Source organism: Ranitomeya variabilis, chromosome 7 (assembly GCF_051348905.1).
Source record: "Ranitomeya variabilis isolate aRanVar5 chromosome 7, aRanVar5.hap1, whole genome shotgun sequence".
Taxonomy (NCBI): Eukaryota; Metazoa; Chordata; class Amphibia; order Anura; family Dendrobatidae; genus Ranitomeya; species Ranitomeya variabilis.
Genome location: NC_135238.1, coordinates 162,289,983 through 162,362,071, shown reverse-complemented (window position 1 = coordinate 162,362,071; position 72,089 = coordinate 162,289,983). Strand labels below are relative to the sequence as shown.

At 43.8% G+C, this 72,089-nt stretch overlaps 2 protein-coding genes across 3 annotated transcripts in view; both read left to right on the top strand.

Moving 5' to 3' along the window:
* The window catches only part of LOC143786258 (uncharacterized), a 16,952-nt gene extending 9,506 nt beyond the window's left edge, over positions 1-7,446 (top strand). Inside the window, exons 6-7 of the mRNA XM_077275535.1 lie at positions 6,407-6,543; positions 7,379-7,446. Of these exons, the coding sequence (XP_077131650.1) occupies positions 6,407-6,543; positions 7,379-7,446 (205 nt within the window). The remainder of the gene's footprint in view (positions 1-6,406; positions 6,544-7,378) is intronic.
* A 12,227-nt stretch (positions 7,447-19,673) lies between these two features.
* Positions 19,674-58,980, top strand: UBE2G2 (ubiquitin conjugating enzyme E2 G2). 2 transcript variants are annotated; one of them, XM_077272151.1, is made up of 7 exons: positions 19,700-19,824; positions 41,062-41,097; positions 42,519-42,564; positions 50,110-50,160; positions 51,610-51,728; positions 55,022-55,162; positions 58,164-58,980. In XM_077272151.1, exons 1-7 carry the CDS (start codon positions 19,782-19,784, stop codon positions 58,274-58,276), a joined length of 549 nt encoding a protein of 182 aa, XP_077128266.1. In that variant the 5' UTR covers positions 19,700-19,781; the 3' UTR covers positions 58,277-58,980. The 2 variants fall into 2 exon arrangements, with proteins under 2 accessions (XP_077128267.1, XP_077128266.1); XM_077272152.1 differs by lacking the exon at positions 50,110-50,160 and having other exon boundaries at positions 19,674-19,824.
* The last annotated feature ends 13,109 nt before the right edge of the window (positions 58,981-72,089 follow it).

Below are 72,089 nucleotides of genomic sequence, written 5' to 3'. Positions count from 1 at the left end.
CTACGCCACCAACGTAATGATGAGCAGGATTCTGGGGGAGAAACAGCGCTGTCACCACGCCCATATGACCAGACCAGCGTGAGTGACAGCAGAAAACGGCGACTTTACAAAGGTATTTCGGCAGCTTAGGTAGGTTATAAAGGCACACAAAGACACTAATGTAACGCCCAGCTCTGCCCCTATTTAACGCTATTTTTAGCTCATCTTAAAAAAAACGGGGTGACAGGTTCCCTTTAACAGAAATAAACAGTTGAAATAGATCACTCTGTAATTACTCTATATAATGAGTTTCAATTTTTGTATTGAAGAACTGAAATAAATTAACTTTTTGACGATTTTCTAATTTTCTGAGAAGCACCTGAATGTTGACAGGAGGGTGGCTGCAATGCGCATGATAAACCATAAGCATTGGAACTAGAGCATGAAGGTTCCAATGGCAACTGGAGGGAAAATAGAGCCTAGAGGGGCAACCTTTTGGAAAAGGGGGTTGGACGATATGTGCAAAATGGGCCAGATTTAAGAATAAGTTATATTGGCACAAATGAATAAATATGTGGACATTATAAAGAACACTTTGAGATTTTGGGAATAAACATTTAAGTATTGCTATATGTAGAATAATTGAAGGGGTTGTCCATTTTTCAAGTCCATTTCATTCGCAGTTTTAATGATTGATCATTCTGCAGCATGAATCAAACACAGCTCAGCTGTACTATCACTATGATTATTTCAAGCTTTCTCTGGGAGGCAGAGAGGAGTGCAGCACTGTTGATCTCTGCTGGAAAGCAGCTAAGGCTACGTTCACATTAGCGTCATGCGACGCTGCGTCGTCGACGCACGACAACGCATGCGTCATGCGCCCCTATCTTTATCATTGGGGACGCATGCGTTGCGTTGGCGTGCGTTTTCGGTAAAACGCACGACGCATGCGTCGTTTCACCGCACCTGGGTGGCGTCGGAGACGCTACATGTTGCATTTTTCTAGCGTCAAAAAAACGCACGCGTCGCACTTGCGTCGTCATTGCGTTACAATTTCCCATTGAAACCTATTGACAACGCACTTGCGTCGCGTGTGTGCGTCGTGCGTGCGTTGTGCGACGCATGCGTTACATGAAATTAAACAAAAAAGTGTCTAGACAGGGTCTAGACAGTGCAAACAGTGATAAAAATATCCCCCATATCTAAAGAAAATGTTGGATTGTTTGTCACTTCTGCTGCAGCATCTAGAGGCAAGACAAACAAAACAAACTATTAACATTAATACCCACCCTCATCTACCCATTGGTGGCATTATCTATTGTCTAGACACTAGACCCACCCTCTTCTATTCATTGGTGGTGTTTGTCTAGACAAATTGTGTGGAAAGATACATCATTGTTTGACAACGCATGCGTCGTAAAACGCTGCGTTTTTTGGAAAAACGCAAAAACGCACAAAAAACGCTGCGTTTTACGACGCATCCGTTCGACGCATGCGTCAAACATGGTGCGTTTTTGCGTGCGTTTCCGATCCGTCGTGCGTTGCGTCGACGACGCAGCGTCGCATGACGCTAATGTGAACATAGCCTAACAGATCCATGATGTAAAAGCACATGCAACTACATTTTTGTGTCTGCCAGAAGAGAGAACTGTTAAGGCAGAACAGTGTAAAGGAGCATACAGTGTAAAGAAGCATACTGTATTCTAAACACAGATTAGCTAGATATCTGTGGGGAAGCTGGGCTGGAAGCCTGTATTGTTTTACACATTTAGCAGTCAGCCTGCTTCCAGTACAACTTTGAGTTATCTAATCAGGGAGGTGAAGCTGGGAAGGAGGGGGCCTGCAGAACTTGGGAAAAGCAGCCTGCTGGTGGAAACAGTTTTAGCAGAATAACAATAGGACTGCCATTCAGCCAACTGAAGCTGGATGGAGAAGAAAAAAAAGACAAAAAGGTGCAAGAAAATCTTGATATTGAGCTTGATATGTATATTAACAAGCAGGGCTACGGAATAGGAGTCGTGGAATCTGATTCGGTGGCCATTTTGGTGGAGTTGGTATAAAATAAACCAACTGATTCCTACAATATATTGGGTTCAGTAGTATTATGCAGTATGTGCTGTACATTTTTTCATAATTTGGGAAAGTTATGAAATGTCCTATTCTTGATCTATGTATCTCAGCTTTTAGTTGAGATAAATCTGTGCTGCACATGCTCAGTAGTGACCAGTGCTGTTGAGTCCGAGTCTTGGAGTCAGGGAAAATAAGGAGTCGGAGGTTTGGTTTAATGACTCCATAGCCCTGTTAACAGTTACTGTAGTATGATAAAAATAATGCAATTGTGGGAACAAACCTTTTAAACTGTGGTCGCCTTTTCTGTGTTCATAATGGCTGCTTATGAGGAGCTCAGTGGAAAGTCTGACCCACGCTTCCCACAAACCTCCACGGAGATGGACCAGCACAGATTATGTCAGTGCTGCATGTATCCCTGCTGTTGATGATATTGGAGGTGCGGCAGTGGACATGAGGGCAAGGCGTGATTCAGACTTTCCACTGCGTTCCTTGTGAGACTCCAGTGACCATTCCGTACAAAGAGAAAGTCACCTCCGTATCGGAGAACGGCAGGACTAGGATCAAAAGCAGGCTACCGAGTATCTCATTATGCATTGGTTATAGTTGGGGAAATTTTGTATCGGGCTGAAGTGTCGCTCTAGCTTTATCCATTTTATGGTATCCAAGAGGAGTCTTTACAAAACTTACACAGAAAAAAAGTGAGACCTTTTGCCCATACTTTAGGCGAGAAGCAAACCTGGCTACCACAATTTACCTTGCTTTACCATACTGAACAGCAACTTTGCTAGGGCATAGTCACCTGGTCATCTTTTACAGAAAAATATTAGAGATGCGTATATCGCACTGAATTTTTCCATTCAGGAGTCTGGAAAAGCAAGTTAAAAGGAGTTAATTCATGGTAAACATTCATCAATGGATATTCTGGATGGATGATGAATGTATGATTGCTACATGCAATAGTAAAAAATGAAGCTTTCAAAATATGGTGATGCAAAAACTAGTTTTTGCAATAAAAAGCATCATTTAGTGAGTGACAGTAGCCAAACATAAAAACTCAATATAAATCTGGTATCGCTGTAATCACACCGACCCGAAGAATAAAGTCGCCTACTCACTTATACTGCACGAAGAACAGGGTAAAAAAAGTATAATAGAAACATATGCACCACTTCTGCATTTATCACCCCTCCTGGTTTTGGCTTACAAATACTGATGTAAAATACTGACCAAATACTGCTAGTGTGATGGCAGCCTAAGGCTCGGCGCACATTTATCCTGTGCTCACACCTCGGTTTCCGTGTAAATCTCTGAAATACGTGATTCAGACGGAAGCCCCGTTGGAAGATTCCCTATGAGGCAGATGGAGGCACTGTGGGCACCATAGGACCTGTGATCCGGCGATGTCTGTCTTTTTTTTTTTTTTATACACTCTTTATTTAGAAAATTTCAATAATATAACAGGAAAGGAAAAAAAGAGGGTAAATATTTTCAGAAATAGTAAAAGTATATAAAAACAAACAAACAAATACAATTGTAATAAACCACAACGATAACGCTACAAGACTGCGGATTTGCAAACCAAAATGGTTGTAAGAAGAATTTATAAAAAAAAAAAAAAAAAGGGCGGCAGTTGTGAGGAGGGACATGGGAAGGAAGGGGAAAGGTAGGGAGTCAGAAAGTCCTGCTTAAAATATAGAGATTAACTAAGCGATTTGGGAGATCAAACTCAAATCGAGGCATCAACATTACAGAACAGACTATATGTGAAGAAAAAAGAGAAAAAGGGAATAAGAAAAGAAATTTGTAGGGAGACAAATCAAGGATTACCGGTTGTGCTTATTTGGTGATCCTCTGAGACGTTCAACCAGGCTATCCATGCTTTTAGAGTCTTTAGGTTTTTAGATCTTGAAAGTCTAATTTTCTCATATATACCAATTTGGTTGGATTCTTTTATCCATTCTTTGCAAGTAGGAGTTTCTACATCTTTCCAATGTCTTGCGATAATTATTTTAGCTGCGTTGAGCAGATGAGGTATCAGTGAGCCTTTATCAACGTCTAAATTTGAAGGATCCAGATTGAATAGAATGAAACTTGACGTTAATGGGATGTCTATGTTTAAGGTTTTCTTTATATGTTCTCTAACTCTCTCCCAGAAACTTTTAATTTTTGTGCATTCCAACTAAATATGAGATGGAGAACCCTTCTCTTTGTTGCATCTCCAACAAAGAGGATGTCTGTCTTTTTTGTAGTGCATAAAAGTGCCGTCGACCACAGTTTTGTGCACCTCTGAAAAGAAGCACAACGCTGAACAGAGGCCAGACGGAGTCCAGAGTAAATCTGCTGCCTCATTATAGTGAATGGATCCCTCGGGGGTTTCATCTGAATCACGTCACTCAGAGATTTAGATGGAAACCCCAAAGTGCTCAGCGTAGAGCGCTGGATATACATGATCCCAAAAGTTATGTAAAATGTTCCCAATAAAAGCTTCAACTCAATCCCGAAAAAAAAGCAAGCCCCCACTCAGGTCTGTCATCTGTTAACGGAAATATAGGGGTCTTCCACAATACTGGTACTGCAAAGGCTCTGAAAAGTGAAATGGCTCCCCACCCTCCAAAAGAAATTCAGCAAATTCTTCCTCTCAAATCCAAATGCCCCCTTCCTTTGAGCCCCCAACATTGTACCTAAACCACATATAGCATTCGCATGATTGGAATTTCTGAAGCGATGAGAGCCCGTCTAATTTACAAGTGCGTGTCTCCAGAAGCACAGGATGGGCATAATGTACTGGTGACTGCAACATACTGATCACTACAGTGTACTGGTCACTACAACGGCAGTTTGCAATTTTCACTCAGCAACATTCATTGCTGCCTGTTTCTGGAAAATACCCCGAAGTCAAAATAGTCACTACATCTGTAGATAAATTCCCCAAGGGGTATAGTTTCCAAAATGGGGTCACTTGAGGGGGGATTCTGCTCTTCTAGCAATTAAGGGCTCTGTATATGGAGTCTGCAGACTATTCTAAGAAAATCTGTGCTCCAGGAGGCAAATAGTGCGCCATCCCTCCCCAGTCTCTCCGTATAGCTAAGTAATACTGTACAGCCACATATGTGTTATTGCTACGTTCAGTAGAAATTGTGGGACAAATTATGATGCCATTTTTACCCACTTCTGGTGCTAAAACAAAATTTTGGTGGGAAAAATATTTTTGTCTCATTGCCTAATGTTATAGAATTCTGTGACACACACGTGGTGTCAATATGATTACTGCACCCTTACATGAATTCGTTGAGAGGTGTAGTTTGTAAAATGGGGTCACTTATGAGGGTATTCTGCTGTTCCTGCAACTCAAGGGCTCTCGCAGTGGGTCATGGTACCTGCAAACCATAACAGTAAAATCTGCACTATAGTATGGCGCTCCTTCCCTTCTGAGCTTTGCACTGTGCCTGAAAAATATTCCCCAATTACATGTAGGGTATTGGCGCACTCAGGAAAAAATGGTCACTTTGTTGTAAAAAAAAAAAAAAAAAAATCCTATTATCCCTTAGAAAAATTAAAAACTTGGGACTAAAACATCATTTTCGTCGTAAAATATGGTAATTAGACCTACTGGTAATTGTATTTCCAGGAATCCATCCTGACAGCGCCATGGAGGACGTCCTTCTTATCCATAATGGGACAGGAAACACGAGAGGTTAAAAGGACCCTCCCCTACCACCCTTCAGTGCTTTTCAAAGTAACACATGTGAATGGATGCAAAAATAGGGTTTATTCCAGCAAAATAATCAGTCATACAAATGTTATATCACATGAGTATACAGAACATTAGGGAGGGAGCTAGTAGTGCTGTCAGGATGGATTCCTGGAAATACAATTACCGGTAGATCCAATTACCGTTTTCCAGGTCACCACCTGACAGCACCATGGAGAAATACCAAAGGAGAATGGTATTTAGGGTGGTACTACTGCCTGAAGCACCTACCAAAAGCTAACTGTGTTGATACTACATCTAGCTTATAATGTTTCGAGAAGGTACTAAGGCTGGACCAAGATGCAGCTTTGCAGATTTGTTCTGCCGAAGCCCCCCCTTTCTCTGCCCATGACGTGGCTATGGCTCTAGATGAATGGGCTCTAAGATCAACCGTGGAACTCTTTCCCTGCGCTTCATAAGCTAAACCAATTGTAGATTTGATCCATCTCGCAATGGTTGCTTTAGACGCTTTTTTCCCCCTTATTTGGGCCCCTAAACTGGACAAACAGATTGTTATCCTGTCTCCAGGGGCTAGTTGAATCAAGATATTTGAGTACCGTTTCCTAACGTCCAAATTATGGTAAAACCTTTCCTTCTGATTTTTAGGGAACTGACAAAAAGAGGGAAGAACAAATTTCCTGATTCATATTTGAATCCGAGACAACTTTCGGGAGAAAAGCTGAGTCTTAAGACTAGTCTATCATCGAATATTTGTAAATACGGATTCTGGATGGATAAAGCCTGTAATTCTCCCAGTCTTTTTGCCGACGTAATCGCCACTAAGAATGCGGTTTTAAGCTATGTGCACACGTAGGAAAAAAGGTGCAGAATTTTCTGCACAAAATCCGCATCTCCTGGCAGAATCCGCAGCCGCGGATTTGCCACGGTTTTTATGCGGATTTTGTGCGGTTTTTATGCGGATTTTCTGTGGTTTTTGCCACTGCGGATTTTTATCATGGAGGGGTGCAGAAACGCTGCAGAACTGCACAAAAGTAGTGACATGCACTTCTTTGAAATCTGCAGCAATTCCGCACAGCTTTTTTTTTTATCCCACTGAATAACATTGTACTGTACATCACAGTGCGGAACTGCAGCGTTTCTGCGCGGAAAAATCCGCTGCGGATCCACAGCAAATCCGCATCGTGTGCACATAGCCTTAAGGTAAAGTTTACTGATCTCTATACTCCCTGCTAAATCCCACGGGTGTTCGCATAGATCATTAAGGACCAGGTTAAGGTCCCAAGGAGGCACCGATCTCCTAATTAAAGGTTTAAGTCTCTGAACTGCCCTAGAAAACCGACTTATCCAAGGGTGAGCTGGCAGAGGGGAGTCAGGAAATACACTCAGGGCTGCTATATGGACCCTCAAAGTACTAGGTCTAAGCCCTTTCCTGAATCCTGACTGCAAAGTATCAAGGATTTTGGGAATATCAGGATGGTCAGTATCAACTGTCATTTCCCCACAGAAACTGCAAAATCGCTTCCATATTTTCGTATACTGTAGATTGCAGACGTCACCGGCTTCCTACTGGCTTGAAGGGTAGAAATAACATAATCTGACAGTCCCTTTGCTTTTAAGACCTGCAGTTCAGGATCCAAGCTGCCAACCGTAGAGCTTCCGGGTTTTGGTGTAGAACCAGGCCTTGAAGAAGATCCCTTTTTTCCGACAACAGGAGGGGTTCCTCTTCTGATTACTTTTTTAGTAAGGGAAACCAACTCCTCTTCGGCCAAAGGGGTGCTATAAGAATGACCTTGGCTCTGTCCTCGCAAATTTTCCTGAGAGTTCTTGGAATCATTGCCAGAGGAGGGAATGCATACAGCAACCCGCTGTTCCAGGGATGTGAGAAGGCATCAATCCCCACTGGGCTTTCCCAAGGACTTAGGGAGTAAAAAGTTCTGACTTTCGCGTTCCGTTTGACAGCGAATAGGTCCACATCGGGTTTTCCCCAACGTTGACAAAGACTGCTGAAGACTTCATCGTTCAGTTCCCACTCTGTTGGGGCCACCTCCATCCTGCTCAGGAAGTCTGCGAGCTGAGTCTTGGTACCTTCCAGATGTACTGCCGAGATCGAAAGTACAGACTTTTCTGCCCATCTGAAAATTCGCTCCGCGAGGCCTTGTAACGCTATATGTTTTGGACCGCCCTGATGGCAAAGGAAGGCTACGGTTGTTGTATTGTCCGAGAAGATTTTCATATGCCTGTTCTTTACCAAAGACTGGGCGGCTGATAAGACCTTCCAGACTGCGTGTAGCTCCCTGTAGTTCGATGATCTTCTGCTGTCCTTCTGACTCCATCGTCCCTGGAAGTATCTTCCTTGGACATGACCTCCCCAGCCTTGTTGACTTGCGTCTGTCGTGACGGAGACTTCCGGGTTCTGAAGCCACGCCACACCAACTCGAAGATTCCTGGGAAGAGTCCACCACTTCAAGGATTTTCTGACCTGAGGAGACAGTCTCAATCCTTGATTTAGCGAGCTTTGCTTTCTGTCTCAGGACGCAAGGACTTCCCGCTGTAATCGGCAAGAATGAAACTGACTCCAGTTCACACAAGGAATGCAGGCCGTCATCATTCCTATGATCTTCATCGCGTCTCTGATAGAAATTCGGCTTTGAGCAAACTGATGGACCTTTTCTATTAGACCCCTTAGTCTCTCTTCTGGTAGGTAAGACATTCTCGCTTCCGAATCTAGTATGACCCCCAAGAATTTTATTTTTGGCTTGGGTACTAGATCTGATTTGGTCTAGTTTATGATCCAACCTAGTTTTTGCAGTGTGGAAATCAGGGATTGACAGTTGATTCTGAGTTGGCCTACAGAGTCTGCTGCTATTAGAAAGTCATCTAGGTATGGTATCACCATAATGTCTTGATTCCTTAGATAAGCAACTACTTCTACCATGAGCTTCGTAAAAACCCTGGAGGCTGAGGCTAGGCCGAAGGGGAGGCAGCGAAACTGGTAATGGTAGATTGTTCCCCCCCTTTTTCACCACAAACCTCAGAAACTTTTGGTGGTCTGGATAAATTGGCACATGGTAGTATGCACTCTTTAGATCTAGAGTACACATTACCACACCCTTTCCTAACAGAGAAATGGTGGACCGAATCGACTCCATTTTGAACCTTTTGTATTTTACCCATTTGTTTAGATGTTTTAGGTTTATTATTGTTTTGGTCTCTCCCGACGGTTTAATTATCGAGAAGAGATTTGAGTAGTGACCTCTGCGCTCTTCTTGAGGGGGTGCCGGATCAATTGCTGCCATGTCTAGGAGGTCCTGGATATTTGACCACATAGGTAACGCTGAATTTAGATGGGAGCTGGAAACAAGGAATCTTTCGGGAGAAGACAAACTCTATTCTGTATTCGGAAACAACCTGTAAGACCCTAGGGCTTGTGGTAACTTCCTGCCATCCCTCTAGGAACTCGGATAAATGGCCCCCTACTCTCATGGTGTCATTTTATTCGGTAGTTAGACCCAGAACCTGAGTAGCTCGAGTCCTTATTCTTGACTCTGCTCTCTCCCCTTTTTTGATAACTCCATCTACCTTTGCTTCCCTTTCCCCCTGTAATGTTTTTTGATTATAACGGGATCTACGAAAGGGCTGAAATCTTTTTGGCTTTTCCTCTGGAAACCCTTTCTTTTCATTTGAGGCCTTCTCCAAAATATCATCGAGGACAGGTCCGAAGACTCTGCCTCTGGAAAAGGGTATAGAACAAAGCTTGTTCTTAGAGTGCATATCTGCCAACCAGCTCTTAAGCCAGATAGCTCTTCTGGCTGCATTAGATAGGGATTGATTCCTAGCTGCAAATCTAACCGATTCTGCAGAGGCATCTGCCAGAAAAGTGGTTGCCAATTTCAAAAGGGGAAGGGATTTAATGTGGTTTCTCTAGGAGGTTTGGCTGATAACTGATCCTGGAGATCGTCTATCCACAGATGCATGGATCGAGCTACCGATGTCGCAGCTATATTCGCTCCTATGATTGCTGCTGAACTCTCCCAGGCCCTTTTTAAAAGGCCATCTGCCTTCCTATCCATGGGCTCTTTTAGGTTAGAGGAGTCCTCAAAAGGAATCGCTGTTCTTTTGGACACCTTAGCCAGCGGGATGTCTATTATTTTGGGCATGTCTACCCATTCCTTGACCTCTTCTGGGTCGAATAGCAAACGGAGTCTAAAGTCTCTGGGAATTGTTAGTCTTTTTTCCGCCTCCTCCCATTCCTCTAAAATCATAGAACGGATGAGAGTTTACCAGAAAGACCTTTGAAGTCTGGGAGGGTAACCCCCCAAACATTTCATCCTGTACAGAACACATTGGTTGAGGCTCTTCAACAATCTGCATAGTCTGTCTTATTGCCTCTAAAAGCTCTTCCGTGTCCCCAGCGGAAAACAAATATCTCCTTCCTTTCTCTGGAGGCTCTCTACTTTTTTCCTACTCCTCCTCCAGCTCTGAATCGGAAGGAGTCGAGTCCACTGAAGAAACCTCTTCCCTTGGCCTCTTCCTGGATCTCTCTGAATGTGAGGGTTGAGGGAGTACCAAGCCTGATACTGAGGCCTGAACTTCCTCTCTTATAATGGCTCTCATATTAGACATAAGAGAAGTCTGCTCTTCTCCCACAATCCTACTGGTGCACGTCTCACATAGGGGTTTCTGCCAGGAATCCTTCAACTTAGTAGCGCAAATAGGACATTTTCTATTTTTGCTTGGCTTTTTTATAGTTTTCTCTGGCAAGGAAGAAACCTACAAAACATACAATCGTAGCTGCTACTGTGGAACTGTCCTCTATGTGAACTTTAGGGGCTCCTACTCTGTCACTTACGTGTCCCAAGCTCTCCTGCCCCACATCAGTCTTAGCCATATCCTCCATGGTGAACTAGCTTGAGGATAGCCTATGTGTCCCACAGTCCCCATCTTTATACATCTTCACCTTGATCTTGTTGCGGTGGTGCAGCGTTCCCACGCCATCCGACCACTCCGGAAGTACTTTTCCATGGAGGAGACGCCTCCCGCCCCCCTCAACCGCGAACCGGAAGTGACGCGCGGCCGGCACTGAGACCAGTGTACCGCCATCTGACTTCCCCCCGGAACGGCCGCGTGGAGATGCCCCCATCAGCAGAGGCGGTCCGGAGCAAAGTACTCCAGGGGGCGCGACGGAAGGGTCGAGAGCCCTCGGCAGGAGGAAGCGACCCTCGGACCAGGAGCAGTGCTGCACTGGGTATTGGCCTGCGGGTGCCTCATAGTAGGGAGAAGCCGGGCCCCCCCGATCCACACCCCCGCACAGAACGGTCGGTCTTACACTCTCGACGCTCCTATCCACAATGGGACAGGAAAAACACTGAAGGGTGGTAGGGGGAGGGTCCTTTTGACCTCTTGTGTTTCCTGTCCCATCATGGATAAGAAGGACGTCCTCCATGGTGCTGTCAGGTGGTGACCTGGAAATGTAATTTATTCTTTGTTCACAGCTCAATGGTATAAAATTCTGTGAGACACATGTGGTGTCAATATGATCACTGCACCCCTAAATTCATTAGGGAGTGTAGTTTGTAAAATCACTTCACATATGAGGAGTTTCTGTTGTTCTGGCACCTTAGGGCCTCTGCTAATGTGACATGGCACCCTCAAACCATTCCAGCATAATCTGAAACCCAATATGGCGCCTCTTCCCTTCTGAGCTTTGCCTCAAAAGTAATAATTCCCTTACAGTTGGGGTATCGGAGTACTCAGGAGAAATGGCATGGTCCAAAATGGGGTCAGTTGTGGGTCGTTTCCACTGTTTAGACACATCAGGGGCTCTCCAAACGGGACATGGCATCCACTAATGATTCCAGCAAATTTTACATTCAGAAAGTCAAATGGCGTACCTTCCCTTCCGAGCGCCCGAACAGTAGTTTTCTCCTTCATATGGGGTATCGGTGTACTCAGGATAAATTGCATTACAAATTGTATGGTGCAATTTCTCCAGGTTACATTTATGAAAATGCAAAATTTGGGGCTAAAAAAACATTTTTGTGGGGAAAATGTTTTTTGTTTTATTTTCAAGGGTCAACGTTATAAACTTCTGTGAAGCACCTGAGGGATCAATGTGCTCAAAACACATCTAGATCACTTCCCTGAGGGGTCTAGTTTCCAAAATGTCACTTGTGGGGATTTTCATTGTTTAGGCACATCAGGGGCTCTCTAAATATGACATAGCGTCCGGTAATTGTTCCAGCAAATTTTGCATTCGAAAAGTCAAATGGTGCACTTTCCCCACATATGGGGTATGGTCAGGAGAAATTGAACAGATTTTGGGGTCCATTTTTCCGTTAGCCTTGTGAAAATTAAAAAAAATTGGGATCTAAAGTATTTTTTGTGAATAAAAGTGAAATGTTCTTTTTTTTCCCACATTCCAAAAATTCCTGTGAAGCATTAAAAGTGTTAATAAACTTCTTGAATGTAGTTTTGAGCACCTTGAGGGGTGCATTTTTTAGAATGGTGTCATCTTTGTGTATTTAAAATGTGAGGTGGTCCCTAAAAAATGGTTTAGTAAATTCTGTTGGAAAAAGGTAAAAAAAAAAAAATTGCTGGTCAACTTTTAACCCCTTTCTGCCATTGGACGTACTATTCCGTCCATGTGGGGTGGGCCCTAATTCCCAAGGACGGAATAGTACGTCCAGCAGGATCGGCCGCGCTCACGGGGGTAGCGCGGCCGATCGCGGCCGGGTGTCAGCTGCCTATTGCAGCTGACATCCGGCGCTATGTGCCAGGAGCGGTCACGGACCGCCCCCGGCACATCGCGATCAAACATGATCGCGGTGTGCCGGCGGTACAGGGAAGCATCGCGCAGGGAGGGGGCTCCCTGCGGGCTTCCCTGAGACCCCCGGAGCAACGCGATGTGATCGCGTTGCTGCGAGGGTCTCCTACCTCCTATCCCTGCAGGCCCCGGATCCAAAATGGCCGCGGGGCTGCATCCGGGTCCTGCAGGGATTACTTCCGGGTGCCGTGCAGGTGCTGGTAAGCCTGCACGGCTGTAAGTGAGATCGGTGATCTGACAGAGTGCTGTGCACACTGTCAGATCACCGATCTATGATGTCCCCCCCTGGGACAAAGTAAAAAAGTAAAAAAAAAAAAATTCCCACATGTGTAAAAAAAAAAAAAAAGAAAAAAAAAAATATTATTCCCATAAATACATTTCTATATCTAAATAAAAAAAAAATCAAACAATAAAAGTACACATATTTAGTATCGCCACGTCCGTAACGACCCCACCTATAAAACTATATCACTAGTTAACCCCTTCAGTGAACATCGTAAAAAAAAAAAAAAAAAAAACGAGGCAAAAAACAACGCTTTATTCTCATACCGCCAAACAAAAAGTAGAATAACACGCGATCAAAAAGACGGATATAAATAACCATGGTACCGCTGAAAACGTCATCTTGTCCCGCAAAAAACAAGCCACCACACAGCATCATCAGCGAAAAAATAAAAAAGTTATAGTCCTCAGAATAAAGCAATGCCAAAATAATTATTTTTTCTATAAAATAGTTTTTATCGTATAAAAGCGCCAAAACATAAAAAAAATGATAGAAATGAGGTATCGCTGTAATCATACTGACCCGAAGAATAAAACTGCTTTATCAATTTTACCAAACGCGGAACGGTATAAACGCCTCCCCCAAAAGAAATTCATGAATAGCTGGTTTTTGGTCATTCTGCCTCACAAAAATCGGAATAAAAAGCGATCAAAAAATCTCCCGTGCCCGAGCATGTTACCAATAAAAACGTCAACTCGTCCCGCAAAAAACAAGACCTCACATGACTCTGTGGACTCAAATATGGAAAAATTATAGCTCTCAAAATGTGGTAACGCAAAAAATATTTTTTGCAATAAAAAGCTTCTTTCAGTGTGTGACGGCTGCCAATCATAAAAATCCGCTAAAAAACCCGCTATAAAAGTAAATCAAACCCCCCTTCATCACCCCCTTAGTTAGGGAAAAATAAAAAAATAAAAAAATTTATTTATTTCCATTTTACCATTAGGGCTAGGGTTAGGGTTGGGGCTAGGGTTAGGGCTAGGGTTGGGGCTAGGGTTAGGGTTGGGGCTAGGGTTAGGGCTAGGGTTAGGGTTAGGGTTGGGGTTGGGGTTGGGGCTAGGGTTAGGGTTGGGGCTAGGGTTGGGGCTAGGGTTGGGGCTAGGGTTGGGGCTAGGGTTGGGGCTAGGGCTGGGGTTAGGGTTGGGGCTAGGATTGGGGCTAGGATTGGGGCTAGGGTTAGGGCTAGGGTTAGGGTTGGGGCTAGGGTTAAGGCTACAGTTAGGGTTGGGGCTAAAGTTAGGGTTGGGGCTAAAGTTAGGGTTTGGATTACATTTACGGTTGGGAATAGGGTTGGGATTAGGGTTGTGTCTGGGTTAGAGGTGTGGTTAGGGTTACAGTTGGGATTAGCGTTAGGGGTGTGTTTGGATTAGGGTTTCAGTTATAATTGGGGGGTTTCCACTGTTTAGGCACATCAGGGGCTCTCCAAACGCGACATGGCGTCCGATCTCAATTTCAGCCAATTCTGCGTTGAAAAAGTAAAACAGTGCTCCTTCCCTTCCGAGCTCTCCTGTGCGCCCAAACAGTGGTTTACCCCCACATATGGGGTATCAGCATACTCGGAACACATTGGAGAACAACTGTTGGGGTCAAATTTCTCCTGTTACCCTTAGGAAAATACAAAACTGGGGGCTAAAAAATAATTTTTGTGGAAAAAAAAATATTTTTTATTTGCACGGCTCTGCGTTATAAACTGTAGTGAAACAATTGGGGGTTCAAAGCTCTCACAACACATCTAGATGAGTTCCTTAGGGGGTCTACTTTCCAAAATGGTGTCACTTGTGGGGGGGTTCTACTGTTTAGGTACATTAGGGCCTCTGCAAACGCAATGTGACACCTGCAGACCATTCCATCTAAGTCTGCATTCCAAATGGCGCTCCTTCCCTTCCGAGCCCACCCATGCGCCCAAACGGTGGTTCCCCACCACATATTGGGTATCAGCGTACTCAAGACAAATTGGACAACAACTTTTGGGGTCCAATTTCTCCTGTTACCCTTGGGAAAATACAAAACTGGGGGCAAAAAAATTATTTTTGGGGGAAATTTTTTATTTTTTTATTTTTACGGCTATGCGTTATAAACTGTAGTGAAACACTTGAGGGTTCAAAACTCTCAAAATACATCTAGATGAGTTGCTTAGGGGGTCTACTTTCCAAAATGGTGTCACTTGTGTTTTTTTTTTTACTGTTTAGGTACATTAGGGGCTCTGCAAATGCAATGTGACGCCTGCAGACCATTCCATCTAAGTCTGTATTCAAAATGGCGCTCCATCCCTTCCGAGCCCTCCCATGCGCCCAAACAGTGGTTCCCCCCCACATATGGGGTATCAGCGTACTCAGGACAAATTGTACAACAACTTTTGGGGTCCAATTTCTTCTCTTACCCTTGGGAAAATAAAAAATTGGGGGTGAAAAGATCATTTTTGTGAAAAAATATGATTTTTTATTTTTACGGTTCTGCAGTATAAACTTCTGTGAAGCACTTGGTGAGTCAAAGTGCTCACCACACCTCTAGATAAGCTCCTTAGGGGGTCTACTTTCCAAAATGGTGTCACTTGTGGGGGGTTTCAATGTTTAGGCATATCAGGGGCTCTCCAAACGCAACATGGCGTCCCATCTCAATTCCAGTCAATTTTGCATTGAAAAGTCAAATGGCGCTCCTTCGCTTCCGAGCTCTGTCATGCGCCCAAACAGTGGTTTACCTCCACATATGGGGTATCGGTGTACTCGGGACAAATTGTACAACATCTTTTGGGGTCCATTTTCTCCTGTTACCCTTGGTAAAATAAAACAAATTGGAGCTGAAGTAAATTTTGTGTGAAAAAAAGTTAAATGTTAATTTTTATTTTAACATTCCAAAAATTCCTGTGAAACACCTGAAGGGTTAATAAACTTCTTGAATGTGGTTTTGAGCATCTTGAGGGGTGCAGTTTTTAGAATGGTGTCACACTTGGGTATTTTCTATCATATAGACCCCTCAAAATGACTTCAAATGAGATGTGGTCCCTAAAAAAAAATGGTGGTGTAAAAATGAGAAATTGCTGGTCAACTTTTAACCCTTATAACTCCCTAACAAAAAAAAAAATTTTGGTTCCAAAATTGTGCTGATGTAAAGTAGACATGTGGGAAATGTTACTTATTAAGTATTTTGTGTGACATATCACTGTGATTTAATTGCATAAAAATTCAAAGTTGGAAAATTGCGAAATTTTCAAAATTTTCGCCAAATTTCAGTTTTTTTCACAAATAAACGCAAGTAATATCAAAGAAATTTTACCACTATCATGAAGTACAATATGTCACGAGAAAACAATGTCAGAATCACCGGGATCTGTTGAAGCGTTCCAGAGTTATAACGTTATAAAGGGACAGTGGTCAGAATTGTAAAAATTGGCCCGGTCCATAACGTGCAAACCACCCTTGGGGGTGAAGGGGTTAATCCTTATAACTTCCTAACAAAAAAAATTGTTTCAAAAATTGTACTGATGTAAAGTAGACATGTGGCAATGTTATTAAGTATTTTGTGTGACATGACTGATTTAAGGGTATAAGAATTCAAAGTTTGAAAATTGCTAAATTTGTCAAATTTCCATTTTTTTTCACAAATAAACGCAAGTCATATCGAAGAAATGTTACCACTATCATGAAGTACAATATGTCACGAAAAAAACAATCCCAGAATCACCGGGATCCAGAGTTATTACCTCATAAAGGGACAGTGGTCAGAATTGTAAAAACTGGACTGGTCATTAACGTGTAAACCACCTTGGGGGGTAAAGGGGTTAACAGAAGGGTACCAACAATTTGGTCCGTGTGTACAAAATGGTCAGGTGGTTCCTAGAAAAGTCAACACATCTCCCATACCTCACCTTAACTACCCCAAAACCAGCAAATCCTGAAATCTCTTGTGCCCTGTTGTCCGATCACACATCTGGGAATGTGGGTACCAAGTAATGAGAGGAATAGCTATGGCTAAAATGGTTTTTGTAGTATTAGACTCACATATTATGACTAATGATGGGCGAATATACTCGTTACTCGAGATTTCTCGAGCACGCTCGGGTGTCCTCCGAGTATTTTTTAGTGCTCGGAGATTTAGTTTTCATCGCCTCAGCTGAATGATTTACAGCTACTAGCCAGCATAAGTACATGTGGGGGTTGCCTGGTTGCTAGGGAATCCCCACATGTACGGTAATCAAGCTGGCTAATAGCTGTAAATCATTCGGCTGCGGCGAAGAAAACAATCTCCGAGCACTAAAAAATACTCAGAGGACACCCGAGCATGCTCGAGAAACGAGTATATTCGCTCATCACTAATTATGACCTAATAAAGTTAGTAAAGTAGATATGTGATGTTGGAAGGATAACCTATTCCCCTCTGATACATGAGGTACTACGCTCCCATCATACAAGACAGCTGGCATCTGCCAGCACCTTGCCCTAACACCAAAGACCAGTGCTAGCGCGGATTGTTACTGTTTAACCACTTCAATGCTTCGCTTAATCTTTGACACTGGCACGTAAGTGGTGGTTGCTGGCAGGGGTTTTGCCGATGGGTTGCAATGGCAGCTAGGGGCCTACTACAGGCCTCAGTCGTCACCATCTTTGCACTCCTAGTTCATAAAAGATAATTAAAGAAGTCGTCCACTACACTGTTTTAGTCACTGGTTTTGAAATTAATGCTTAAGGATAATGCCCCTAATGATCCCCGTATACCTTTTCTGCTAAGTTTCATGTCATTTTGCTTCACTTCCTAGGCCCTGGAATGAGCGCTGCAATCACAGATAGATATGGTGCATATTAGATTGGATGGATAGATGGGGAGAATGGGACTAAATATAACAGATAGATAACTATAAAGATGAGATTACATCAGGGCCGCACAACACATGGGCCGCATGCAGCCAGTTTGCCTTGCAGCCCAGAGACAGGAGACTCCTGTCCTCATCTTCCTACATCTAAATGTATTTGTGTTTTTGATATGCAAAGATATTTGAATACATGAACAGAAGGGAAGCGCTCATCACCCCCACCCCGACACCCAGCAATGTGATGCTCTACACCGCACTGCTGCTGGCAACAACACGGTGGGGAATGGTAAGCGAGTCATGGGAGAGTCAAAGATTACATGTCCTGGCACTTAATGTAGCTTGGAGGGGAGATAAGAGGGTTTGGGGCATTTTGGTACTAAATTGCCATATTAAGGGGCAATTGGGGGAAAATTGTGAAAGGAGGTACAGTATAGCAAGGGGCAGTGTGTAATATAGAGGGGCAGTGTGTGTGTGTGTGTGTTATAGAGGGGCAGTGTGTGTGTGTGTGTGTGTGTGTGTGTAATATAGAGGGGCAGTGTGTGTGTGTGTGTAATATAGAGGGGCAGTGTGTGTGTGTGTGTGTGTGTGTGTGTGTGTGTGTGTGTGTGTAATATAGAGGGGCAGTGTGTGTGTGTGTGTGTGTGTGGGGGGGGTTATAGAGAGAACCAGTATGAGGGGAAATTACAGAGAAGGGCAGAGTGTGGGCCATATTATAGAGAGGTGCAGTGTGGGGAGACATTTTGTGCAGGAAGCACAGTGAGGGGCAACTGTAGCCACACCAACCCCATGGTCAGCTGCCACCCCGAGATACAATCAGCAGTCACACTGGGCTAAAGTCAGCCGCCATGTCGGGCCACAGTCAGCAGCCACACCGGGGTAGTCAGTAGTCACGTCGGGCCACAGTCAGCCGCCACGCCGGGGTACAGTCAGCCACCAGTTATCCGCCATGCCGGGCTACAGTCAGCAGACACACCAGAGTACAGTCAGCCGCCGCACCGGGGTAGTCAGCAGCCACACTGGGCTAGAGTCAGCCGCCACGTCGGGCCACAGTCAGCAGCCACGATGAGGTAGTCAGCAGCCACGTCGGGCCAGTCAGCCACCAAGCCGGAGTACAGTCAGCAGCCATGCCGGGATAGTCAGCAGCCATGTTGAGCCACAGTCAGCCACCAGTTATCCGCCATGCTGGGCTACAGTCAGTAGACACACCGGGGTACAGTCAGCTGCCACACCGGGGGTACAGTCAGCTGCCTGCCACACCGGGGGTACAGTCAGCAACCGCACCGGGGTAGTCAGCCACCAAGTTGGGCCAGTCAGCAGCCACGCCGAGGTAGTCAGCAGCCACGCCGGGCCACAGTTATCCGCCACGCCACAGTCAGCTGCCGCACCAGGGTACAGTCAGCCGCCACGCCGGGCCACAGTCAGCCGCCATGCCGGGCTAGTCAGTAGACACACCGGGGTACAGTCAGCCGCCACACCGGGCCACAGTTATCCGCCACACCGGGGTACAGTCAGCCACCGCACCGGGGTACAGTCAGCAGCCACAGTTATCCGCCACACCGGGGTACAGTCAGTAGACACACCGGGGTACAGTCAGCCGCCACACTGGTCCACAGTTATCCACCACACCGGGGTACAGTCAGCCGCCACACTGGTCCACAGTTATCCACCACACCGGGGTACAGTCAGCCGCCACACCGGGTTAGTCAGCCGCAATGCCCGGGTACAGTCAGTAGCTTTCTCATTAGCTCTCAGATAATAGCGATAGCACTCTGGCAGAGGAGACCTGATGGCTGTGTTGAATACAGGCCTTCTCTGGCTTAGCTGACGTCCTCACTACAGCGCACAGCAGCACAGAGCGGGGCCACTGCTGATCGTTATTACAGGACACATCATTCCCGGTAAGAACGCGCAAACCTGAATCCCGAACTCACATTGCCGCATGCGCAGTTAGAGCTACACCTCTGCCAGCCATTGAGCTATGGCCGCGGCGCCAGCGCGCACTTCAGTTTCTAAAGCGCATGCGCGTAGACAGCCGTTGTTTGACGTGTACCGGAAGTGGTTCTAAGGATTTCCGTAAACAAACAGCGGAGGCGGCCTGGTTCCGGTGATGGCTGGGACGGCTCTGAAACGGCTGATGGCCGAGTATAAACGTGAGTCGTGTAGGAAAATTAGGTGCAGCCAGAGCTCTTAGTTCTGTGTACACACGCGGGAAGCACTGCCATGACACTGGTACATACACTCTGTAGGTACAGCATTGGGCTATACATGTACTGCGCAGTTACTGCAGCCTGTCACCTGCCATCCCATGCGGAGGATAGCCAGACAGCAGTGCCTGCCAGCAGTATGGCGCCCCCTGACTCCCACTCCTCTCTTTGTCTCCTCTCCTGACCCCCACTTCTCCCCTCTCTGCAGGTTCCCTCTGCTCCTCCATGTTCTGCCATCATTAACCCCTTCCTGCATCTTCACATAGCAGCATGTCCCAGCGGTATTGTGTGCACTATAATGTACCTTTTATTACATCCCGGCGATCGCACACACTCATAAGCTTTGCCCATGATGACGACGACGATGACGACTATGCTCCTTCCTGCCGGCATCAAGCATGGTTACTGATAACCACCTAAATGCCACGGTCACACAAACAGCAGAGTGAACTTGGAGTGCCAACGGGTGCCATGGCAACCAGTGGTTTCACAAATGCCCCCAGCATACCACGGCTATATACCTAGTTTATCCCATTATATAGTGCCATTAATTCCACAGCGCTTTACAGACATCATCACTGTCACCATTGGGGCTCACAATCTAGATTCCCTATCAGTATGTCTTTGGAGTGTGGGGGGAATCCGAAGAACCAGGAGGAACCTCCATTCAGTACTACTGTAGGGCTGAGTTGCAATACCAGACACAGTCCTCAGTCAGGGGTGGCTTTGTTGCTGGAAGAGAGTAACCCCTTTAACTAAAAAGTCTTCATTGTACCTTTTCTTTAAAAAGTTTTCAAAAGGCTTTTTTACTACACCTTCCCCCTCAAAAGTAATAGTTAAAGGGGTTGTCCGTTATACAAGTCTGCAGTTACTTCATGCTGTCTGTATTCTCCGGTGCCAGCATCGGGAGCGGACGGTCATGAGACCGCAAGTATGTGATTTGCATACTGCCAGCTACATTCTGACTAGACGTGTCCTGCCTCACTCAATACACTTGCATTGATTGAGGCCGTGCACTTCTAGTCGGCACGTGACCACATGTATGCAGAACACATATAGGTGCTTCTCACAAAATTAGAATATCATCAAAAAGTTAATTTATTTCAGTTTTTCGATACAAAAAGTGAAGCTCATATACTCTATAGAGTCATTACAAACAGAGTGATCTATTTCAAGTGTTTTTTGTTTCTGGTAATGTTGATGATTATGGCTTACAGCCAATGAAAACCCAAAAGTCATTATCTCAGTAAGTTAGAATACTTTATAACACCAGCTTGAAAACTGATTTTAAAATCTGAATTGTTGGCCTACTGAAACGTATGTTCAGCAAATGCACTCAATACTTGGTCGGGGCTCCATGTGCATCAATTACTGCATCAATGCTGTGTGGCATGGAGGCGATCAGCTTGTGGCACTGCTGAGGTGTTATGGAAGCCCAGGTTGCTTTGATAGCAGCCTTCAGTCTGTCTGCATTGTTGGGTCTGGGGTCTATGTCCCGGAACACAGCGAAATACTTCCGGGACATTGCGCGCCCGCGCATGCGCAGTAATGCTTTTTGGCTTTGCCTGCAGTTGGGCAAATCATATTGCATGTGCGCGAGGCAAGATTGCATTGAGCACGCGCGAACTATGGAGGACACCTACTCAATTCACGAAAATATTGTGGACAGCGGGGAAGGATGGGGTGGAGAAAAGACGAAACACCGCCCCATGGGACCGGACACAGGGCATTTACATATTCTGCAAATTTGAGGTGACAGATTCCCTTTAAGGTCAGGCGAGTTTGCTGCCAATCAGGCACAGTGATACTGTTGTTTGTAAACCAGGTATTGGTACTTTTGGCAGTGTGGACAGGTGCCAAGTCCTGGTGATGAATGAAATCGCCATCTCCAAAAAGCTTGTCGGCAGAGGGAAGCATGAAGTGCTCTAACATTTCCTAGTAGACGGTTGTGCTGACTTTGGTCTTGATAAAACACAGTGGACCTACACCAGCAGATGACATCTCTCCCCACCATTACTGATTGTGGAAACTTCACACTAGACCTCCAGCAGCTTGGATTGTGGCCTCTCCACTCTTCCTCCAGACTCTGGGACCTTGATTTCCAAATGAAATGCAAAATTTACTTTCATCTGAAAACAACACCTTGGACCACTGAGCAACAGTCCTGTTCTTTTTCTTCTTGGCCCAGGTAAGACGCTTCTGGCATTGTCTATTGGTCATGAGTGGCTTGACACAAGGAATGCGACACTTGTAGCCCATGTCCTGGATACGTCTGTGTGTGGTGGCTCTTGAAGCAATGACTCCAGCAGCAGTCCACTCCTTGTGAATCTCCCCCAAATTTTTGAATGTTCTTTTTTTAACAGTCCTATCAAGGCTGCGGTTATACCAGTTGCCTGTGCACCTTTTTCTATCACACTTCTTCCTAACACTCAACTTTCCAGTAATATGCTTGGATACAGCACTCTGTGAACAGCCAGTTTGTTTAGCAATGACCTTTTGTGGCTTACCCTCCTTGTGGAGTGTGTCAATGACTGCCTTCTGGACATCTGTCAAGTCAGCAGTCTTCCCCATGATTGTGGAGCCTACTGAAATAGACTAAGGGACCTTTTTAAAAACTTAAGCCTTTGCAGGTGTTTTTTGCTAATTATTCTAATATACTGAGATAATGACTTCTGGGTTTTCATTGGCTGTAAGCCATAATCATCAACATTAACAGAAATAAACACTTGAAATAGATCCCTCTGTGTGTAATGACTCTGTATAATATATGAGTTTCACTTTTTGTATTGAAGAACTGAAATAAATGTAACTTTTTGATGATATTGTAATTTAGTGAGAAGCACCTGTATCTGCTATGAAAAGGTTCTCAACAAAATAAAATAACATCATTCCAAACAAAAACACACTTTTGGCTACATCAACTAGAGGACAAATAAGTTATTGCTCATTGTGTACATAAAAGCTTTTTTTTTCTGTAGAATGTACCATTATTGTGTTAAAATAGTGAAAAACAAAATACTAAAACATAGAAGTTCTTATCTGGGGAATGCAAAGTTTCCCCACTAGATGGCACAGCAAACCTCTAAGTGATGGAGAAGCTGTAGGACGTAAGGCTGCAGGTGAATAACAACCTCTTAGGCTAAGGTCGCACGACTGTAGATTCTCTCCTCCTGGCAAATCTCTTTTCTCTATTCTGTCAGTTTTTAATTTTTTTTTCCATGGACTCATTGACTTGCATGGGGTGAAGTCCAGTAAGAATATTGGATTCAAATCATGCATGCTGCCATTTTTTTTCTTGGTCCAAGGTAAAAATCAGACTTGTTCACTGCCCCATAGAATAACTTTGGTCTGAATACAATCCAATGTTTTATCGGATCACGCAAGCCAGCGCTGTCAGTCACCGGTGAGGCAGGCGGATCTGTGGCCAAAACCCAGGGTGCTCCAAGCACCGCAATTAGCACATTTGATTAAATGTTAGACTCTGCAGAATGGAAACAGTTATTAAAACACTAAGGGCCCCACTCATTAACCCCTTTCTTACGATTAGATTTTTTGTTTTTGCTCTTTTGTTTTTTCCTCTTATTCATCCAAGAGCCATAGCTTTGTTTGTGTGTCATTTTAGCCATGCGAGGGCTTGGTTTTTTTTTTCAGAGCAAGTTGTACTTTACAATTACACTATCCATTTTACCTGGTGATGTACTGGAAAGCGGGAAAAATTTATTAAAGTGTAGAAAAATAGCCAAAGAACCCTGCAATTGTGCAAATATGTTTTTTTTTATGTAATGCATTCATTATACGGTAAATAATGACCTAGAAATATGATTCTCCAAGTCAGTACTATTACTGCAATACCAAACATGCATAGTTTTTTTTTTAAAGGGGATATCCAGGATTTTGTAAAAACAAAAAAAAGCGCCTAAACACTAACAGGCAGGTAAAAACGGACAGCACTAGGATGTGTCACACGGATGTGTGACAATAACCAGAGGGTACGTGCACACATCTGTAAGATGCTGATGGACTCATTGGGGCTTCCAAGGAAGGCCTAGCTTTGCCGGAGATTTTGCCTATGTTTTTGCAGTGGCTCCACCACCTGCTTCTTTTCTCTGTTATGGAAACTATGATTAGCAAGCAGCTTCCTACCACAGTAAGCTCTGGCCGTCTGACGTCCCAGCCAGGCTTGCAGACTGCGCCTGTGCGGGCAGTGCGGGGCTGTGTTATGCATTATGCACAGTGCAGGGCTAGGATTTCAAAGGTGGGTGGCTGCACTGCCCGCACAGGCGCAGTCTGCAAGCCTGGCTGGGACGTCAGATGGCCAGAGCTTACTGCGCCTGTGCAGCACAGTACTACACAGCGCAGGCGCCGGTTTTAAAACGTAAACAGCGCTGAGGGGGCGGCGACGAAAGACCATGAAGATTGGAGTGATGGCAGAGGAGCGTTTCGAGCTGGGGAGTGAGGATCCGCCTCCATGGCTAGAGACAGGAATTGTGGCTAAGTATCAAATCGCTTTATTTTGGGTATACTTGAACCTAAAACTAAAAGAGCCACCTTGTTAGAATGCAGCATTACTGCTGCACAAGGTGGCTCTTTTAGTTTATAACGGCTGGAGGGGGGTGACAGTGGCCCTTTAAAGGGAATTCGCTTATAAGCTAAGGCCTCCGGCATCAGGGGCGCCCCCGATGTATCCTGAAAGATAAGAAAAACAAGTTAGATTATACTCACCCAGGGGCGGTCCCGCTGCGGTCCGGTCCGATGGGCGTCGCGGTCTGGGTCCAGCGCCTCCCATCTTCATAGGATGTCGTCCTCTTTTTTGCTCCTGTCACGGCTCCTGCACAGACCATTTCCGGTGACTACCTCTTGAAGCTCATCAAGAGAATGCCAAGAGTGTGCAAAGCAGTCATCAAAGCAAAAGGTGGCTACTTTGAAGAACCTAGAATATAAGACATATCTTCATTTGTTTCACACTTTTTTGTTAAGTATATAATTCCACATATGTTAATTCATAGTTTTGATGCCTTCAGTGTGAATGTACAATTTTCATAATCATGAAAATACAGAAAAATCTTTAAATGAGGTGTGTCCAAACTTTTGGTCTGTACTATGTATACACAAAATAGTTAATAAATAACATTTCCCACATGTCTACTTTACATCAGCACAATTTTGAAAACATATCTTTTTTTATATTAGGACGTTAAAAGGGTTAAAAGTTGACCAGCGATTTCTCATTTTCCCAATCAAATTTACCAAACAATTTGTTTTAGGCACCACATTATATTTGACGTCACTTTGAGGGGCCCATATGACAGAAAATACCCAAAAGTGACACCATTCTAAAAACTGCACCCCTCAAGCTGAGCAAATCCACATTCAAGAAGTTTATTAACCCTTCAGGTACCTCATAGGAACTGAAGCAATGTGGAAGGAAAAAATAAACCTTTAACTTTTTTTCCACAAAAATTTTACTTTAGACCCAGTTTTTTATTTTCCCAAGGGTATCAGGAGAAAATGGACAACAAAATTTGTCATGTTCCTTTTGGAGAACCCCTAATGTGCCTAAGGGTACTTTCACACTTGCGTCTTATGGCGTACGTCACAATGCGTCGTTTTGGAGAAAAAACGCATTCTGCAAAGTTGCCCGCAGGATGCGTTTTTTCTCCATAGACTTACATTAGCGACAGATTGCCACACGTCGCATCCGTCGTGCGACGGATGCATCTTGTTTTGGCGGACCGTCGGCACAAAAAAAAGTTCCATGTAACTTTTTTTGTGCGTCGCGTCCGCCATTTTCGACCACGCATGCGCGGCCAGAACTCTGCCCCCTCCTCCCCGGAACTCACAATGGGCAGCGGATGCGTTGTAAAACTGCATCCGCTGCCCACGTCTTGCAGTTATTTCACAGCGTCCGTCGGTACGTCGGCCTGACGCATTGCCACAGGCCCGTACCGACGGATCAGTGTGAAAGTAGCCTAAGCAGTGTTTGAATATGTTCCCTCGCTTCATGTTTTGGGGCTGTTCAACAGCCACAACACATGTGGGGTTCCCTAACAAACAGGCCATCCCTGATTGTGTTGTGGCGGTCTAACAGCCCCTAATCATGCAGCCGCGGGGTCTCGAACATATTACGTGAGCATGCTCTGATAACACGTTATCCGAGCACGTCCGCTCATCACTATCCAGTACGTCTAATAGTCCGCAGAATACGATGACTTAATTTAGGCACATCTATGGTTTGTATCAGTGCACAAGCAAAGAGAAAAGCAATCTGTACCGCTGCAGCAACTGTGCCAAAACGCCCGATTCCGGGGTCAAAGTCGCTGTAAGCATCCGTGCACGGGCTCTCGGGAGCCAACCTAGAAAAAACCAATACCAAAGAATAAGGGTGGCACTCACCGTCCCATAAAATCCAGTTTATTGAACCATCTAAAACATCCTCGGTAGGGGAGTCCCTAGGGACTTTAGCTGTTCCGGGTATATGGACCTCGTCACTTCCTCTCTCCAGGACCCGTAGAAGCGCAGTTGCACAAAACAGCCATCGTCCATTTCACTCCACGTGTGACTCCCATGCCGAGGATGTTTTAGACTGTTTCAATAAACTGGATTTTATGGGACGGTGAGTGCCACCCTTATTCTTTTTTTCACACGGACATCTATGGTTTGATTTCTTTGCCTGTGTGGATTGGATGGGTTGTTTCTGATGTGGTAAAAATTTATAGAAATAAATTTATTTAGAAAATTGGTGATGTGTTCGATACATATTTTACCCAGTGTATTTAGTAAGGTTTAGGGTTAAAACATTTTTCCTGGGAGAGCTTCTTTAAGACGGTCATATTAGCTATTTGACTTGCTCAATAATTCACATTTGCTCTCAAGTCAATTGAGTCTGCAACACAGAAACATCAGAAATTGAAATAAAACAGCGTCCTAGAGTCCCAATGTTCTGCCACTAGATGGCGACCTCACCCAACTATGAATGCAATGTCTGCCCTCATATCCTTTCCCATGTGCCAAGAATCATGAGCTGCTTAGAGGGCAATCTTAAAAGGACCATCTTGGGTGAAAGAAGAGACTTCAAAGATAATTCAGTGTAAAAGCAAAATGCAATACAATGGTAGTTTAGTATTTCAGGCACTCATGCTATTCAGAGATATGTAGAATGGAAGGAGCTGGACAAGTTCCTGATAACTACATCTGAGCTTTGGTAACAAGACACAAAGCTGCCACGGTCAGAATATTATGTACTATGATAATGAGACTTTCAGTAAATAGGCAATTTTCATCTTCCCAGGAAAAGGGATCTTCTTTTTGTTCCAGAAGCAGCGCCCCTCTTCTTCTTTGGCTGTGTTTGGTACTGCAGCTCAGTCATATTCAAGTGTAAATGTTCTTTGTGAAACCTCTCTCTAATGATAAAATCATGAACCTCGACATCAAAGGTTGCAATGCCTCAAGATGGGAGAGTTGATATTAAGAGGTAGGGCAGAGTTTACACAGGCCCACGCACAATGTGATCTCGCCATGGTGATGGAACAGGATCCGTCTCATGATGAAGGAGGGCATCCAGAACAGCAGGAGAAGGAGCAAAACTCATATCGTCAGGGGCACAGTGCAATGTGGAGCTTTGGCCTGCATCATACATAAGGAGCATATACAGTACGGAAAGTATTCAGATGCCTTAATTTTTTCACTCTTTGTTTCATTGCAGCCATTTGGTAAATTCAAAAAGTTCATTTTTTCTCATTAATGTACACTCTCCACCCCATCTTGACTGAAAAACACAGAAATGTAGTAATTTTGGCAAATTTATTAAAAAAAGAAAAACTGAAATATGGCTGCAATGAAACAAAGTGAAAAATTTTAAGGGGTCTATATACTTTCTGTACCCACAGTATGTGGTGCAATAGAATGTACCAGTCTCTTGGTAGTCCCAGCAATGGGTCATTGTCACATTGTAAGGCCGGTTTCACACTTGCGTTTGGAGCAGCTGCGGAGGGCTGCGGACTTCCTCCGTGAAGCCCCGCCCTCTGCCGCTAGCTCCGCCTACTTCTGCATGCGGCCTGCGTACCTATCTTTAACATTAGGTACGCAGGTCGTGCGGCTGTATGCGGAGGCTGCCGCATGCGTCGTTTTGACGCTGCAGATAAAAAAAAAAAATGCTACAGGCTACGTCCTACGCTGGTCGCCGCAGCGTCAAAACGACGCATGCGGCAGCCTCCGCATACAGCCGCACGACCTGCGTACCTAATGTTAAAGATGGGTACGCAGGCCGCTTGCGGGCGGCATGCAGAAGTAGGCGGAGCTAGCGGCGGAGGGCGGGGCTTCACGGAGGAAGTCCGCAGCCCTCCGCAGCTGCTCCAAACGCAAGTGTGAAACCAGCCTAAGCTGTTATCTCACTGCCCTGTGTATGACACCCGATCTGTTATTTTCTGATTGATTGTAGAGCAAATATTAAGTTATCTGGCTACATTCATCTAAGAATTGTGGTTGATTGGCTTAGCCAGCTGCTCATAGAGGTTGATACAGGGACACTGTCTCTGTAAACTTTACACTGGTTTATTGAGGTACATAATAAGTAATAAGTCAGGGCAGGGTTAGCAACACAAACACAGCCTTTCTTGCCGAACAGGAAAGCAAAAACAAATGACATAGTCCGTGTTGCTATGGTGATCTGCCTTTTCCAGAAACAAACATAGGAAAAAAGTTTCAACTTTCCTTACCCACAAACATCGCTCTGGAGCTCCCATCTCCAGGCACACCAAACACTAAATGAGCCAGAAGGCTGTGTATTTATCCTCTGGACTCCACCCTGGGGTGGAGATTATGGTGAACAGCATCCTACCCATTCTACAGCTGTTCATCAAACCTAGCCCTAAACATGGCCGATTAACCCCTCTCAGCACTTAGTGTGCTGGAGCATTTTTCTAGGTTCATATCACTGAAGCTAATAGCCTCGGTGATACATATCTCCCCTCCAATTCTTTGCCAGTGACTTAGCCACAAAATGTAGAAAAACTTAGACTTGTATGTAATCGACTTCTCACATCTACAATGTAATGTACAGTTGAATTTGATCAGTCTTTTATTTACAAGCGGCACATCAGCATTTCCGTGCACATGTTCGATCTTGATATGGTCTTCAGAATTCATTAAAATCTGATGGCCAAGCTTTCAGAATACAGGACTAGTCTGAACAGCCCAGTGTATGGCCATATAGTGCTTTAGATTTAGGTTGTGTTACCACTTCCAATTACCGTACATGGCCATACATTAAGCTGTGCCAGACTAGTCCTACATTCTGCAAGCTGGGCCGTCAAAACTGATGAAGGTGACAAGACGAAGAACATTCAGACCAAATCTGATGTGCTGATTCTGAGGCAACGAATAGTGATCAAATTACACCATGGGTGCAGAGCGTTGCATTTGTAGGTTATATATGGCAGCAAGAACCTACCTTAGCTATCTTTTGTCAGTCAGTGCCCCTACCTTAGCTATCTTTTGTCAGTCAGTGCCCCTACCTTAGCTATCTTTTGTCAATCAGTGCCGAGGTTCTTTTATTCTGATTTTTCACTTGTAATTAGATCAGTAACAGGCAGTTGTAAGCTGCTGATTTCAGGCCGTAATTAGACTGTAAGATTGTTGAGACTCTGTTCAGTGTTGCATTACAAATAGAAGCCATGATACGGAGCTGAAGCCATCACGTTTGGGTTCTGTTGTGTCGTTTTGGCAGGAAGAAAATACTACACTATTTGTCCCTTGAAATATGCCAGAACCTGTGATGGAAGCCTTATAATTAGTGATGAGCGAATATACTCGTTACTCAAGATTTCTCGAGCATGCTCGGGGGTCCTCTATTTTTTTAGTGCCCGGAGATTTAGTTTTCTTTGCCGCAAATCTAAAATACTGACCCAATACTGAGCGTGACCTAAAATCTAAAATACTGACCCAATACTGACCGTGGCCTAAAATCTAAAATACTGACCCAATACTGAACGTGACCTAAAATCTAAAATACTGACCCAATACTGAGCGTAGCCTAAAATCTAAAATACTGACCCAATACTGAGCGTGGCCTAAAATCTAAAATACTGACCCAATACTGAACGTGACCTAAAATCTAAAATACTGACCCAATACTGAGCGTGGCCTAAAATCTAAAATACTGACCCAATACTGAGCGTGACCTAAAATCTAAAATACTGATCCAATACTGAGCGTGGACTAAAATCTAAAATACTGACCCAATACTGAACGTGACCTAAAATCTAAAATACTGACCCAATACTGAACGTGACCTAAAATCTAAAATACTGACCCAATACTGAGCGTGGCCTAAAATCTAAAATACTGCCCCATTACTGAGCGTGACCTAAAATCTAAAATACTGATCCAATACTGAGCGTGGCCTAAAATCTAAAATACTGACCCAATACTGAACGTGACCTAAAATCTAAAATACTGACCCAATACTGAGCGTGGCCTAAAATCTAAAATACTGACCCAATACTGAGCGTGGCCTAAAAACTAAAATACTGACCCAATACTGAACGTGACCTAAAATCTTGCTAAATCCTGAAGCTGCAGAGGAATGTGGAAATTATTTTGCATGCTGCCAAATGTGTTGGTGTTACTAGCTCATGCTTACAACTTTATCTCTTTAAATACTGTGTATCCATCTACTATATAATTGTCTAAGGGACACTTCCGTCTTTCTGTCCTTCTGTCTTTCTGTCTGTCTGTCTGTCATTAGTCGCGGCCTCTGTCTGTCATGGAAATCCAAGTCGCTGATTGGTCGCGGCAAAACGGCCACGACCAATCAGTGACGGGCACAGTCCGGTGGCAAAATGGCCGCTCCTTACTCCCCGCAGTCAGTGCCTGCTCCATAATCCCCTCCAGTCAGCGCTCACACAGGGTTAATGGCAGTGGTAACGGACCGCGTTATGCCGCGGGTAACGCACTCCATTACCGCTGCTATAACCCTGTGTGACCAACTTTTTACTATTGATGCTGCCTATGTGGCATCAATAGTTAAAAGATCCAATGTTAAAAATTATAAAAAAAATAAAAAATCGTTATATACTCAACGTCCGTCGGCCCCTCGGATCCAGAACCGGCCTTTCCCGCTCCTCGCGACGCTCCGGTGACCGCTCCATGCATTGCGGTTTCGCGAGATGATGACGTAGCGGTCTTGCTATACTGCTAAGTCATCATCTCGCGAGACCGCAATACACTCTTGGGACCGGAGCGTGCGAGGAGCGTCGGTAACCGCTTCGCCTGGATCCGGGGCCAACGGAAGGTGAGTATATAACTATTTTTTATTTTAATTCTTTTTTTTAACAGGGATATGATGCCCACATTGCTATATACTGCGTGGGCTGTGCAATTTTCTACGTGGGCTGTGCAATTTTCTACGTGGGCTGTGCAATTTTCTACGTGGGCTGTGCAATTTTCTACGTGGGCTGTGCAATTTTCTACGTGGGCTGTGCAATATAATACGTGGGCTGTACAATATAATACGTGGGCTGTGCAATATACTACGTGGGCTGTGCAATATACTACGTGGGCTGTGCTATATACTACGTGGGCTGTGCAATGTACTACGTGGCCTGTGTTATACACTATGTGGTTTGTGTTATACACTACGTGGGCTGTGTTATACACTACGTGGGCTGTGTTATATACTGCGTGCATGGGCTGTTATATACTACGTGAGCTGTGTTATATGCTACGTGGGCTGTTATAAACTACATGGCTGTGTTATATGCTATGTGGGATGTTATACACTTCGTGGGCTGTGCTATATACTACGTGGCTGTGCTATATACTCTGTGGGCTGTTATATACTACATGGCCGGCCGCGAACAATCAGCGACAGGCACAGTCCGGCTGCGAATTGGCGCGGGATTTGAACCACGCTTCGCTAATTGGTAGCGGTCGGCCGAATCCTGTGTATTCAATGTATTATTCTAAAATCTTCATAAATAAACTACATACATATTCTAGAATACCCGATGCGTTAGAATCGGGCTACCATCTAGTCTATATATATAATTGTCTAAGTGGTACTTCTGTCTGTCTGTCTGTAACGGAAATCCCGCGTAGCTGATTGGTTGCGGCCGCCGGAATTAGTCCCTCCCTACTCCCGTCCAGTCAGTGCCCGGCGCCCGCTCCATACTCCCCTCCAGTGACCGCTCACACAGGGTTAATGGCAGCGTTAACGGACCGCGTTATGCCGCGGGTAACGCACTCCGTTAATGCTACTATTAACCCTGTGTGACCAACTTTTTACTATAATAGTAAAAAGATCTAATGTTAAAAATAATAAAAAAACAAAAAACCTGCTATTCTCACCTTCCGTCGTCCACCGATGCACGCGCTGCTGCCACCAGCTTCCGTTCCCAGAGATGCATTGCGAAATTGCCCAGAAGACTTAGGGTACTGTCACACAGTGAAATTTTGATCGCTACGACGGCACGATCCATGACGTCGCAGCGATCGTATGATTATCGCTCCAGCGTCGTAGACTGCGGTCACACGTTGCAATCACGGCGCTGGAGCGATGCCGAAGTCCCCGGGTAACCAGGGTAAACATCGGGTAACTAAGCGCAGGGCCGCGCTTAGTAACCCGATGTTTACCCTGGTTACCAGCGTAAACGTAAAAAAAACAAACAGTACATACTCACATTCCGGTGTCTGTCCCCGGCGTTCTGCTTCTCTCCACTGTGTAAGCGCCATAGCCGGAAAGCACAGCGGTGACGTCAGACGTCACCGCTGTGCTCGCTTTCCGGCCGGCAGGCGCTCACACTGCAGAGAAGCTGAGACGCCGGAGGACAGACACCGGAATGTAAGTATGTACTGTTTGTTTTTTTTACGTTTACGCTGGTAACCAGGGTAAACATCGGGTTACTAAGCGCGGCCCTGCGCTTAGTTACCCGATGTTTACCCTGGTTACAAGCGAACACATCGCTGGATCGCTGTCACACACAACGATCCAGCGATGTCAGCGGGTGATTAAGCGACGAAAGAAAGTTCCAAACGATCTGCTACGACGTACGATTCTCAGCAGGATCCCTGATCGCTGCTGCGTGTCAGACACTGCGATATCGTAACGATATCGCTAGAACGTCACGAATCGTACCGTCGTAGCGATCAAAATTTCACTGTGTGACAGTACCCTTAGCGGTCTCGCGAGACCGCTAAATCATCTGGGTAATTTCGCAATGCATCGCTGGGAACGGAAGCTGGCGGCAGCAGCGCGCACATCGTGACAGCTTCGCTGGACACCGGTGGGTGAGTATATAACTTTTTTATTTTAATCATTTTTTTTTAAAGGGATATGGTGCCCACACTGCTATATACTGCGTGGGCTGTGTTATATACTGCGTGGGCTGTGTTATATACTGTGTGGGCTGTGTTATATACTGTGTGGGCTGTGCTATATATTATGTGGGCTGTGTTATATATTGCGTGGGCTGTGCTATATATTATGTGGGCAGTGTTATATACTGCGTGGCTACTATATACTACGTGGGCAGTGTTATATACTACGTGGGCAGTGTTATATACTACGTGGGCAGTGTTATATACTGCATGGGCTGTGTTATATACTGCGTGGCCACTGTTATATACTGCGTGGCCACTGTTATGTACTGCGTGGCCTGTGTTATATACTGCGTGGCCTGTGTTATATACTGCGTGGGCTGTGTTATATACTGTGTGGACTGTGTTATATACTGCGTGGGCTGTGCTATATATTACGTGGGCTGTGTTATATACTACGTGGCTGTGTTATATACTGCGTGCCTGCTATATACTACATGGCTCCTATATACTACGTGGCCTGTGCTATATACTATGTGGCTGCTATATACATACATACATACATATTCTAGAATACCCGATACTTTAGAATCGGGCCACCATCTAGTGAAATATATGTATATGCATCACCTAAAGGGGGCGCCATAACACAGTTACAGTCTTGCATAGTGCGTGCTGTGAAGCTGCCTGTTCTCCTTTTATCTGACTCCCCAGAAATGCTCACTATTGCAGTGTTTTGCTGTGTTCCTGAGTCCCAGACCCATCCATTCCTATTCCTGCGTAATGTGATATAACGCAGTTATTCGCCCCATGTCTTCTGGGTCACAAGTTTAATATAAACCTCAAAGGAAAAACAAGTGCTCAGTAGGCCGCATGGTATTGATTATCACTGTGTTGTGAGTCACCGGCGTCCATTACCCTCCACAGCTAGTTCTAGAGAAGGCGGCTGCTGCTCAGAACAAGGCTTGGACCTCCAGCCCTACTGACTTCTAGGTGAGTCCAGAAGTATTAGGACAGTGACCATATCTCCAGAATTTCACCTTCATACTCCTGTACAAAAGATTTGTAGACATTCTGCTTTCATTCAAGGGGTTTCACAAAACAATCGCATTAGCAGTTTGCCACATTTTTTGCACAGTCCGTCTATTTTTTAGGGGCTAAATAATGACATTTAATTTGTCCAAATAGATCTGTATCTGACTGTATTTCCTACAAATCTATAGGCCCAATTAATTCATTTGTTCCCGTTTTTTCTTGTCTAGTTTTTGGCGTCTTTCTTCTGTTTTCCTAATCTTTTACTTTGAACCTTTTTTAAAGAGTCTGTTTTATGTATTCACATTTTTTTTGTTAATTGTTCTTTATTGTGATCGAGGATTGGGGTTTCCATATGTTTTCGGAAAACCTCAGTGTTTGCAGGAATCTACTCCAGTCTCCTCGCTGAGTGATTTTACCTTTGTTTGAAATTTTCGCTCAAATTTTGCAACGCTTTAGCAGAACATGTTGCAAAAAGTCACCAAAAAGGTAAATGATAAAAATAAACATTTTTAATTTTGCTGAAAATTCATGAACCACACGCTCCATTTTGCAGAATTGGCACAAAAAATAATAATCAATACCTGTAGATAAACAAGAAAAGTAACTTTATAAAAATATAAAAACCCTGCTAATGATGAATCTGGCTGTATGTGTCCATCTCTATACACCGTACCGTATGCTCGGCATAACACCTCTTAATAAATGTCACCGTCACTCAACACCGGAACGAACACATTCTGATTTATGAATTCCACTGAAGGTCACCATGTGGACATATCTTCGGGTCAACATTGATTTTGACCTATACATTCTAGAAGTGTTTCTTGTAGTAGAATATTAATACACGTGGGCTTATAATGTTAAGGTTATGATCAAACCTGCCCCCTGATGTGTCCATTCACTGCAGTGAGGCAAGTGGAGTCCAAAACACGAACCTTTGGACTTTTGGGACACAATAGCTTAGTCTAGCTTAGGAGGGCAAATGTTGTCCTGTAAACAGTCATCCAAGAAAATGACTGTTTAAAGGGGTTGTCCTGAAATGTCCCACGAGCTAATAACACTTGTTGCTTGTGTACTGCAGTTCCTACCTCTCCAACACCACCTTTACACTACTGTCTCTATGGACATGGCTGAGGCAGTGATGTTTTGTCTACAACTCGTGACCAGTGCAGCCAATCACTGAGCTCAGCAGTCTTCTGCAAACACCACCTTTACACTACTGTGTTTATGGACATGGCTGAGGCAGTGATGTCTACAACTTGTGACCAGTGCAGCCAATCACTGAGCTCAGCAGTCTTCTGCAAACACCACCTTTACACTACTGTGTTTATGGACATGGCTGAGGCAGTGATGTCTACAACTTGTGACCAGTGCAGCCAATCACTGAGCTCAGCAGTCTTCTGCAAACACCACCTTTACACTACTGTGTTTATGGACATGGCTGAGGCAGTGATGTCTACAACTTGTGACCAGTGCAGCCAATCACTGAGCTCAGCAGTCTTCTCCACACGCCATCTTTACGCTACTGTCTTTATGGGAATGAGTGACGCCGTGATGTGTACAACTTGTGACCAGTGCAGCCAATCACTGAGCTCAGCAGTCTTCTCCACACGCCATCTTTACGCTACTGTCTTTATGGGAATGAGTGAGGCCGTGATGTGTACAACTTGTGACCAGTGCAGCCAATCACTGAGCTCAGCAGTCTTCTCCACACGCCATCTTTACGCTACTGTCTTTATGGGAATGAGTGAGGCCGTGATGTGTACAACTTGTGACCAGTGCAGCCAATCACTGAGCTCAGCAGTCTTCTCCACACGCCATCTTTACGCTACTGTCTTTATGGGAATGGCTGAGGCAGTGATGTCTACAACTTGTGACCAGTGCAGCCAATCACTGAGCTCAGCGGTCTTCTGCAAACACCACCTTTACACTACTGTCTTTATGGGCATGGCTGAGGCAGTGATGTCTACAACTGGTGACCAGTGCAGCCAATCACTGAGCTCAGCGGTCTACTGCACACACCACCTTTACACTACTGTCTTTATGGGCATGGCTGAGGCAGTGATGTTTTGTCTACAACTCGTGACCAGTGCAGCCAATCACTGAGCTCAAGTGTCTTCTGCCGACCACCGCGGCTTCACCACTGAGCCTAGTGAATGGCTGTATTGGTCATGTGCTTTACGTGTCATGTTTAGGATGTCACAGAATCCCTGGCGGAGAGGCAGCACTTGTGTCATTTTATTGCAGATTCAGCCTCTGGGACGTTTTTGTGAACAGGACAGCCCGTGCAGGATATTTTCTTGGTTTTATCTGTTTTGAGAATTTCCTGGTACATACAGCAATCATTACGATTCCACCAGCAATGTGCAACCATCTCTTCCAGGGTCATGGATGACAAGTCCACATGGTTGTGTGGCAGTACATCCCCCACACTAGCATTTTGAGGGGTGTTGTATTGGTCACCCCTCTTGCCAAAAAGCAGATGTATGTTAAAAATGGTCTGTGACAACATAAAATGGCAGCTCAGTATATTAGATGAGCAGCGATCTGTTAGGTGTTACTGAAACAAGACCTTTTGGTAAGTGTCTTATTCTGAATATTTCATTGATGATTTTTTTATTTTTTTTTTACTTCTGCCTAGGGTGAAAGTTTGACTGTAGGAAGGTGGGGGTGGGGGGAAAGAATCATGGGATTGGGGGGCTTACAGTCACAAAGAAGCTTCCTGTCCATGGATTAGCAGACTTTAAGCAGATGTGTGAAGCCTTGGAGCTTAGGACGTGTCAGCTTTGGAGTAGAACCTCGTAAGTTGCCATGTTTTCTTTATCAGAACTTTGCATAAGTCTGCTCTCCGCGTACCATTGGAAGCGTTCGTTCAGATGAGTTTATAATCTGTTCGTATGTAAAACGGGCTGCATACAATTAACCAACGCAAGTGATTTGTGGTAGTTCCCACAGTGGCTGACATACTATTGGTGCAAACTGTGCAACTGCACAAGGGCCCAAGAGGTAACGGGGCCCACCTCCAGAGTGGGTGCGATTGTGCATTACGATGAGCTATTGGCCAGCCAAGGGCCCATATATTGATCTGGCTAATGGGACCTCCTCTGTCAGTGTTCGTCCCTGAGATTACATGAGTGTTTCTACCTGCAGGCTGATGGTTTGTAGAAGATCACAGCATCCACTACTTAGATCTCTATTTCAGATCAGACTCGCCCATTATATGTCAATAGGAGCGGAAATAAAACTTAACACATGGGTCACCATCCTTATGTCATGAGTTTTTCTGAGATTCATTGCAGTTATTAAGATAGGAAATAGTATGTGGCCTTTTACTATTTATTCAATTGTTCATGTAAAGACTGTACGTCATGCGAATAACAATAAGGATGAAGCATCATTTGTTTTTTTCTGAGAGAAAAATGGACAATTTTGCTTATTCTTGTCTTAGTACCTCTGTGACACACATTTGCTCAGTCAAGTTAAATGCATGCACTTGTGGTATGATCAAACATGCTTTAGACCACTGGTCCCCAACCTTCCTTACCTTGAGAGCCACGTTACACAGTGAGAGAGGATCGTGAGCCATGTCCAGGGCCCACCCTTATCTTCCCACCCCTCAGTATTGACACTTAGAGTCCCCCATTATAGTTATAGTAGCCAAAGGCACCCCGAGAACGCCTCAATATCCATATACTGCCTATATAGGAGGGCCTTATAGACAGTATACATACATCAATGGGTTTCATCCTTTCCCCCATTTGGTATTTTCACATCAAGTACACTCACAACACTCTCGCATCCACTTTTAAAGGGAACCTGTCAGCAGGATTGTGCACAGTTACCTACAGACAGTGTCAGGTCGGCGCCGTTATACTGATTACAATGATACCTGGTGATGAAATCTGTCTTGTGGTTGTTGTGTAATCAGTATAACGGCGCTGACCTGACACTGTCTGTAGGTTACTGTGCACAATCCTGCTGACAGGTTCCCTCTAACTGGCAGAGTCCTCCTATTTCCCGCATACTATATTTATCCTTACCCTGTACCGGTGTACACACATCCAGATCTGTGGGTGCGGGGCTACTTACAAGTGTCACCACCTGGAGACCTGCTCTACATAGCTGTTTCCGAGACTTGGCACTAATGCACTGAGCCGGCAGACAGCTGCGAGTCACACATCGTGGACCCCGGAGCCACAGGAAAGACCCCTGCTTTAGACAGTTAACTTTTTGACTGCATGACCTAAATTTAATAGGCTGTCTATTTAATGATTCTGGAACATGGCGGTAGACTTACTAAATAACTTGTAGTACGGGAACCTATTGTGAAAACTATGCTTCTTAGCCAAAAACGTCATACCAATGTGGACTGTGTCAGGAGGCAGCAGAAGGTCCCTGTAACTCTGATGTAGCGACTCCATGGCCGCTGCACCGCGGACGCGCTGTACCTGTGCGCCAAACTCTACGTGGGACTGCAGCCCCTATGGAAAGCTGTGGTGGGTGCATGCCGTCAGCACAGGATGCCATATGGTTTACAGAGACCTATTGTGCCTCATACCAAACTTTGTGACACATGTAGCAAAAACATGCCCTAAATATATGTATCAGGTGAGGGGAGCTATGGACAAGTTGCAGATTATTATTTGCTCACAATGGATTATTGGGAATTCTCTCATTTGTAAGAATTAACAGATAACGCCATGTACAATGACATATATATGACTGTGCCCATACGTGTAGTGGGCAAAGGTGGTCCTTTTGGGAATTACATTTGGTCGGTCATCTCATATTTCCACCCCGCACTTTTTTAAACTAATTTTTTTTACGTTTTTTTTTTTTAATACAAGGTTATGGCAGAACTATGTAACTATAGATTTTTTGACATCTTCATGTATATTCGGTTTTACACTTTTAAGTGGGATAATAAATGTCATTTTTTGTATAGCCTGCTTAAAAAATCTGCAGTGATTTATACATTGTTGTGTTTGTGACTGTGTCAGTAGTGTGGAGGGTGCAACATGGGCCAGGATTGTGATGAAGAGGCTGAGTCATGTCGGTGGTCTGCTACGGACTGCTGCTCCATATCTGAAGAGCCCCCATCTGCTGCAGCACATTTGTATAAGTGTCCAGCCTTGTTAGGGCACCTCTGAGTCAGCGGTCTGGCACTCACGTCCTGCAGCTGGCTGACAAACAGCTGACTGTACGGCTCCTCACCCTGTCTGGGTATCCATTCCCTGCTCAGCTCCTTGGCCATTAAGTCACGAAAAGCCGAACTTCAAAGAGACTGGCTAAAGGTCTGAACGTAAGAAACCGCAGAAACACAAAGAGCTCTCCGCTAATAATGCATGTAAACAAGGCACTTCAGGATAGTAATTACAAATGGGATGTGGTTTGGACAGTAGACGCAAGGCTTTGAAATCCGTCCATTCTCTCCCAGCTCGTGACCCAGAGACATTATATGACAGCAGTCCTGTACCTGCGCTTCTATGTAGGGAAAGGTACTGCAGCATGAATAGAAAATGGTCATTCATTTTATCCCGTCCAATTATTCACATATATCTGTATATTCACATGGGCAGAGAACACATGCCATATCCTCCTTTATCTTCATTCCTATTTCTGAAGTTTGGCAGGGAACTGGTCCGGAACCACTTGCTTTGAGGAGGACATTAACCTCTATGGGGTGCTGAATCTGATGCCTCACTGTAATATGTGCCTTGGTGTCTGTGGTCTGATATTTCTTCCTAAGAAAATAGTGTTACTTTCTCCCAGGGCGGTGGAGTCGGTAAGCCTGACCTCTGACTCTGAAATTTCCATGACTCCGACTCCACCAAAATGGACTCCGACACCACGACTCCGACTCCACAGCCCTGCTTTCTCCCACCGTAAGAGACTGAATTGTGGACATCCAGTTCATGTGTGATTGCAGTGTGCGGCGATCTGCTTCATAAAGTGGTGATCACCCTAACTGCACATATATGGACAAGATATGCCATAAGTATACGGTACATGTATGCGGATCCTACCGATGAGAACAGGACAGTGATGCACGCAGCTGTCAGTGGGACTTGCTTGGAATTCCCATGTATAAGTAAGCAGTGGATGGACTATCTGTGTGCCAAGGGTTCCTAGTTTCCATCTGCTGGGCACATGACCCTAAAGCTGTTTTTGTATAGAGAATTGCCATGAACTACATACAAGCAAGGATAGCAATAGTGTGCTGCAAATTGAGATTTTGATTTTGGCTTTTATAGTAAGTCATGTGGCAAGGCTCATTAGAGGGTTGATATTGGATTGTAGGATTGCTACTTCCTATAGGTGGCGCTAGAGTTCTAGTCCTCTTCCTCTCTGAAGAGACCAAGTGCATATTTCCCAGAGGAGCATTGCAAGGCTTAAGTCTTCTCACCTTGGCATGTCAGGCTTGACATGTCGCTCTCCGCAAGGAGAAAAGTTACCCCTTGAATCCCGGTCAGATGCCTCTCACCCAGCCAAACCAGATCTCACACTTTGCACTGATGAGGGGCGATACCCTGAAACACCGTGTCTGCAAATTGAGATTTTGGTTTTGACTTTTACCCTAAGTCATGTAACAAGGCTCGTTAGAGGGTTGATATTGACTTTTAGGATTGCCATTTCCTATAGGTGGCGCTAGAGTTCTAGTCTTTCTCTCTGAAGAGACAATTTGGACAAAATAGTGTAATGTTTGGATGCCAGTTAAACCTGTCCAGGAGCACATCTAGAACCTTCATATAAAATGCTGACTCCTCTTTTTTTATTTTATTTTTTCTCTGCTTCTATTGTGATCTAACTTTGTTTTTTCTGTTTTTATTTCAGAGCTAACACTCAATCCACCAGAAGGAATTGTGGCAGGTATGTTCTCCTGAGATATCCATGTGGCAGTGATTCCTGGGTAATCTGAGCTCCTCATCACAACTTTTTACAAAGTGAATTTAGTGATGTTACAATGTGGCTACTCATCTATTAGTATTAAAAGGGTACTCCTAGACTGAAAACATATCTATTGACTATGGAGTAGGCGATTACCCAATGGGGTTTCCAGCACTGGGGCCTCGCCGATCAGAAGCACTGGGGTCCGTGCACCCTGTTTAAATAGGAGTTCAAACATTCAAAGTCTATGCGGCTGCTGGAGATAGCAAGGCGATGTGCTTGTCTAGTTTCTTAAACTCTAGTACTTGAACTAAAGCAGCAGCATTCACACTTGACCAGCGCTCCATTCAAACAGGGCACAAGGGACCCTTATACATGTGAATGGTGAAGGTCCCAACAGTGAGGCCGCCAGCAATTGGACACTTATCAGAAACCCATTGGCTAGAGAATGCTAGTCTGATAGATGGGCTTCCCAGCATTGGGCCCCCGCCATTCATGAGCACTAGGGTACAGTGTTCCCTCTTTGGACTGTGTAGTGATTGAGCATGTGTGTTCATTCAAGTAGGACATTGGATCCTTTCTCATGAACAGTGGGGGATACAGACTTGAGACCACCAGCAGCCAGACACATCACTTTTTTACCCTTTATGTAGAAAGTTATATAACTAGATTCCAGACAAATGATAGGTATGTTTAAAGGGACTCTGTCACCTGAATTTGGAGGGAACAATTTTCAGTCATATGGGCGGGGTTTTCGGGTGTTTGATTCACCCTTTCCTTACCCACTGGCTGCATGCTGGCTGCAATATTGGATTGAAGTTCATTCTCTGTCCTCCATAGTACACGCCTGCGTAAGGCAAGATTGCCTTGTGCAGGCATGTACTACGGAGGACAGAGAATGAACTTCAATCCAATATTGCAGCCAGCGGGTAAGGAAAGGGTGAATCAAACACCCGAAAACCCCGCCCATATGACTGAAAATTGTTCCCTCCAAATTCAGGTGACAGAGTCCCTTTAAATTCAGCAGATGGAGATTGCTCCCTCTGTCACACTATCTGCTCCCTGCGACGCAATCCCAGGGCACTAATGGTTTTTTGGTCTTCTTTCCTGCCACTTCTTCCACCAGAGATGGTCTGTTTCTCCTGCCAAAATTGTAAATTTTAGCCAAAATGTGCCTAATGTGTATTGGGATTTTAAGAATATATTGAGTAATTTTAGGTTATACCTAACAGTGATGATGAAGTGGAAAAATGCGAAGTATGCCATATAATCAAGCGGTTTATGATGTATTTTTGCAAGAAAGACTTTTGATGCATTTATTGGTTGATTGTGATTTAGGAAGCTGTAATGGAATTCTCTATATGTACTTTGATTCCAAAACATTTGTTTTTTTTATTTTGCAGGCCCCATAAATGAAGAAAATTTCTTTGAATGGGAAGCCCTGATCATGTGAGTAAAACACATCTGTCAATATACCGCAAACTTTTTTTTATGTCAAGCACTAATACCTAAAAGTTGAAGGATCTTCGGACCTTCTGGCTTATTGAACACTTTATAAAATGTCTTACAGGTTTAGAGTTTCATGAAGATAGTCCAAAAATAGTGCTTCCTTGCATGGTTTTCTCTGGCCACTCATCTGTTTATGGCTTTGTGGAATGAATATGTTCACTTTCACATGATATATTACGGATCCCTTTTTCAAACAAATTCCAGTCATCACCACTGCACCAATATAAGCACACAGCAGGGACAGAGGGTAATATTTTATTATTTTTTTAAGCAGATGAAGGCTATAGAATAGATAAAATGAAGGTGGACACAGACCTTGGGCCCCTGAGTCAATCACCATGCATGTGAACCTAATAGGGAGCGGTTCAGCACTTTGGGATCGGCGGGTATGTGCTCTTCTCCTCTGCTCTTCTGGAGGTTGGAATAATTATCTTCATGTTTTTCTTTCTCACTTAGGAAATCCCCTTTGCTGCAATTGTATATTCCAATTGCTGCTGGTGATTCTCCAAAATCTTTTCAAAACACTTGGGAGGGGAAATAAAAACAGCTTTAATATCTTTAAAACAATCATTATGTTACGTGCATCATCTATAATCTTTCACCATCTGTTTCTACAATTTAACTTTTACACATAATAAATAGATTTATACACCAGGGTGTTAATGCGCATTACAACATTTTTAATATGTTTTTAATTTGTCTCAGCGTTTTTAAGCTTCCACTTGAAGAATATAAATGACATTTATGAATTAGAATGATCAGACTGCAGGGGCCCCACATGTGTACTCAGTTGTGGAAGACCGAGCAAGAGCACATCCTATAGTATATTCTCATCCACAATTCTGCAGGCTGCTGAGCTGAAATGTTCCAGTGTTCCCTGCTGGCTCAGTGTCGGCTCCTCACCAAAACTTGGGGAAAACCTGTCTTGCTCCCAGCATGCATTGGCCTGTCTCCCCAGTGGAACTGAGAACTCGTAAACCAGTATAGATAGTCGCTTCTCCAAAAAGAGGAGAACCAGGGTGTTATCGGCGAGTGAGGAACCTAATAGCCACCCCCAGACTGGGTCCACAGGGAACTCTAAAGGGATTTGCATCCTGAAACGTCTTAGTGAGAAAATACTCGTGAAAAAGGGAACACAGTGACAAAATAAATAGTGAAGGTGGATACAGGGCAATACTGACCAGACCTTCCAGCCAGAAATTTAAAAATTCCCCTTTCTGGCCAGAAGGACCGAAATATGGCTGACACAGGGATACCGCGACAAAGAGGGGTCAGAAGATCGTGGAATCTGGTTACACAAACCCCTGCATGTATTATATATGCTTCACCTTCCTTTTAGCAGTGCATGTCTTCCTTACTCTATTATTGCAAGGGTTAATCAGGTCTGTCTATCTCCTGGAGCTCTCCTTCCTGAATTGCCTCAGCTGTTCTGTGTTTGCCACTCCTCCCAGGTATACAACTGTGTGAAAATGTTTGCCCCTTCCTGATTTCCTATTCTTTTGCATGTTTATCACACTTAAGTGTTTCAAATCGCCAAACATATTTAAATATTAGACAAAGATAAAACAAGTAATCACAAAATGCAGTTTGTTTTTTAAATCAAGGTCTTAAAAAGAAAAAGAAATCCAAAAGTACAGGGCCTTGTGTGAAAAACTGATTGCCTCGCCACCCTTAAAACATAAATTAACTGTGGGTTATCACATCTTTGGGAAGCTGAGTTCAAATTGCCTAGTCACACCCAGGCCTGATTACTGCCACATCTGTTCTCAATCAAAAACTCACTTTAAATAGGACCTGGCTGACAAAGTGAAGTAGACCAAAAGATCCTCAAAGGCTAAATATCATGCCACGATCCAAAGAAACTCTGGAACAAATGAGAACCAAAGTAATTGAATTGAGACCTATCAGTCTGGAAAATTATATAAAACCATTTCTAAAGCTTTGGGACTCCAGTGAACCACAGTGAGTATCATTATCCAGAAATGGCAAAAACATGGAACAGTGGTGAACCTTCCCAGGTGTTGCCGGCTGACCAAAATTACCCCAAGAGCACAGGGATGACACTTCCAAGAGGTCACAAGAGACCCCACAACAACATCCAAAGAACTGCAGGCCTCACTTGCCTCAGTTAAGGTCAATGCTCATGACTCCACCATAAGAAAGAGACTGGGCAAAAATGGCCTGCATGGCCGAGTTCCAAGACAAAAAGCACTGCTGAGCAATAAGAACATAAAGGCTCATCTCAGTTTTGTCTGAAAACATCTTGACGATCCTCAAGACTTTTGGGAAATTACTCTGTGGACTGATAAGACAGAAGTTGAACGTTTTGGAAGGTGTATGCCTCTCTGTGGGAGAGCCGAGTGCAGCACCAGAACAAAGCTGTGAAAGTCATCAGCAGGGGTGGAGAGAGAAACATTGAGTGACACCAGCGTCATCCCGCAGCTTCTAGCACCACACTCAAACAAATCGTCATCCGGGGCGGCACTGCGGTCAGCTCACTGCTTCTAGCACCACCCTCTAATATTATGTCAGCAGGGGGCTGTGATAGAAGCAGTGAGTGACACCAGCGCTGCCCCCTGTGACGTCTTGGCAAAGGAGGGGCAATGGATTCTGCAAAAAAAAGTACAAAATTGTAAAGCTTCTCCTACACATATGTTTTGTTAAAAATGGACAGCACTGACTCAAAGACTTGTATGAGTGATTTTGGTCCATTACTTGAATCAAAAATGGACATGTCTGTGTGTCCACGATAAGCCCCCAAAAATAAATGCATCACAATCTGCAAAAAGATAGTCTATGTGCTGTTCACATTTCCCTATCGGTGAAACACATGGATAGAAAGCATGTAAAAATGTTGGTTGAAAGGAGGCCTAAAGTTTGTTTTCCTTCTTTTAGGCCTCATTTTCTCATATTTTGCCATCATTTTATATATTCTTTGGAGAATCAGTCTCCTTCCATTCCCTTACCCCTCTGTAGGCCAATGTCGTTCTGAGAGGTGTTAATCTTTGACAGTTTCTGATGTGGCACCTCCGTCCACTGGAAACGATTGTGCCAGCTTTTCCGAGCAGCTGCCTCTGTCTAACATGACGTGCATCCTTTAAGACATGCCTGGCAGGCAGATCGTACAATTATAGCCTCACACACCCTGCCTATTAACAGGAGCGCCGTGACCTTGCCATTAGAGCATGCTTTGATTTCCTATGATGCCTTGTTTTCTATGTGCGAGGGTTTTTTCTCTCTCCGTTAAGGCCCAAACTAACAAGAAAGCACTTTGAAGTGTGAGGGTTCTTTACTGAAACGGTTTTATTTTTCTCCCTTTCATTTGTAATGGGTGAAACTGGCTGGTGTATTCAATGAGATTCTGTAATACGCAGTGGACCCGCACCTGAGGATGGGAGGTTTACTGGGAGAATAGTACCAGCATGTCTGTCCCTGGTAAACCTCTACCAACCATGCGTTAGCTGTAGCTCTGTCTGGGGAATGGTGGGTTAGTGCCCATTATAGTTTCAACATGGTTGATCACCCAGCTTTTCTTTCGTTCTGAATGGTAAGGCTAAGTGGTGCACCTATCTGTTTGCACATTTACATTTGTTTTTATGTTTATTTTAGGAGAAAACTAAGTTTATGTGTAAAACGGATTTGTTGCACAAGTAATGCGAACAGGAGCGGACGGGTCTCACTGATTTATTACGTGGACCTGTCTGGTTTCACTTTTAGAGCAGAAAAAGTTGTGCATGCAGACGGATGTGCAATTGTGAACAAGGCTTGAGTCAGATGAGAATCGTCTGGTTTTCATCAATAATGTCATCCGTGTGTGTAATGTACGTCCGTATTTCTATATCAAATGGTGGAGTTTCCTAGATTTGTAATGGCAGTTTATCCATAAAAGTTGAATGCAATACAGATGATCCGTATAAGATCCAATTTTTATTTTTTTGCCGACCCATAGGCTTGAATGGGCGATTCTCATCTGAAACATGCTGCTTTATTAGTTTTCTTTATCACACACACTAAGGGTACTGTCACACTAAACGATTTACCAACGATCACGACCAGCGATACGACCTGGCCGTGATCGTTGGTAAGTGGTTGTGTGGTCGCTGGGGAGCTGTCACACAGTCAGCTCTCCAGCGACCAACGATGCCGAGGTCCCCGGGTAACCAGGGTAAACATCGGGTTACTAAGCGCAGGGCCGCGCTTAGTAACCCGATGTTTACCGTGGTTACCAGCGTAAAAGTAAAAAAAAACAAACAGTACATACTCACATTCCGGTGTCTGTCCCCCGGCGTTCTGCTTCTCTCCACTGTGTCTGCGCCAGCCGGAAAGCACAGTGGTGACGTCACCGCTGTGCTCGCTTTCCGGCCGGCCGGCGCTCACAGTGCAGAGAAGCAGAACGCCGGGGGACAGACACCGGAATGTGAGTATGTACTGTTTGTTTTTTTTTACTTTTACGCTGGTAACCACGGTAAACATCGGGTTACTAAGCGCGGCCCTGCGCTTAGTAACCCGATGTTTACCCTGGTTACAAGCGAACGCATCGTTGGATCGCTGTCACACACACCGATCCAGCGATGACAGCGGGAGATCTAGCGACGAAAGAAAGTTCCAAACGATCTGCTACGACGTACGATTCTCAGCAGGGTCCCTGATCGCTGCTGCGTGTCAGACACAGCGATATCGTATGGATATCGCTAGAACGTCACGAATCGTACCGTCGTAGCGATCAAAGTGCCACTGTGTGACAGTACCCTAAGTGTCTGTATGGAAAAACCCATGTGAGCAGCCCTATAGCATGACATTGGTCGGTGTGCTGGCCGATCACTCCGACCACACACGGCCGCATAATACGCTGGTCTGAATGAGCTCTTAGTCTGTCGCTTGGCACGGATACAGATGTCTGACAATTTTATATGACAAATGTGCCATTTATCAGTTAAATAAAAAAATGATAACCGCCTATAATATCGTGAAGACACAGATGTGACAACTTGCCTTATATGTAAACAGGACTAGAACCCGTCAAATCTAAATCAATTCATTGTATTTGTTACATCAGAATATATCTCCATTTTTATACTGGTATTAAGAGACCATCCCCAGGGCCCCAACACATATGCTAAGACTATCACTGACATGGAAGACGTCTCGCTGGGGCTAGTGCATGAATCCGAGGTCTCCAGATCTAGGAATAGCTGCTCACTAGTACACACTGCAAACATGCCTGTAAGGTGACACACCGTCCATAGGTGGTGACACTGCGGACGCCTGACATTTGTTTCCACGTCACAAAACTCCCCTGTGTGCTGGATACAAGACCCTTAGTGCTTTTCTACCTATGACGCATTTAGCTCCCTCATTCCTTATCACAAGCTAAGATGTTGATGTCAATAGTAATTGCATTAGCCAAAATCTGTCAATGACTGCATATAACCACTCATAAGGGACTTTATGGAGAGCCGAGCTGCAGCTAACATTGAACTTGCTGCTAGGTAAGGCAGGAAGTGTTGTCATAGGGACAGAGGAGCCACTTCATGACGCTTTTGTGTCTAACAAATGGAGACCTATCCATGTCTCATTACACTAAATGGAAACTTGAGGGGGCACATCTTGACTATGTCTCGGGGACAATGATGTGACCCAATGTCGGAGTATTGTACTGGTGTGAACAAACCCTAACTTCAAACATTTATGCACCAGCAAAGTTAGTAAAAAGTTTCTTTCACATTTTAACATTTTCACTCTGTGTTTTTCTGTTACTTTTTTTGTTGTGGTTTTGTATGGGGACAAGCCCTTCACATACTCTCCAGGAGGGTGTGAATGGGAGAAGCCCAGCTCTGGCCATGTATTAGCAGAGGATAGTAGCGTGTGGGTTCTGTGATCAGTGCTGGGGTCGTGGCTCACTGATAAGGAGGGACGAAAGCTTCATGTATATAGCAGCGACATACCTGAATATTATCCGCTCACTAAGAAGTCAGTGAATGCACACAATGTAGACCCTCCCTGTACACCCTTCAGTCATCTGCCATGGCTCCTGAAAGCAGAGGCTCAGATGTTGTGCATCATTTCCTTGTCTATCAGACTCTCTGTGCACAATAAGAGGTATATGTAAGGCTGGAGGTCAGGTAACATGGCTGTCCCCTGCAGCTCCTGTCTGACAGGGGCCACCTCACTGATCAGGGGTTGTATTTCCCCTAGTTGGGTGGATGATGCTCTGTCTATTATGCAAGTTACAGGTTGTGTAATGATCATATGTGAGTGCCACCTTACAGATGAATACCAAGGCTGAAAATCTCCACCCTAAATTGATTGTCTTTTTTTGTTTTTTTGTTAAATACATGTATTTGGGGCTAAAAAAGATAATGTTTGCCATTAGTTTTCATTACAGGTTCTGCACTGCTTTGCTTTTACAGTTTATTTGTTTCCCTGCACATTCATCTTTGATGTGGTCATAAATCAGCAGAGAGGAGAAAAAGACAGACAGAGTTAAAACCTCCCCATCAGACCTTCACAGCTGACTGACGGATTCCCAGTTACCTCATTCTGCAGCCAGCAACAGATATTGTAAGGCTATGTGCACACGTTGCGGATTCGCTGCGGATCCGCAGCGTTTTTTGAGGTGCAGAAACGCTGCAGATCCGCAATTGATTTACAGTACAATGTAAATCAATGAGAAAAAAAAAAAGCTGTGCACTTTGCGGAAAATAAGGTTTAAAAGAAGTAGCATGTCACTCCTTTTTTGTGAATCTGCAGCGTTTTTGTACCCATTCCATTATAGAAAACTGCAGGAGTAAAAACCGCAGCAAATCCGCAAGAAAACCGCAGCAAAAACGCACAAAAAACCGCTGCGGAACCGCACAAAAAAACGCAGGTGCGTTTTCTGCCAGGAAAGGCAGAATCCGCACCAGAAATTCCTAAGCCGAATCCGCAACGTGTGCACATAGCCTAACTCCCAGGCTGTAGAAGGCAAATGATACCAAACTATTAATGAAACGTAATAGATTGATTTTTAGCCCCAATTATTTGCATTTAAGTGAAAAAAAATCTGCAGATGGACAACCTGAAAAAAGTATGTGAAGAAATACCGTATTTCTTGCATTTGATATGAGTAAAAAAAACGGAAAACATTAAATACAAAGAATTTTGGAAAAGTTTCTGTATTCATATTATATCATAATGTTTAATCCTATATTCACTGTTTATATCAAAGTGGTTATCTGGGACTAGTTTATTTTTTTACTGTGGGCATAAGAACTAACAGGCAGGTAGGTGTTAACTAATTGCATGCAACAACTAACATTAAAATTTCCCTTCACTGGAACTAAGGTCTCTGTCCCTACATTATGCTGCTGTCAGACAAAGTCACAACAATCTGGTAACAGATTCCCTTTAATGAATGTAAATATATTATACTTTTTTTGTCTCAACCCTGTGTTGTGGTATTAACCTGGTACTTATTTAGTATTTTCAAATATGTTTTCCTGATAGGGAAGCTGTCCGCAGGCTTTTGCTATGCAATCTGAAGACAAAAACCCAAAGGTATGAACAGGGATGTAAACTGGTGTGCATGCAGCATGTAAGCGCATGTTCACACTGGCCACTAGGGAGAAAAAATCAGAGACAGAAGCCATAATGATTAAGTACCCTGCAGTAAAAAAAATTAAATAGCATAGTGCATGAAAATAATATACGGTACTTAGTTAACATGTTTTTTTGATTAAAAAAAATGTGAAAGCCATCCCCCCACTCCACGGTGACCATAATTGGGACCGTCCTAACTCTAATATTAAAAACCTTACCGTTTGTCACGTGCAATGCACAATGCTATATTTTTATTTATTTACTGAAGGGTATTTTATCATTATGTTTCTGTCTTTGTGTTTTTCTGTTTAGTGGCCAGTGTGAACGTGCGCTTACACGCTGCATGCACACCAGTTTATATCCCAGTTCATACCTTTGTTTTTTTTTCTGACTGTGGGCATGATGTGCATATAAAGGTATGGCCTGCCTTTGTATTGAGCTGGGCATGATTTATGTGGCCTCCCTCAGCTGTGCATCCACCAGTTTGTCGCAGTCCCTCAGCCCTTATCTACATGCATGTCACTTGACAAACAGTCAGGTTTTTAATATTAGAGTTAGGACCATCTCAATTACGATTGCCGTGACGAGGCGGGATGGCTTTCACATTTTTTTTTAAATCAAAAAATACGTTAACTAAATACCGTACATTATTTTCATGCACTATGCTATTTATTTACTATAGGGTATTTTATCCTTTTATTTCTGTATTTGTTTTTTTCAATCTGAAGACAGCAGGAGATAGAGGCTGAAACACAGAATTCAGGGATGTGTCACTTGTCACAGTGCGTGCTGTTGTTTACTAACTATGAAGGATTTATCACTAAGAGATTAACATTGCTGGACTGCATTGCCTGTGACATTGCCTGTGTACATTGCCTCACTGTCTATGGACTTTGTACCTGGAGAGTCTTTGTGGGCGGGGCTAGCTTTCTCAGCTCTGCTTTTTAAAGCTAAAAGCTCTGGTAGTGTCAGAACGGCTGCACCCAGTAAGCTAAGTGATACATCGTTGGATTCACCTTCTCTTTACCTACATTACACTTATCTCAGATGAGCTAGCAAAACCATGCTGACAGATTCCCATTAACTTCACTTTACAGTAGAATTTCTTAAAATCTGGATGTCTAAAAAAAATAAAATACAATTTCTTATGATTCACCATTGAACAGAAATTCTGTTCTACGGTAGTTTGTGGATATTTGCATCTACAGCTGACCCAACCTTCATTATCCTTTGATGACAAATCGAAAACTAATGTGGATGTTTTATAATTTCACATTGTCTTTTAACTTCGTTTTGGGTTTTGAAGGCTTTTGTCTGTACTTTTTTTTTAACTTTCATTAAATTATACAGTAACTGTGAATGTTTTCTGCATACATATTAAGTGTGACATTTATCATCTCTGCACAGGGGCCCGGAAGACACATGTTTTGAGTGTGGAGTATTTCCAGCAATTCTCAGCTTCCCTCTGGATTATCCTCTGAGTCCTCCTAAAATGAGGTTTACCTGTGAGATGTTTCATCCAAACAGTAAGTACAGTACAAACCTTCTATCTCTTACATCTTGCTACAGTTATTCTCAAAAGTTTACATACCCCAAAAGAATTTTTGCTTTCTTGGCCTTTATTCAGAGAATATGATGATAACACCAAAACTTTTTCTCCACTCGTGGTTAGTGGTTGGGTGAAGCCATTTATTGTCAAACTACTGTGCTTTCTCTTTTTAAATCATAATGACAACCCAAAACATCCACATGACCCTGATCAAAAGTTTACATACCCTGGTGATTTTGACCTGATAACATGCACAGAAGTTGATAGAAATGGATCTGAATGGCTACTAAAGGTAACATCCTCACCTGTGACCTGTTTGCTTGTAATCAGTGTGTGTGCATACAAGCTGAGTGAGTTTCTGGGATCCAGACAGACTCTTGCATCTTACATCCAGCCACTGACGTTTCTGGATTGTAAGTCATGGGAAAAGCAAAAGAATTGTCAATGGATCTACAGGAAAACATATGGGAACTGTATAAAACAGGAAAGGAATACAAAAAGATATCCAATGAATTGATAATGCCAATCAGCAGCGTTCAAACTGTGATTAACAAATGGAAAATCAGGGGCTCTGTAAAAACAAAACCACGGTCAGGTAGACCAACAAAAATGTCGTCCACAACTGCCAGGAAAATTGTTCGGGATGCAAAGAAAAACCCACAAATAACATCAGCTGAAATACAGGAATCTCTGAAAACCAGCGATGTGGCTGTTTCAAGATGCACAATAAGGAGGCACTGGAAGAAAAATGGGCTGCATGGTCAAGTCGCCAAAAGAAAGTCATTACTGCGCAAATGCTACAAAGTATCTCGCCTACAATAGGCAAAACAGCACAGAGACAAACCTCAAAACTTCTGGAACATGGTAATTTGGAGTGATGATGAGACCAAAATTTTACGTTATCAGCAAATACTGGAGGCAGATTTGCACTCATCAGTCCGGAAGCTGCGCATGGGCCGTACTTGGATGTTCCAACATGACAACGATCCAAAACACAAGGCTAAGTCGACATGTCATTGGCTACGGCAGAACAAAGTGAAGGTTCTGGAGTGGCCATTTGTCACATGACCTGAATATCATTGAGCCACTCTGGGGAGATTTCAAGCGTGCAGTTCATGCTAGACAGCCCAGGAATTTACAGGAACTGGAGGCTTTTTGCCAAGGAGAGTGAGCAGCTTTACCATCTGAGAAAATAAAGAACCTCATCCACAACTACCACAAAAGACTTCAAGCTGTCATTGATGTTAGAGGGACCATACACAGTACTAAGAAATGGGGTATGTGAACTTTTGATCAGGGTCATTTGGATGTTTTGGGTTGTCATTATGATTTAAAAAGAGAAAACACACCCAACTACTAACCACAAGTGGAGAAAAAGAAAAACTTCTGTAGTGGTATGTAAACTTTTGAGCACAACTGTATATAAAGAATGATGCATTAGGCATTAACTGTACAGGGAACTGCAGCTCCATGGGAGTTCCGGAGACCAGACCTCCACCGGCCATTAAGTAATGGCAATACCTGCTTCAAAGGGAACCTGTCACCAGGCTTTTCCCATATGAGGTAAGAAAAGTACCTGTAAGCCCTCATATGCTGCATTTTAATATGCTGTATATCTGCCCCCAAACTGACATCCAAGAAAAAGAGATTTTATTATTCTCCCTATGAGTCGGTCCTGTTTGATGTGCTTCGCTGGTCTTGATTCGGCGCCTCCTCTCCTTGTGATTTGGGTCTTCTTTCTCTGCTTCCCGTGGAAGACGCATCCTAGGTCATCCACACAGTGTCCAGCATCGCGTTCTTGTGCAGGCATACGTCTCTCTGGCAAAGCACTAGAGTGCACAGGGAATGTCCTCAGAGCGCCGGCGCATGGGCACTGAAGTACTTTACTCTGCCCTCGATAGGGCAGAGAGAAGTACGCCTGTGGAAGAGCTCAATGCTGGACACTGTGCATAACGTAGGACACATCATCCACGCAAAGCAGAGGAGGAGAACGGCGATCACAAGAAGAGAGGAGGCGCAGGATTAAGAACAGCGACGCGCATCGGACTGCCCTGTTGGCGAATATAATAAAAGGTCTTTTTCTTGTCTTGCAGGTTGGATTGGGGGCAGATATGCAGCATATTAGTGTATATACATATATACAGCATAGGCTTACAGATACTGGCCTTACCTCATATGGGACAAACCTGGTCACAGGTTCCCTTTAAGGATATGGTTTCCTTTGCACTGATTTTTTTTTTTTGTCACTTTGCTTCATAAATGCAAATTTCTAAATAGTTTTCTGTAAACCGTTTCCTAGCATTGTGGAGATGCAAGGTGTGTGTATTCTTTTCGTCATGCTTGCAGCCTTGATACCTCTGATACGGGAGGCATAGAACACTGCTTCTACTCAACTTTCCTTTATCCCAGTGCCAAAGATAGAAGCAGAGGGGGTTATAGTTGTCTACAGCAGGTCAGAGACTGAAGAGGAGGGGCGTTATCGAAGTTTTCCAGGGAGGCAGAACACACAATCTGTACGATATGGCGGTGTAGACCGGAAGAAAAGCATGCAAAAGACAAGGCTGGAGGGGAGGCATGAATCACACACATTGTGTATGTGTAGCAAGGAGAAAATCCATGGCCGGCTCCACAGGGATCACACACTCCCTCCAGTATTGTGTCTGTCAGCACAAGGGAGAATAGATGATAACTGAGGTGTAGAAGGAGAAAACCGTATAGGAATGAAGCTATGCTGGTGCATTATCTCTAATGCAGCATCCCGCACACAGAGGGTATGTGCACACATCAGGATTTCTAAAGGAATTTTTGCGGGTTTTTTTGCGTATTTCCCCAATAAAAACGCTATAATACCACATAAAAAATTCATACATTATGCATCCTATCATTTAGAATGCATTCCGCATTTTTTGTGCAAATGTTGCGTTCCGGAAAAAGAAGCAACATGTTCATTATTTTTGCGGATTTTTTGCAGATTTCCCATGAATTTGGAGTGACAGGAAAAAAACGCAAAAGATCCGCAAAAAAAACACGTAAAACGCGCAAAAAAACGCATGCGGATTTCTGGCAGAAATGTCCGGATTTTGTCAGGAAAATTTCTGCAAGAAATCCTGACGTGTGCACATACCCAGAGACTTCACATCCAATATATGTTACTGGGAGGATCACAATAAAAATAAGTCTGAAACTAAACTAAACTAAAAAATATAATTTCATTGGTAAAAACAGTTCTTTGCCATGCTGTTACTTATGAACTCTGCTTTTTCCTTGCAGTATACCCAGATGGCAGGGTGTGCATCTCAATTCTTCATGCGCCCGGAGATGACCCCATGGGCTATGAGAGCAGTGCTGAGAGGTGGAGTCCTGTGCAAAGTGTCGAGAAAATCCTACTTTCAGTTGTAAGCATGTTGGCAGGTATGGCAATTTTGTTTCTGTCTCCATTAAAAGTTATTTTTCTAGATTGAACCATATAGACTTTAGATCCAATTAAAAAGCAGCCTAAGGTCCCCATTTTATTTTTTGGTGTTTCCGGTACTGGAGAAAACAGTAATGATGAGATCCGTTTTCTATGTCCCATCCATGTGTGCGCGTGTGCGGTCATGTGACATATAGGAAATAAAAAGCAGCATGGAAATTAGAGAGTGTTATGTATTAAAGATGTTCAAAGATAGAGATTAGATAGCGGAGAGGAATATAGATGATAGAAAGATAGATGAGAGAGAGATAGCCGTCAAGATATTTAATAATCTCTGTGTAGCTTATCCGACAGCTTTCTAGGAATCATTGTAAAAAAAAATGGTGTAGGTTCTCCAGAATTTTACTAACCAACTAAGGGGAAGCAGACAGCTGGGAGCTGGTTTTATTAGTCTTGGAAGGGACCAATATCTATGGAGGTTCCAAGCTTATTAATATTAACTCACAGCTGTCTGCTTTGCCTTTGCTGGTTATTAAAAATGTGGTGGATACTAAAAAATTACATGGGGTCCCCCCTATTTGTAATAACCAGCTAAGTAAAGCAGACAGCTGTGGGCTGATATTAATAGGCAGGGAAGGGTCATGGATATTGGCCCCTTCCCAAACTAATAACACGAGCTTTCAGCCTCCCCAGAAATGGTGCATACATTAGATGCGCCAATTCTGGTGCTTAGCCTCAGCCCTTCCTGATTGCCCTGCTTTGGTAGTCAGGGTAATGGTTTTGGGGTTGATGTCGGCTGTGTAATGTCCCCTGACATCAAGCCCATGGTTTAATAATGGAAAGGTGTCAGACACCCCCATTACTAACCCCCAGCCATATGTGAACTACATTAGCCTTACGGAGTTCACGGCAGTTCTTAGCTATTGGCTCACACAGAGGTTACAGTGAGAACCGCTGGCGGTGACCGGCAGTAACTTTAATGATGCGACCCCTCGTTACAGCAGCCGGATTTACACCTTACTCTGACTTTTGACAATTCACAGCTGTCATCAATCCCATATATTACCCCGAATGCCACCGCACCAGGGCATTGGGATGAGCCAGGTAAAGTGCCAGAATTGGTGCATTTAGTACGATGTGCCAATTTTTTGACTGGGGATAGGCCATTAACCATGCACTGTCCCAGCTTGATACTAGAAGCCCACAGCCGTCTGCTTTATCTGTGCTGGATTTAAAACATAGGGGGACGCCACGCTGGTTTTTAAGTGTATTTAACTGTCATCAGCGTCGCCTGGTCTCGCTGATTTCAGGGAGACCGGGCGAGGATGGTGACAGTTGTAGTCAGCGCCTGGGAATAGCGCTAACTGTACACTTTTCCCATACACTGGAGCATTTCATTTGGGTACATGTCACACCGATGTCATCAGTGTTCACGTGTGTGGCGCGTATTTCCTCCGCGCTGCTGGAAAGAAAAGGACACATCTGCAGGTTTTTCTCACGGACACAGGGTCCATATGAAATACCTGATGTGCGCGCCATCATTGAATACAATGGGGGTGTGTGTGTCCGTATTTGAGGTCCTTAAAAAAAGTACCACATATGGACTTAAAAAAACGGACGTATGAAAGGGGCCTAATAATAAGGCTCTGACTGGCTCACAGGTGGACAGTGCAGTAACCTCATATATCAGCTGTACTTGATATAAATCACATGATTCTCTATGTACAAACATCTCATTAATTTAATCATTCCCAGTGTAGTATTATATAAATTTGTGAATGAGCATAAGTCTGACTTTGGGCCCAGATATTCAGTTTTATAGGGTTTTGTTTCTGGAAGCTATCCGGCACTGAAGAAATGCTATAAAATTGTTTTTTAAAGGGGTTACCCAGCTAAAAGATATTGTGGTTAAACGACCTTAAATTAGTAAGTCACTCAACCTACTAATATAGTGTACATCTGAAAGGTGCCTCGATGCTCCTACAAGGTCTGATTCTGAGTCCTGGCAGGTCTTTCTCCAATTTGTGTCTGACATGGACAGTTTATTTTGTGTGTCACTACTTTACTACAGCTGTATGTAAAAGGCGCGGGGCTGACCCATGTCCTTCATATTGAAGTGAGCATTCAGCCAGCCCCCTTCATACACGGCTCGAGTGATTTGCAACACAGAAAGGAACTAGAAGGGACCTGCTGGGACTGAGACTTGAAGATCAGTACACCTTTCATATATAAAGTATATTACTAAGATGTATAAGTTCATTTTTTAGTTCATTCAGTTTGTGTTAGCAGGACAACACCTACTACCTACAACAAGTCTACTAATGTCGCTTCACTGGGTACAAATCCGATTGGAGCTAATCTGTTTTCTAGGGAATAAAGAAATGTACTATGAAATAAATCTCAATGCCCAAATGGTCGGTAGCCAACTTTTAACAGGAGCCTGTAAAATGCTGTTAACCTGCAGATATATGTTTACCGTGAGAAAATGAACTTTAAAAACGTTCTTTCACTTGGGAGCCGTCGGCTTTCAGTCATGGATTCTTGCACAGAGCGGCTACAGTTACCATCACAGAATTCTGGGCAGCGGCGGTAATCACTCCCATGCGCTATTATTGACAGCTCACTATGCACAGATAGGCTACAGAATGAGCTGTCGATCAAAGTGCATAAGTGTGGTTAAGGCTGCCGCGTGTGATGCTGTGCCGGTGACTGCAGCCGCTCCGTGCACGCCTGTATGACTGTAAGCTGGACGGAGGAATAAAGTTAATTTTCCCCTGATAGAGGAATGTCTTCCTCTTCAGCTGATGTCCAAAAATGATCACTCAATAGTCATGTGGGTCTGGTGTAGCATGTATTTGCTTTCATTCCCCAAAGGCTGGACATGGGACGCGCTACACTAGGGGTGCAGTGGCCATAGATCTGGTTGGATAATATGGCTGTTAACTGCTAGTTTGATCCTAATTAAGTTATAAAAATACATTATTTTTCTTTACTTTGCAGAACCCAATGATGAAAGTGGTGCTAATGTGGATGCCTCAAAGATGTGGCGAGAAGACAGGGAGCAGTTCAACAAGATAGCCCGGCAGACTGTGCAGAAGTCGCTGGGATTGTGATGAGATACATCAGTATTACACACCCAGGACGAGGATTCTGTCATATTACTGCCTAACAGATACTGTCACAAATTCCGTGCCATTCTGGGATCACCACATCTTTTGGATTTGACTTGGAGGTTCCTCTTGACTTTGCTTCCAATTAAATGCTCCGTGTCTGCACATTTCTGGGTGTTTATTGGAGAATTTGTATTGGTTATCCTGCGGGTCATGTGTGTATCAAAATCAGTAAAAAACAAATGCAGAACACTTGAGTTTCTTTACCAATACATGAACATTGGGCCCTTAAATTCATTACTATTCATAGCAGTATTCTGCAGCACATCAGCATCTAAATGTATTGGGAACTGTTTTATGCCACTCAGAAATAAGGCGTTGTAGGTGATCATCTGTGGCAATGATATATTGATTTTTGCATATGGACACACTTTGGAGAACTTTGTTATTCATGAAGGATAATGCCCTGTGGGTGGGTATAGTAGGTAATATTTCTATACACTTGATACTCTTTGCCATCTTATGTATTCAGCAAAATCCTGTAAAACACCTTATCAGGCTTCCAGCTTCATATAAAGGATCCACAACCTTCCATATAGTGTTGGTGGCGAGTTTTGCTGTTTGTGCTCAGCATTCATGTGGGAGGTCTGAACAGCTGTATTGTTATGTTCTGACTCTTCTTTCTGTAATAAATGAGTTCATTGAAACATATTTTTGTGTATATGAGTGCCAAACAATAATTTATGGCAACCTAAAAACTTTATCACTTTTATATTGCTGCAGTATTTTTAATGAATGTAACAGTAAAGACTCTGGAAATCCAAGGAATTAAAACCCACCTGTTATTTCACCAAACTTTTCTGAATAATCTGACGTGTGTCTATGAAGAATTACCTCATTTCTGGTGTTTAGTGAACATGCTGGACACAGACAGGCTCTGTGTTTTCAGTTCTCACTGAGCTAGTGGGTTTAGCTTTGCTGCTATAATGTCTTCATACATACTACAAACAGAAAGATGAAAAGATAAACTCCGGCTTCTTTCTCTGTTTAGCATATGTTCAGAATGAAACGGCATAGAAGGCAACATATCGCAATACTGAGCTGTGTGACTGTGAATCCAGCTGTAACATAAGGAAAATCGCTTACTAACTTCAGTAGAATCTGCCTATTTTTGCCCGGCTTTGCTTTCTCACGTTATTCCTCCATCCCCTCTTCCTAGATTTTATTAGGAGCAGTAACCTGATACCTCACTGTACTGGCAGTCCACCTCACTTTGACTAAGGCCCCCGTCATACGCCCATAGAATACCTTTTGCCAGCAAAAAAACAGTACCAGTGTCATCAGTGTTTTGGATCAGTGCACCATCCTTTTTGTTTCTCGTTGTGGCTCAAGAAAAGTAAATTCCAAAGCTGCTCCTATACTTTGCGATGTTTAAAAGGACAGCACACGGGCTATATACGGACGCCATCCATTTGCTTGTATATTTTTTACCCAGACCCATAGACTTGTGGACCCATAGTCTCCCGTGCTGCTGGTAAGAAATGGACATGTCTTCGTGGGGTGATATATACACATTTATTTTTTCCTAAGAAAATTAAAAATGTTAAAACTGGACACAAAAGGGGGAAAAATAAGAACAATCAGCAAAAGTTCAGAATAAAAATTCCATAAACATTATATAAAGTCCGGAAAATCCTCTTTGTGGAGCAAATTTCCCCTTGAAAAAGCTAGTAAGGTGAAACCACGGGTCAGGCTAAGTACTGAGCGTGCCACCGAGGAAATGCATTACATGACTTTTTCCTCACTTTTTTGTGAGTATAATTATGTTTTTATTTTATCACACCATGGAGAGCTGTTTTAATGTATAGACAGAAATAAAGTACAAGTTATAACCTTTTTGGGGAATACATCTTGGAAACCATCTGATCACTGATGTTTGTGAGTTGAAACCCATTTATACTGCATACTATAAGTGTTAAAGGGAACCTGTCACGTGAGAAAACCCTATTAACCTGCAGATTTGGGGTTAATCTGTAGGCTAATAGCGTTCTGAACCTGCCCAACAGCAGCACTTTGAGCCTCGCTGCCAGGAGGAAATTAACTTTATTACTCTAGGCAGCATTCAGATTTCAGTCACAGGGCAGCGCTGGAGCGGGTTCAGTCATCACTCTGTGTGTCCGACCCTGACTGACAGCAGCTCAGCATTAGGGTGGCTGTCAGTCATTGCTGGAGGCACGGATACAACTGCTGCTCTCTATGCATTGAGCCGTGGCTGATTCTGTGTACGGTGCCACCCCCCTGACTAAAATCTGAATTCTGCCAGGAGGTATAAAGTTAATTTCTTCCTGGCACTGGGGCTCTCAGTGCGGGAGCAGCACATGTTCAGAACACAATTAACCTGCAGATTAACCCTGTATTGTATATATATATACAATTAAAACATGGTACACTAACAAGCTGACCAAAAATAGTTGGAAATTGGAAACAAATATAACTCTAACATGCAAAAAAATGTGAAAGGGGCCTATGGCATTATAGCATGGTAGCTGCACTGCTTTAGAGGCAAGACCCCCGAAACACGTGTATGAAGATGGGTTTCACTTTTCCCATTTGAAGGTTTTTCTGGTATAAGACAGTTTTTTTTTTCTCCTGATTTGCACAATTTTTTTTCCCATGGAGCTTTGCCTGTCAAGAAGTCATCATATACACTTTCCCTTCAATGAGAGGCTGAATCTCCCCCCTAAGCTAGTGCATTAATAGTGCTAATGGATGCGATGACTTCTACTAAATAGCCACCAAAGCTTCAAATGTCAGGAAGACGGGTGACCTCTGGACAATTAGCTATACGAACCCTGTAGGCTGTAAGACCTGTCATTATACCACTTGATTTGCAATATTTGTATATTTTTAGGATGCACTAATAGAGCAGACACTCTGAAGTGTATATTCCCCTTTGGGACAGAATTAACAAGAATTCCCTGTGACATACTTCTTATACTAGAATTTAAGAAACATGATTTCTCTTGTGCTATTTTTTGATATTGTTGCCTCTATTATCCAGGTGCTCCACTCAATATACTGCACAATTCACGTAAGCATGTAATGGAATTGCTGTTTAATTTCCTAAGCCATAAATCAAGGCTAATAAAACCTGAGCCATCATTTTAATATTTTTGCTTTTTTTTATAGCAAACTTAAAACAGACGCCGGCAGCAAGTCGTAGATAGGTCACACAAGTTTTTGGTCACGCAACTCGTCGCCGTGTAGCTTTCACCTAAAGAAGTATAATTAGTTTTTTCCTCTTATTAAGAATCATGCATTCATCAAAGGAATCGTCAAGGAACCTTTATTGCAGCACATGTTTATCCACATCCATAGGACACTAAGTTTTGAAGGGATTCTCACATAGAAGTATTTTGCATGAATTGGATACAAAAATAATCTGAATATTTTGTAGACTGCATTATTACACCCTACTACATTGCAGAGCTTGTACAAAGTTATCATACAGTCATGAGCCCATAAATTATTAAAATAATTTGTGGGCTTCTACCCCCCCCCCCCCCCCCCATAGGTTGTTGGGGAACAGTTGAATAGTTTTCTTATTGTTTATAACAAAAAAAATGTAATTTTATATATGATCTAAAGGTTTATTACATGAAATATATTTACAGAACTGTTTAAAACCAAATTATGTGCAGAAGACAGATTGTGTACAAATGGAGGAAATTCAAGACAACTATTACCCTACCCAGGTTGGTTGACCAGCAAAGATAAAATCCAGAGCAAGGTATATAATAGTCTGTGAGATCACAAAGGAACCCAAGGTAACCTCTAAGCAACTTAAGGCCTCTGTCACATTTAGCTTATGTTAATGTTCATCAGTTGACCATCGGGAGGACAGTGAAAAACAATAGTTTGAACTCGTTACCCCTATAAAAGACACTTGTCCACACAATCAATCACACTCCAACCTCTCCACCAGGGCCAAGACCAAAGAGCTGTCTAAGGACACCAGGGAAAAAATCGTAGACCTGCACGAGGCTGCGATGGGCTACCGGACAATAGGCAAGAAGCTTGGTGAGAAGACGACTGTTGGCACAATTATTAAAATATGGAAGAAACACAAGATGACTGTCAATCTTCCTTGGTCTGGGGCTCCATGCAAGATCTCTCCTCGTGGGGTAAGGATGATACTGAGAAAAGTCAGGAATCAGCCCAGAACTACAATGACCTGAAGAGATCTGGGACCACAGCCTCAAACATTACGTTAGTAACACACTATGCCATCATGGATTAAAATCCTGCACGGCACACAAGGTCCCCTTGCTCACACCAGAACATGTCCAGAACCCATTTGAAGTTAGTCAATGACTGGATGATTCAGAGGAGGCATGGGAGAAGGTCATGTGGTCAGATGAGACCAAAATAGAACTTTTTGGTACAGACTCCACTCGCCATGTTTGGAGGAGGAAGAAGAAGGAGTACAACCCCAAGAACACCATCCCAATCATGAAGTGTGGTGGGTGAAATATCATACTTTGGGGGTGCTTTTCTGCGAAGGGGACAGGATGACAGCCATATTGAAGGGAGGATGGATGAGTTCATGTATCGTGAGATTTCGACCAACAACCTCTTTCCCTCAGAGCATTGAAGATGGGTCCTGGCTCGGGCTTCTAGCATGACAATGACCAGAATCACACAGCCAGGGCAACTAAGGAGTAGCTCTATAAGAAGCATTTCAAGGTCCTGGAGTGGCCTAGCCAGTCTCCAGACCTGAACCCGATAGAAAATCTTTGGAGGAAGCTGAAACTCAATGTTGCCCAGCGACAGCCCCGAAAACTGAAAGATATGGAGAAGTGGGCCAAAATCCCTGCTGCAGTGTGTGCAACTTGATCAATGTCTGACCTCTGTAATTCCAAACAAAGGTTTCTGTACCAAATATTAAGTTCTGTTTTTATATTGTATCAAATACTTATTTCATGCAATAAAATGCAAATTGATTATGTAAAAATCATACAATGTGATTTTCCGGATTTTTTTAAGATTCTGTCTCTCACAGGTGAAGTGTACCTACGATAAAAATTACAGACCTCTCCATTCTTTGTAGGTGGGAAAAGTTGTAAAATCGACAGTGTATCAAATATTTATTTTCCCTACTGTATACATTTGCCTTCAAAACAGAATCAAAGCATCAATTCTTCCAACCATAAATCTTCATAATAACTATCTCCAGCGTAAAGAAGTGACATGGACGTAAAGGTATGGCCCCCGCAGATCTCTGATCCAACATTATCAAGTCTGTCTGGGATTGCATGTAGAAACAGAAGGATTTGTGCAAGTCTACACCCACAGAATATCTGTGGTTCTCCAAGAAGTTTGAAGCAACCTCCCTGCTAAGTTTAGATTTGTCATTAATTCATTCTCTTTGCATTTTGTTAATCTAAAAAACTATTAATACTTCTATATTGGCAAGCTCTTATTTAACAGCACTTTTTTTTACACACCTGACTTTTGCACAGTGTTGGCTGTTTGTGATACAGTGACTTGCAAAAGTATTCACCCCCCATGGCTTTTTTGTTTTGTTACCTCACAATCTAGAATTTCACAGTTTTTTGAGAGTTTACATCAGTTCATGTAAAGAACATGCCTACATCTGTGAACATTTGGTTTTCTTTTTTTTGTGAAACAAACAATAAATTGGACAAAAAAACGAAAACTTAAGTGTGCATAATTATTCACGCCTTAAAGTACAGCCTCCTTTAGTGGAAATTACAGCAGCAAGTCGCTTTGGAGCCTCTAGGAGTCTCTAGGAGCTTTCCACATCTTTCCCCTGGGATTTTTGCTCATTCCCCAAGGCAAAATTTGTCCAGCTCCTTCAAGTTAGATGGTTTCCTCTGGTGAACAGCAATCTTCAAGTCTGACCACAGATTCTCAATTAGATTAAGGTCTAGCCTTTGACTAGGCCACTTCAAATCATTTACATATTTCTCCTTAAATGACTCTAGTATTGCTATAGCAGTATGCTTTGGGTCATTGTCTTCTTGGAAGGTGAACCTCCATCCCAGTCTCAACTCACTGACAGACTGAAACAGGTTTTGCTCAAGAATTTCCCTGTATTTCGCACCATCCATCTCCCCTTGACTTGGACCATCTTCCCTGTCTGTGCTGCCAAAAACATCTCCAGCATGATGCTACCACCACGTGTCACTGTGGGGATGGTGCTCTTGGGGTGATGAGCTGTGTTGGTTTGACGCTAGACATTGCGTTTACTTTGATGGCAACAAAGTTAAATTTGGACACCTGTTCCCCTGCATGTCACCCCCTGCACGCCGCACCACTGTTAGATGGATGTCCAGATTATATTGAAATAAATGACTTGATTCACAGAAGAGACTGGTGAGTGCTGCCTTTCACATTCTCTTTTCTGGATATTTACTGAATAGTTGGCTACTGCATCACCACAAAGAAATGTCTCCAGCAACTGTCAGTCTGCATTTATAAGACTGTTGCAACACTGGTGCCTTTTATATCCTCACTTCTGTGTGCAAAGTTACATTTTGGTTTCCTCTGACCACAGCACCTTCCTCAATACATATGGGGATTCTCCCACGTCTTTTAGTAAACTCAGAACAAGCCTTACCAGTTTTGAGTGTAAGTAAAGGCTTTTTTTCTGCCCACTCTTCCATAAAGGCTACCCCTATGGAGTGTACAGCCTATTCAGGTCATACGGACAGATACTCCACTCTCTGCTTGGGAATTCTGCAGCTCCTTCAGGGTTAACTTTTATCTCGGTGATGCCTCTCTGATTAATGGCCTCCTTGCCCGGGTTGATAGTTTTGGTGGGTGGCCCTCTTGGTAGTTTTATTGTTGTACACTATTCTTTCCATTTGATGGAAATGGATTTGATGATGCTATGGGGAATCATCAGAGATTGGGATTTTTTTTTATAACCCAACCCTGACTTGTGCTTCTCAACAACCTTGTCCCTGACTTGCTTGGAGATCTTCATGGTGTTGTTTGGTTAGTGGCGCCTCTTCTTAAATATTTAAACACAGGTTGTATTGTAAGAAAATGGCTAAACAAAACCCAAGGGGTGAATACTTTTGCAAGCCACAGTATATACACACATACACTGCACACAAAAAAAAGGGAACACTTAAACTCCAAGTAAATCAAACTTCTGTGAAATCAAACTGCCAACTTAGGAAGCAACACTGACAATCAATTTCACATGCTGCTGTGCTAATGGAATAGACAACAGATGGAAATTATTGGCAATTATCAAGACACACTCAATAAAGGAGTGGTTCTGCAGGTGGGGACCACAGACCACATCTCAGTACCAATGCTTTCTGGCTGATGTTTTGGTCACTTTTAAATGTTGGTTATGCTTTCACACTCGTGGTAGTATGAGACGGACTCTACAACCCACACAAGTGGCTCAGGTAGTGCAGCTCATCCAGGATGGCACATCAATGCGAGCTGTGGCAAGAAGGTTTGCTGTGTCCATCAGTGTAGTGTTCAGAAGCTGGAGGCGCTACCAGGAGACAGGACAGTACACCAGGAGACATAGAGGGGGCCGCAGGAGGGCAACAACCCAGCAGCAGGACCGCTACCTCAGCCTTTGTGCAAGGAGGAACAGGAGGAGCACTGCCAGATCCCTGCAAAATGATCTCCAGCAGGCCACAAATGTGCACTTGTCTGCACAAATGGTTAGAAACCGACTCCATGAGGATGGTCTGAGTGCTCGACGTCCACAGATGGGGGTTGTGTTCACAGCCCAACACCGTACAGGATACTTGGCATTTCCACAGAACACCAGGATTGGCAAATTTGTCACTGGTGCCCTGTGCTCTTCACAGATGAAAGCAGGTTCACACTGAGCACATGTGACAGATATGACAGTCTGGAGATGCCATGGAGAGCAATCTGCCTGCAACATCCTTCAGCATGACCAGTTTGGCAGTGGGTCAGTAATGGTGTGGGGTGGCATTTCTTTGGGGAGCTGCACAGCCCTCCATGTGCTCACCAGAGGTAGCCTGACTGCTATTAGGTACCGAGATGAGATCCTCAGACCCCTTTGTGAGACCATATGCTGATGCAGTTGGCCATGGGTTCTTCTTAATGCAGGACAATGCCAGACCTCATGTGGCTGGAGTGTGTCAGCAGTTCCTGCAAGATGAAGGCATTAAAGCTATGGACTGGCCCGCCCATTCCCCAGACCTGAATCCGATTGAACATATCTGGGAAATTATGTCTTGCACCATCCACCAACGTTGCACCACAGACTGTCCAGGAATTGGCGGATGCTTTAGCCAGGTCTGGGAGGAGATCCCTCAGGAGACCATCTGCTGCCTCATCAGGAGCATGCCCAGGCATTGTAGGGAGATCATACAGGCACGTGGAGGCCAAACACACTACTGAGCTTCATTTCCTTGTCTTGAGGCGTTTCCACTGAAGTTGGATCTGCCTGTAACTTCATTTTCCACTTTGATTTTGAGCATCATTCCAACTCCAGACCTCCGTGAGATATTAGTTGTGATTTACGTTGATCATTTTTAGGTTTTATTCTCAATACATTCCACTATGTAATGAATAAAGATTTACAACTGGAATATTTCATTCAGTGATATCTAGGATGTGGGATTTTAGTGTTCCCTTTATTTTTTTGAGCAGTCTATATTTTCTTTCCCTTTCCACCACACTTACTCACAATTTGGCTCCATTACTCCTCACTCTCCTTTGCTATCCCCAAACCCCAGCACCCTGTAACCAAGTAATAATCTCTCCTTCCCCCTTGCTTCCCCACCTGACCTCCACTGAACTGATCCTCAACCTCAGATCTCTCCTAATGAAACACAAAACAAGCCGCCCACTCTCCTCCCACCTGCTCTGTCTCTCTCTGCTTCTCCTCACTGCTGGCGACATATCTCCCAATCCTGGACTCCTGGACTCCCACAGCTCATACCTCCCATTACTACCCCCTCCTATCGCTCCCAACCCAATATAAACACCCAAAATCTTGCCCACCTCAAAACTGTGCCCATGACGCCTACCCCCCTGCACCCTCTCTCTGGATCACTATGGAATGCCCGCTCCATCTGCAATAAACTCCACGTGATTCACGACCTCTTTACCTCTCATAATCTTTCCTTTCTGGGCATCACCGAAACATGTCTGACACAGCCTCCCCAGCTGTACTATGTTACGGTGGCTTCCACTTCACCCACACTCCTTGCCCTGGCAATAAACATGGTGGAGGAGTGGGCCTTCTCCTTTCTTCCAACTGTACCTTTAACCCAATCCCACCTCTACACTCCCTTACCCTCCCCTCTTTTGAATTCCACTCTGTCCGCATCTCCTCCCCCTACAACAGAGGTGTCAAACTGCATTCCTCGAGGGCCGCCAACAGGTCATGTTTTCAGGATTTCCTTGTATTGCACAGGTGATCATTTAATCACCTGCACAGAATGATTCCAGCACCTTGTGGAATGCTAAGGAAATCCTGAAAACATGACCTGTTGGCGGCCCTCGAGGAATGCAGTTTGACACCTCTGCCCTACAACCTCCAAATGGCCATCATATACCGACCTCCGGGCCCGACCACTGCCTTTATTGACCAATTCTCCACCTGGCTCCTTCACTTTCTGTCTGCTGACATTCCCACCATCATCATGGGTGACTTCAACATCCCCATTGACACCCACCAGTCAGCAGCCTCTAAACTCCTGTCCCTTACTTCATCTTTTGAACTTACTCAGTAGTCCTCCTCAGCCACCCACACAGATGAACATACACTAGACCTGGTCTTCACCCGTCTCTGCTCCCTATCCAGCTTCACAACCTCCCCTCTCCCTCTATCTGCCCACCATCTACTCACTTTCACATCCCTGTCCTCCTCACCTGTCACCCGTGTCCAGCAACATGCGCACCCCCTCAGAAACCTTGCACACCTTGACACCCACACGCTCTCTGACTATCCTATCACTAGCATCCATATCCTCACGACACAGACACTGGCACTAGTTTCTACTATGCCACTCTTGCATCAGCCATCGACTCGGTCGCCCCTGTCATGCATAGCAGCGTGAGACAAATCAATAGACAACCCTGGCACAATAACATCACTAAAAAGCTTCGGCAAGTATCCAGAATTGCAGAACGGCGTTGGAAGAAAACGCATTCGCAAGATGATTTCACTGCACTCAAATAAGCAACACTCGCATTCACATCAGCCCTCACCTACTAAACAGGCCTATTTTACATCCCTCATATCTTCTTTATCCCACAACCCCAAGCAGTTGTTCAACACTTTTAACTCCCTCCTCCGCCCACCACTGCCCCCTCCGAGTTCCCTAATTGTTGCTAAGGACTTTGCCACGCACTTCAAAAATAAGATAGACCAAACAAGGAATGTCTTTGTTGTCAAACCACCACAACCCCTTTGTATACCAGACCAATGCCCTAACCCCATAACTTCCCTCTCCAAAATCACTGAAGGGGGATCTTGCTCTTCTCTCCAAATCACACCTCACCACTTGAGCACTTGACCCCATCCCACCTCCTCCTCAACCTCACCACCACACTAATCCCATCCCTAACCCATCTCTTCAACCTATCACTAACTTCTGGCACCTTCCCCTCTGCTTTCCAACATGCCACAATCACACCTTTCCTCAAAAAGCCATCCCTTGACCCAAGCGCTATGTCCAGCAATCGCCACATATCTTTGCTCCCATTTGCTTCCAAACTCCTTGAGCAGCACGTCCATGCTGAACTTTTCCTCTCACTTTGCATCTAACTCTCTCTTCGACAACCTACAATCTGACTTACGTCCCCACCATTCCACTGAGACTGCCCTGACGAAAATTACTAACGACTTACTTACAGCCAAAGCTAACAGACAATTCTCTATACGCCTCCTTCTAGACCTGTCCTCTGCCTTCCACACAGTTGAACACTGCCTCCTACTGCAGATCCTCTCTTACTTTGGTGTCAAAGACCTTGCCCTATCTTGGATCTCCTCATACCTTACCAACCGCACATTTAGCGTTTCCTACTCCCATACTACCTCTTCAGCTTGCCCCCTCTTTGTTGGTGTCCCTCAAGGCTCTGTCCTAGGACCCTTACTCTTCTCAATCTATACACTCGGCCTGGGACAACTGATAAGGTCCTATGGCTTCCAGTACCATCTATATGCTGATGACACTCAGGTCTACATCTCTGGCCCAGATGTCACCTCTCTGCTCTCCAGAATCCCATAGTGTCTACCAGCCAAATCCTCCTTCTCCTCTCGCTTCGTCAAGCTCAATGTGGACAAATCGGAACTAATTATGTTTCCTCCATCTTGCATATCTTCCCTACCTGATCTATCTATCAAAATAAATGAAATCGCACTCTCCCCTGTCCCCAAAATCCGCTGCCTCGGAGTAACCATTGACTCTGCCCTGTCCTTCAGACTGCACATACAAGCTATCGCCACCTCCTGTCGCCTCCAGCTCAAAAATATTTCCAGAATCCGTCCTTTCCTCAACTCTCACTCTACCAAAAGGCTTGTGCGTGCCCTAATCATCTCCTGCCTCGACTACTGCAACATGCTCCTTTGTGGCCTACCTTCCAACACTCTTGCATCCCTCCAGTCCGTCCTTAACTCTGCTGCCCGACTAATTAATCTTTCTCGCTACACTCCTGCTTCCCCTCTTTGCAATTCCCTTCACTGGCTCCCAATTTTCCAGCGTATCCAGTTTAAACTACTAACACTGACCTGCAAAGCCATCCATAACCTTTCTCCTCTATATATTTTCAAACTAATCTCTCAATATCTTCCCTCACATAATCTCCGGTCCTCCCAAGACCTCCTTCTCTCCTCCACGCTTATTCGCTCCTCACCCAATCGCCTCCAAGACTTCTTCTGAATATCCCCCATCCTCTGGAATTCTTTGCCCCAACACGTCCCGTTATCCACCACATTTGGATCCTTCAAAAGAAACCTGAAAACCCACCTCTTCAAGAAAGCTTACAACCTGTAATGATCACACGCCCACCTCAACACCATCGGAGCTACTGCAACCCCGACCTACTGTCTCCTTATCCTGTAGAATGTAAGCCCACAAGGGCAGGGTCCTCTTCCCTCTGTACCAGTCTGTCATTGTTAGTTTGTTTACTGTAAGTGATATTTGTATTTTGATGTAACCCCTTCTCATGTACAGCACCATGGAATTAATGTTGCTATATAAATATATAATAATAATATATATATATAATATATATAATTTATTGTTGGTCTCCACTCTCTCAGGTAGGCATTAGGTAGCGTTCACACAGGCAATGTGATTTAGTCTAAACAGGTACAGTTTTATTACTTTACTAAAACTCCCAAGTGATTCCAAAGCAAAACAGCAAAAGGTATCGCAGCAAATAAACAGTTCAGCAGTCTTTCTCCCAGAGCAAACTTAATACAGAGAAAAGGCACCATCCTACAAGTCTCGGTATCCCCTTCAGCCTGAGCTCCAGCAGCTTCCAGCGCCAAACAGAAGTATTCAACTTCAGATACAGTCCACACTGAACAAACTGCAGCTTCCACACAGTTCTCTATACACACAGACTGCTCAGCTTTCCTAGCTGACCTTTGCAATCTCTGCAAAGAGAGACCCCCGGGACGTCTTTCTCTAAACTACCGCTAACAGTACTATGGAAAAGTTATAGGCAGGTGTGTGAAAAAAAATGCTTCTAAGTTAGCGCTTTCAAAGTAGAAGTGTTAATAGTTTTGTTTTATAAATTAACAAAGTGCAAAGTGGATAAACTAAACACAAGTCTAAATCTGATCATTATTTTGTGCTACTGCTTCAAACCTTGAGTTCTTCTAGTTTCACTTGCACACAGTTTTTGAACAAACCCAGCAGGGCAGCTGGTCCAAACATCTTGTAGAACTGACTACAAATCTTCTGTGGATGTAGGCTTGTGCAAATCCTTCTGTGTCTTCATGTAATCCCAGATGATCATGTTGAGATCTGCACTCTGTGGGGACCATATGATCAATCCCAGGACTTCTTCTTCTTCTTCATGCTGAAGATAGTTATTATGAAGATCTGAGGTTGGAAGAATTATTGATGTTTTGAAGGCAAAAGATGGTCACACCAAGTATTGATCTGATTTAGATTTTTCGTTTATTCATAACTTTGCATTTTGTTAACTGATACAAATGAATTATTAACTTCTTTATTTTTTAAATCCTTCTTTGCGGCATTATTTTCTACACCTGCCTAAATCTTGTGCACAATACTCAGTGTTGTTCAAAAGTTTTAAGCAGATGTGGAAAAATGCAGTAAAAGTAACAATGGTTTTAAAAATAATTGTTTAAAATAACCTGTAAACAATTTTTTTTTTAATATAAAAAAGCATTTTTAACATGCCAAAAACTTTAGCACAGTACTGCGTATATGTCTATACATATTACACTTATACCTGGATATCTTCATATTGATGGCAAGTGCACGCTATTTAACCTGGTGGCTAACAGTAGCCCTTGGTAATCTAGCTCCTGAAACATGCATTGCCATATAACGTTTTGATGTATTTTCATTGACATTTTTTTGGCAGTGAAGAGCTTTTTTCTTTATATATTTTTTGTTTAAACTTTATGTGAATACTACGGTAATTTTGAATATGAAGTTATTATGACCCCTTTTAGCCTCTCTGTAGTGCACTGTGCCTTCATTAATATAAATGTTGATGACTAGTACATTTCTCATCAGTCCCTGATTAATACATCCATAAACCCAAGCATATTAGCTTCTGAAAGTCTTGTCTAATT

Coding starts and splice junctions, on each gene's coding strand:
- UBE2G2 (XM_077272151.1), top strand. CDS start 19,782: ATGGCTGGGACGGCTCTGAAACGGCTGATGGCCGAGTATAAAC. Junction 19,825..41,061: donor GCTGATGGCCGAGTATAAAC/GTGAGTCGTGTA, acceptor TTTTTATTTCAG/AGCTAACACTCAATCCACCA. Junction 55,163..58,163: donor AGTTGTAAGCATGTTGGCAG/GTATGGCAATTT, acceptor TTTACTTTGCAG/AACCCAATGATGAAAGTGGT.